Source organism: Phalaenopsis equestris, unplaced genomic scaffold (assembly GCF_001263595.1).
Source record: "Phalaenopsis equestris unplaced genomic scaffold, ASM126359v1 Scaffold000002, whole genome shotgun sequence".
NCBI lineage: Eukaryota > Viridiplantae > Streptophyta > Magnoliopsida > Asparagales > Orchidaceae > Phalaenopsis > Phalaenopsis equestris.
The window spans coordinates 45,323,088-45,374,273 of NW_018164444.1; the positions used below are offsets into that span (position 1 = coordinate 45,323,088).

The window sequence follows — 51,186 nt, forward strand, 5'->3', positions numbered from 1 at the left end:
AAAAAAAATCCAACTTTTACATGAAAGTTTTTTTTTAAGCATGAAACATAAATACCAACGTCATGTATTTATTTCTTTTATGCAAGGAACACACATGACATATTTTCTTTTTCCTCCTCTTCTCTCTCTCTCTCTCTCTCCATCCCCTTCCTCCCCTCCTCTCTCTCTCTCTTTCTCTCTCTCTTTAAGGGTATAATGGTTTAAGTAGGACTATATTAAGCTTGGTTTGGGTTGGTGAAGATATGTTATGCTTGGTTTAGGTTAGGTTAAATTTTGTAAGTCTCTGTTAGATTGGTTTGGGGATGATTATGGTTAAGGAAGTTTGATTTTGATATGCTAAGGTTCAGTTAATGGGTTAGGATTGGTTTACGGTTTGGGGTTGGGTGATGAGTTTAGGTTGGTCTAGTGTTTTGCGTAGGATGGGATGAGAGGAAGGAAGAATGCTTGTGGTTAGATTTTGGGTAGTGATAACTGTGTGGTGGTGTGTGAAAGGAAGTGTAAGCGAAGGTAAGTGTGTATGTGAAAAAAGGATTAAGAATGAGTGAATAGGTGTGTGTTAGGCTATGGAAGAAAAGGAGGGGGAAAGGGAGAAGTTTTGGTCAAATGAGAAAAGAAAAAGGATTAGGAGTGAGGAAGAAGGCCCCGACCATAATGGAAAATGGGGAAAATAGATTGGAGGGCTTGGCTGTTGGTGAGAAATTGAAAAGGAAATGAATAGGGGCTTGGCTTATGATGAAAAAATGAAAGAAAAAAGGATGAAGGCTCAATTTCTGGCTAAAAGAAAAGAGGGGAAGAAATAAAACAAAAATATTTATATAACACTTTTGTTGGTTACATCATGTAAAGATTAAATCAAAATTAAAGGGGAAGAAAAATGATACCTTTTTTTGACAACTTCTTGAATGAAGTGATTTCGTTAGTCACTTGGTGATTTCCTTGTCTCAATTTTAACTGAGCCCCTTAACTCCCTCATCCCAACCAGACCACGCCTCCCCCACCCTCCCAACCCCATCACTTCCCTGCCTTCTCTCATTCTACTTCTACTTTCATGTCCCTCTCATACACCGAAATCCCAACTCTTCTCTCCTCTCCAAGCCAATTTTTTCTTCCCTATCTCTCATCCTCTCTTCTCCTTATCCACAACTTTAGTTAAGGTTTAGTTTTGATTTGAGTTCATATTTGTGTGAATTATTGCAATTATTTTTTATTAATAAAATAATAATTTTCTTTTTCCAAGTTATCGCAAGTCAATGAGCCAAATGGGTTCGAATTTGGGTAGAAGGGGTTCGTTTGAAATATTTTGACAATATGGATGCAATGGAAAATTTGAAGTACAAAATTTTACGTGAAAACGATGTATGGGGACCCCCAAACTATTTTGCATGCTCCTCATGTGTGACTATGAACATTTCACAATTTACAAATTGTAATTCCGATCATTATATTAGTCTATGAAGAAAACAATAATTTAAGGGTGCTGACATGAAAATTTGAACTGAAAAGTTTACGTAAAAATTATCTCAAGAAATCGTTGAACTTTTTTGCATGGTCTTTATATGCAACAATAAGAATCAAACAACTTTCAGAATGAAGTTTCAAGCCTTACAATAATCATAAAAAAGAATGATAATTTTAGGTTAGTTTTAAGATTTGGTGGATGTTGATTTTAGTTTTATTTTGATTTGACTTATTTTACTTTTTTTGTTTTGTTACATTTTAGTTTTATTAGATTAGGATTTAGCTCAAGATTCAACTTAAGTGAAACTTAATTTGATAAATATTGGGAAAATAGGATTGACTGAAAATGAGTTCAACAATTGGGTTAAATTTTCTATGTGAAAAACGCATTTTGTTATTAATTTGCTATGTGAAAATAAAATCACCAGACTTTTGGTACTCAGAAGGGGCTCGCAATGTTTTAAATGTATTTTCTTCTAACAATATTGGCCAAATAACAGAAATCTAATAAATCATTGTTTTTTAAAACATAAAGCCAAATGTGCCTCAATTCCATTTTTACTCCTGAACTTAACCAGATGATGTAAATTTTAATTTTAAAAAGAAAAAACATTTTTTCATAAAATATATTGTCAATCCTCATGTAATCCCAAATGAATCGTTAGATGGCTCTAACATATACAATAAAAAATTAAAAAAACATTCAGACAAACTTAAAAGTCAGAATTTTGAATGAAAAGAAATTACCTCAAAAATGATTATAAAAAATATACTTAACACCAAAAATATTAAACAAAAAAAAATTCAAATAAAAAGGTGAATTTTCATAAAGTGAAGTTAAATTATTAAGATAAAACTGAATAACTTCATATCAGACTATCAAAACAAATTGTAAGCACAGATATGTTAGAATTTAGCACTCATTAACTGTTGATCAGATAATTGGGAAAGAAATGTGGCCAATGATCATAAGCCTGTTTGGCATAACCATTAAGACCATCCCCCTCATATGCTTTATGGCAAAATAATCTGATCAACATAAGGAAATATAAAGACAAATTCCGAATAACGCCTAAAAATCATCCAAACTATATGGCAATCAGCTGCTTCCCACATTTAATTCCTTTAAATTTCAAATCATTATTAACAAACTTTTTAACTATCAATACAAATTTCTAAGCCCTACTCCAATCTAGAATACAAAATAAAAATATGTTTTTTGTTAGGCATAGAAAAAGTATTTTTCCATTGAAATTGAAAATGGAGCATGAAACATATACAACCAAGATAGTGCCCCTTGGAAAACTAATACAGGCGACTAAAATGCTCCACAAAAATTAGAGACTAACTACAAAGAATTAACCACTTTCTCTATTTGACAATATTCTTAACCCCCCCATCAACATCATCAATGTTTCTTTTCCTTTTTTTTTCATTTTTTTTCATTTTTCCTAATAAATTGTACATTAAACTATAATCAGTTGCTACACATTAAAGCCCGTTGCCTCGTTACCCTACCTACATTGCCATTGACACCATTGAAGTCAAGCTTCCGGGGCCCACCAGTCCATTCTTCATCACTAACATCATAACCATCCTCATCATCATCCTCATCATCATCATCATCATCGTCGTCATCCTCATCCCTCTTGCGAGCAGCTCTATTACGGGTAGCTCTTCGAGAGCTTCTTGTCGCTGGGGTTGGTGTTGGGGCTGGGGATCGGTCCGGGGCTGGGTTTGGGCCGGGTCCTGAGGCTGGGTTCGGGGCTGGGTTTGGGACTGGGGCTGGGGTGGGGGGCCTCTTCCTTTTCACAGTAGATGTGTATGTCGCATAGTCCATGGTATCTTCCTTCAGCGCTGCCTTTAGTTCCTGAAATGCAAAATTCATAGTAACATTGCCACGGCCAAAAAGTGGGAACTGAAAAGTATGGTTTCATGGAGAAAAAAGAGGCATCTACATACATACCTGCCTTTCCCTGTGTATTACATATCTAACACCAAAACTTTACATTTTATATTTATACCAACAAAATATTTCAGATCACATCAAATGTATCATCATTTTAACATTAAAGTGAAAGGTATGTATTTAAGAATTTATTTTTGGTTGTAGATAAGTAAATACATGGGAATTGAGTGGCATGTATGTAAATATTCCTAAAAAGAATTATAAGAGAACTGTTTACATTCTCCAGACTCTTTAACATTGCTAGCTTTTATCACTCCATCAGATTATTAAAAAAGAGAAACAGTGGAAAAGCATTACTCTCGAGGGAACCAGAAACTGGCACAGGTTAATTTTTGGTGGAATGAGAGTACAGGATTTAGCTCATGTTCAATCTAATGTGTCCAAAATTACTGCATCCAATTTTTTTGCGGTTAATATGCTACACCAATGTAATCTTACGTATCTCATAAAAACCTCCATCTCCGATTGATTTTTTTTACACAAAATAAACTTCAGTGATAAACTAATACCATATATAACTGCTATAGAGCGAGTGCTGAACTAGTGGTTTTTCCATGCTGAATCTTGGCTAGGTTCATATAAAGCTATTTTTTGTTCAAGCACATTTAATGACTTTACTAAAGGATGAAAATTTTGATTTGGCCAATTGATTGAAAATTTAAACAAGAAGAATGAGAACTCAAAAGGCTACTACAATGTAAAACACTACCTTGTACTTCTGAATCATGTCATCATAGTTGGTAGGCAAACTGGTAGAAACATCACTGGCACTGAAAGCAATGTTTTGCCTGGAGAGAGACTCCCCAGCCTTTGGATGTTCCTTCAGAGAAAAAGCCTGATTTATTGAATCAAATAAAACACGGTCAGAAAAGAACTTAAAAGAATAATCATATGTTTCAATAGATTTTTAAATGTAAAGGGGAAAGAAAAAAGAAAGAAATTTAGACTGGGTTACCTGACACCTGGCATCGTTCAATGCAAACATAATTTTTAAGTGCCTTTTCAGCTTTAGAAGTAACTGCAGAGCTGTTGAATCTTGCCAATCAACCTGATAAATTGCAAGCCCTCCATAAGCATGTGGTTCAATTAAAAACGAGACTCTTATTTTTTAAAAACAAAAAGATTTATAAGATTTAAGATTTACAAGCTACGGAATCAGCACTTCAACATAATATATCTTCTAAGAAAAATATTACTACTTGAAAACTTGAAGCTCAATAACAGGAGGTAAAGTGATCTAAAAATGAACCTGGCTGGGCTTGCCAACATCTGCTAGAAGTAAATGTTGGAGAAACAGAACTAATTTGCTCTGAACAAAAGCAACTAGATAAGCATACTAATGCAAAAAGCTCGTTAACGAAAGTGCAACACAACCCTTGATGAAAAAGGCTTTAATTTTGACCCCTAACTGTTAAACTGTTGTCTGTCTGACAGAACAATAACTTATTCATTTATAAACTGAATTTAAGCGAGAATGAGTGCCTTTTTGCACGTAAGAGGAAAAATAGCAATTAGTTTTTCATGCCTAAACTACCCTGCTGAAATTTCTATATGATTAAATGGTTGGGAAAACATTTTAAGCATGCCTTGGCAAGCCCACTCCACAAAAGTTAGGATTGATAAACCAAGGCTAAAATTCAATTGGAAAGACAATGAAAACAAGGGTAGCTCTTTCCTCTTTCACCAATGTCTAAGGTTACAGAATGATTAAAATTTAATTCAAGAAAAAGACAAGAAAAAAACATAAAAATCGTAACGCCATGGACATAATAATCATAATCCCTGTCAAGGCCAATGCACGAAACTAAGAAAATGGTTTATCAGTTGAAATTAAAAAAGAGGATGACCTGGAACTTTTGCACTGTTTCTGCAGTAGGGACACTAGTGTTTTCCATAGCTGATGCCACATGCTGATTAGAGACATTATGCTCTTCAGAGTCTTCATTCAGCTCATTGGTTGCATCAGGGACTTTAATAGACCCAGTCTGTTGCCCAATAGAACTCCACGTTTTCATGTTAGCTTCAATTGCCCCGGCTCTTATTTGAATTACACGATTAATATCATAAATCAAATAAAGAGGTTCATCAGGAGATGTAAATGGGAGAGTCGCAAGAATTTCTGTACAGTATCTGCAGCAAAAATAAATAAATAAATAAATAAATGTCATCTTGAATCGGGTTGCCTATTAAGGTAAATCCTGAAGTTTATAATATTGACTTACAGGAGAAATGATACTGAAGGGATATACCCATATCCAGACTCAAACTTTCTCACAATTGAGTGCATAAATTTGTTCCTTGAAACACGATTGCCTCGAATAAGCCTATATATTCTTGATATCCCCTGCCTGATGTGAGCAATAGCAACAGCATCAAATTTTCCTCTTGCATTATTTGATGCCACATTCTTAGCTATGGATTGAATAAACTTAAATGACATCTGTAGGCCATCACCTAAACGGCACTCAAAAAATGAAGGATATCTGCATATGCAGATGCACTGTTTAGCATAAACATGCCATCAAAATATAAAAAAGGGGTGAAGAAAAAGGTTCATACTTCTCGTTCATATTCATAAGCAATTGATGAGCCAACTTTGAGTTCACCTCTAGTGGATCATTCTCTAAGGCTATAAGACAAGGAACACATGTCATTGGATGAACCAGACCTTGACGAAGTACAATTTCAACTATCTGGATCAAATGTAAAGCAAATAGAAATTAATTATGAAAGGAAATGGATTAAAAATTTCAAGATGATAAAAGGCATGTTCAACTCTCACCTTAAGAGCAGACTCACGGACCTGATCAATTACATCCATACATCTTTCTAAGATAAAACTCCAATACAACTGAATGATACCTCCACAAATGTTCGTGTCTCCGGCACCAGCAGCCACAGGAACACAATTCTTAGCATATTCTGGACTTTGGGTCCGGGACTTGGCGATGCCATCATTCCCCAGTTGGTTTTCAGCATCAAGAAGGTATTCATACAGGTTTTGAACTGCTTGCATCTGAAAAACAGGAATGATTCATATATCATTTAAATACAAGAGCATGACTAGATAAATAAACATAAATGGTACCTTAATTCTAGGATCAATATCAGAAGCTAGTGATCCCTCTAAAATTTTCCCAATATCTTCCTTCAACATATGCTCAGGTTCAGCAATTAACGCATACCCTAGTGCCTGTAGATAACTAGCAACATAATGAGTAAACCATGCAAAATATAGTAACATTGGAAACAATAACAGAAAAAACCCCAATAATTAAGCCACACCTGTAAAGCTCGAACTTTCAAGCCAAAATCCTCTAGAAGAAGGTACTTTTTAAGAAGCTTAAGACCTTGCACAATGTGAGGTTGTTGATCGCTGCTATGTACCATGAATTCATTGCCATATCTAAGAAGAACTCCAATACAAAAGAGAGAACGCTCCAAACCCTGGAGCATGGAGAGAAATTTATGAAAATCTTTATGGAAAATTAAACGCTAAAACTATGTGCTTAATCAATGCTGATATCCTATGTTCAAATACCATAAAAGTTACAAACTTTACAAGTGAAAAATGCGTAGTATAACAGATACATGTTCAAAAAATGGGTGGTATAATAGAAGCCTAATAAATAAATAAAAAGCTGGACTACAAAGGTTTTTGAAGTTCAAAAGCTTTAAAGCCTGAGATTAAATGCAAGATAAAACAAGGGATAGATCAGAGAGAATTGAAGGAAAGGAGGGCAAAAACTGCTCAGAAAAACAAAGAATAAAGGGAAAAAAATTATTGAGATTACACTAGCATACATCACATCCGCATTCCATACAGGTCTCAGAAGAAATAATGTTGAGGCAGGGAAAGAAGTTAACCAAAAGTAATTTGCTACGGAAGTAGCAGTATGACATGAAACGGCAATATAACAGAATTCAAATAACATAACATGACTTCAAAAAATAGTGCATTGCCCACAAGGACACGGAGATTGTGCTATATGTTAAAAATAAGGTATACATTTATTATATAGTATGACAAGAATAATATTTTTCACAGCACTAAAATGATGCAGTAATTCAATTAAATGCTAAAAACAAATGCAGATTGACATTAAAAAAAGGGAAGATACCATAGCACTATTAATGTATAAAATAGCCCTACAAAAAACGTACATAAATTAGCTCAAAAAAAAAAAAAAAAAACAGATACAATGGAAAATCATTTGTGGCCATGCTGGGACACATAAGGGTTGCTCTATCAATATCCTAAATCAAAGAATTAATTTTCCAGCAAAGTTTTGAGCAAGGAGAATTGATTTATACACATATTTATTTGATATAAAAACAAAGTTAATAGGTATAATATTGAAGAAGTCATGTATAATATAAGCAAGAAGTTGGAACTGGCCAAAAGGTTAAGTGCTAATTCAAGTATATGCACAAGGTCTCATTTTCAAATCCGTCCAACACTGGACTCCACTAAAAATGATTTTCAAAACATTTAAAAATTTGATCACTTTCAATTTCAAGCAGTATCAAATCAAAAGATATCTTCAATTTGAGTGAAAAAGGATAATTTTTAGTCTGATAATCGACTCAAAGGTACCTTGTTCCAACTTGAGTAGTCATCATCCTTGAATCAAAATCATCATCAGCAGCAGCTTATCCTAACTATTTTGGACTGGAATCATGATTTTAATCCTTCTTTGATGTATATAATTTCTATCTATATTATCCTTAGCCAGCCCCATTTTCTTCATAATACGTAAATACTGACAACATTTACCCTCAGGGTCCTTTCAACGCTTCATTGTATATTTTCAAATCACTCAAATCGATTTTTCACTACAATATCACACATAAAAATAACTTTATTATTTTTTTCAATATAACCTCTCCTTTACCTACCATTCCTAGTATTGCTACATATTCATCATATTCATATAAAAAATGCACAAGTTAGCCATTTATAAGTTTTTTTACTATTTGATACTTGAATAAATACAATTTAATCATCCTGATAGCAGTTTAATAAAATATTAAAATTTACCTTTAACTCCATGGTATTCCATATAATTCTCGTAAGGTTCTTCTCTATTTTGATCACGTAGCCTCAACTCTAAATAATATATCTTTGTTTATATTTTTTTTTCTATATTATAGACCCAGGAAACCAATATCCAATCACATGGATATCAATTTATGTTCAAGCCCTTAGTTTCTAGATGCAAAATACTTAAACCTATCATAATTGTTGATATCACACTCACGAAATTACATAGGCAAATTCAGCATTTGTTATATTAATTCTACGTCCTTTATATTTTAAATACATATAGACCTAACTTTGTTCTTAAATATAAATTTGTTAAAACTAAAATTTGTCACTTCACAAGTACTTATAATGCTAGTCAATGCTCTTTCATAACTTTAATAGCTTCAATGTATCCTAAATAACTTCAACATATCTTTAAGCATACTTTTTTCATTAATATACACAAAATCAATTATCTTGACATCTGATCATATGCTTTCTAAAGATCAATCAAAATCATATAAAGGTGTATTTACTGTCTTACTTTTTCATTTATTATCTTGTTACAAAAATCATTTTTGAAGCACGAAATAAAATTGATTCTTTGATATAGACATAATTTATTAGTCCCAAATCCATTATTCATTGCCATAGCTATCTTGTATAACTCAAAAATTTAATTCACCTATAATTAAAGAAATCTTGAGATTTTGCTTTTTTTCCTAAATATTGGTTATAAAATATTGCCTCTCTGAATATTTGGCATCTTCTTATTCTTCCAAATTTATTAGAATTGTTAAACAATCACAATAATATCACCCATAGCTCTTCAATATTAATAGGTTACACATCTAAATATAAAGATTTGTATTTACCCATCATTTTTAAAGCTAACTCAGCTTCACATTTTTTTTATCATTCCATAACATCACTTGTTAATTTGTTTATCATTCTCCTACAGAATGATTTATTTCAGAAAATCTTAGTCAGTTATTTTGTTCATTATATCCGATATTTAGCACTATTTCTCTTCAGTGGAAACTTTGGTAGCAAATTTAACCCACAGGCGAGCAAGTTAATGAATCCAACCAGAATGTAGTCAAGAAAGGGAGCTATTTGTGATTTGATGTGAATGGTTTTGCAATTTTATTTGTGATTTGTTGACAATATGTTTGAAAAACAATAACCGACATATATAGTGGTAAAGAAAGTTTCATAAATTGGTACCGTCTAGTTGTAGTAAAAAAAGATAAGTATTTCTAATGGAGGTGACATCAAGTTTTTCATAACCGCTTTAATTAAGTTGAGCACTTAAAATTAATTTACCTACTTACTAATAATTGAAATATTTAAATGAAGATTATCTTCCGCATTGTTTAAACTGAATGGTGTCTCATATATATGGAAACCAAACAATAGCAAAAAGGACAAACTAATAAAGAGGATTTGATCAAACAATAACCCAAAGATCAATATGCGTAGTATCTAATAAGAGTATGTAATGCCACAAGAATTTTGAAGGAGTTTTGCTCCCTATTCCAAACTTATTGACCAAATAAATTTAAAAATTCATGGGATGAAATCTATGGAATGCAATTTAAATACATACCAAGATAGGAGATATCAAACAAATCATATGGCATCTCCCACTTCCATCCAATAAAAAGGCAAGATATATGATAGATAGGCCATGGAAATTATTGTGACGCATAATATACTAAGAAATAGTGCATTTCTGAAAAGAGTAAATCAAAAATTTTCTTTTTGAATGTATTAAAGCCTTGACCAATCTACAAGTGCTCCAACACCCTCCAACTCTCTCCTTTATCCTTCATAAGAATTAGAGCCAAAATTTTACTTCATTGCTCATTACACGTTATGTACTTATCCCTTGACGACTTGAGCCAAAGCCAATAGCCTCTCCTAACATATAAAATGTATGTTTTCTCCCTCCTTAACCCTTCCATATCTTCTTTTTCTACCTCACCTCTAACATTTCATTAGACAATGTTGTATTTTGCAGTGTTGCTAGTTAATGAATTCTTGCAAACTCCATCTATAGTGGAAATGTTGTAATTGTTAATAATCTCAAGAACATACGTGTAATTAAGTGAATACACTTTTTTAAGAAATTTTTTTCACATGCTTTTCCACTCAAATTATAATTAATTTTTTAAAAGTATTGTATAAGAACAGATTCTAGGCTAGTAATTCCTGTGGGAAATCTATTGTTAGCAACTGTCCCATGGATTGTTGAATTTGGTAAAAATTTCAATGGCTGTAATTTTTTTGGTAGCCTAGCAATTTCTGGTTGAAATGCTCATGATGGGAAGGGTAATTGTGTTATATGCTAGTTTCCTGAAGTGAAGCGTACTCTTAAGTGCAGGACTTCAATGATTTGAAGTTTATCTTCTAGCCAGAATTCTATTGTAGTTTAGTTGTTCAGTTTAACCATTTGAGATCATTATAACTGAGCACCGTTCTATTCCATCTACTGTCTTGTGTGGTTATGGCTTTATATTTCCAATTTGTTCTCATTCATACACAACCAAGGGTTCCCTCTCTAAGAAGCACCACATTATGATTTCACAATTTGTTGAATATCCCTAAATGAACTAGCATTGTGATGAGGCCCGTTTTTGGTACGTATTGACTAATGGTATGGAGCTACAATGGTCACTTCATGCTAGTGCCTTTTTAGGACATCGCGAACATGCCAAGACTTTCACAATGATATGCATGGCATGTCGTTTTTTAAGTCCAATTTTGGGTATTAATTGGGTTTCATCCAATGAAGGCTTGTTTGAAACAACTTTATTAACATTTTTTGTACTTAAAAGAGCAAAAATAAATGATAAACTATTTGGATGCATGATGATAACTTCAGCCAGCTACTCTCCAGCCCCATTTTCACTGTAAGCCTGTGTTTTAATGAAAAAAAAAAATCCAAAAAACCTATGCTTTCTCCTCATGATGACATCTCCCGATCATGCATCTGACTCACGATTCCTTCAAAGATATACCAAGAATAATGTATTTCAAGAACCAATGAAAGAATAGTGTCCGCTAAATAGAATTTACAATTTTTCAAGCATCTGCAACATCATATCATCATTAGCCTTACCCAAAAATTTTGGGTAAATGCATCTAGATAATTTTTCTGATGTTCGAACTTCAAATTATTTAGTGTAATAGTTTTCATGTTTTCAAAAAAATAATAATGATAATATAAAAATACTTGGTCTACTTTTTTTTTTTTTTTTTGTGATTAGCTGTGTCCCATGTTTTGTCAATGCTTCACATCAATTTTGCATAAGGCGCCCATAACCAAAATGCAACAAATATTTTTGCATAAACCAACGCCAACAAAGGTAGGCACGCTCATGCTTCACCAACACTTGCGGATAAGCAATAAATAAGAGTTATACTAGCTAATGCAATAAAATTATTTTCCAAAAACTTTTTTTAAATAACAAGAGCTCCAAAAGAAAATCGTCGCAATCACACAACTGGAACAGCAATATGTAGACTGAAGAGGGTTAACTGCCGCATTTAAATCAAAAATAATAAATAATAACAATAATCTCATACTAATCATAATATGCATTTAAGTAATACCTGCTTGTTATCAAAATTGGGATTACACAGATGCCTGAAGAAAATCTGAAACAGATGCTCCACTAAACATGCACCCTTCTCAGACATTCTACTAAGGGAACAAAGGCACCTATGAAAATATTAAAGTTACTTTGTTAATCTGAACCATTTTTCCAATTGTCCAAAGCTAGCATCCAAATGTAGACATAAAAGTGCTAAAGAATATCAATTGACAATATAGATAATGCTAAAGGAGATGAAATCTATTCAAGGAGATTTTCATTATTTCAACAATTATAAATTGCTAAAGAAAATAATTTATTACATGGCATTTAACTTGAAAAAAAAAGTCACTTCTATTTATATTGCTTTGATTAGCACCACCTCAATATATATTACTATATGTTTTACCAATTATTTATGAAATCATATTTAGCTTGAAAGAAGCCATTTTTATTTCTAATGTTTTGATGTCATTATTAGCACACCTTGATAATTCCACACCACACATATTTTATTGAACATTTTTAGTTTTCAACAATTTTTTTTACATTTCTAATGAAGGATTTCCACTTTAAAAGTAAAAAAAAAAAATTCAATTTCCATAAGCTAAAGAGTTTTGGAAAAGCGACTTAATTAGCTTGGCTTTTTGTGGAGTTCATGGGTTTAAATTGACTTTTTCAGCAAATTAAAAAGCACAATTGATCTAGAAGGTGATTGAGAAAAAACTATTGAAAGAGTGGCAATGAATCTTAGACTGAAGTAGATATTAAATTTATTTTCAAATGTTTTCTTAACTCGTGTTAAACATAAAGACATGAAGTCCAACATCAGTAAAACATGCCATTTGAGTGATTTACATGAGATTTTAGGATCGCAATTGTCGCCTAATGCTTCAAGTTATCCCAGTGAGATATATAATGTTTTCAAAAATTGCTTTATTGGCGCTACAAATTTGCCAACCTTACTGAAAATAATAACTTAACATTATTTACAATGTCATGCGTTCTCAAATCATTCATTTTCTTTTATCTAATGAATAGTATATTTCCAAAATATATAAATACAAAAAAAAATGTAGCATAGCTTGATGTGAAGGCAGCCATGTAATTTGTGACGTGACTTGTTCATACCAATTATATTTTGCCACACCAAGTTTACCACAGTATGTGTTGAAAGTTCATTTTTTAAGCACCAACAAACTGCAGACAACCGTGGGTGTTTATGACCCGTCATCTATTTAGAGTAAAGGTATTTTATTGGGATTGAAAATCAGTGGTATGATAGTCCTAATCTTTTTCTTCCACCAGTCTTTCTGAATGTTCATATGAAAAAATACATTGCTATGTATGTTTATAAAAATAATAAAAACATAATTTCAAAAAATAATGCTTTACTGATGAACTAATTGAGTATTATTTACTCATACAAACCAATAAACCAGCACTTCCAAAGCCGTAAGCATGGAAGAACCATCCAAGGTATCTGATTTGAGAATAACTAGGAATGAACTAATGAGAAGTGAATTGACCAAAAGATTTAAATCATTCAAAGTTCAGGGCATAACATAACAAGCTAATAAACCATACCATGAACACAAAAACATGTCAAATTTCCAGACTTCTAATAACAGCAATGTGAGAAGAAAAAGGAAGTGCTGAAATTAAATGGCGCATGAACTCACTTGATACATGCATGTACAACGGTCAAATAACTGTGTCGAATAATCATGTATTTCAAGTCTAGTATAAGTTCCTCAATAACACTTTGTGGTGGCTTCCGAAGCAATGGCAGGATGGCATCAATAATAGAGATAATACTTTCAAGCAAACGAGCAACTGATTTACTGTTAACCTACACAAACCAATGGATCCTGAATAATCAGTGCCAAAAAAGAAAAAATAATATGTTATACATAGGACTGAAAAGCCATAAAGATGTATTACATATATTCTAAATCAAAAATTAAAAAAAAAAAACTGAAGATTTTCCATGAAAGAACATAGTTTCAGGAAAAGAAATCCAAGGGAAAATTGATACCAAGGTCCTTCAAGTACAAACTTGCATCCAGCACTAAAGAGAAAAAGTGTTGCAAAAGATAACAGCTAAAAATACTTTATTGACCTATAAATGATTTCAAAATACTAGCTAATAATATAAAAAAAAAATAAAGGAGACGAGACATTAATAAGTGTTTCAATGCTCATATACATAGTACAAATAAATATGTTTCGTTAAACTACTGAACTAAAGCTAATAAAAAGTTCAAAAAAATAAGATTTCACAAGGTTTGTAAACACGGCCATAGCTTGCACGGCATTCCCCAGTAAAAACCTGCTGGCTAATAACTACAGGACAACTATATGTAATCAAATAATGAGTACCATAAACCTAAAAACTTACACATGAATGTTAAAGTTTACATTAAACAGAAATAAATCTATCTAAATTATTATTTAAAAAATTTAATAAGACGGTCTACGTTGTCATGAAGCTGCCATAGAACAAGAAACGCTGTAGAAAAAAAGTGCTACAAGTCATGCCACGTAAAAAAAACTCAGTGGGTACTTCTATCTAGTTGAAGCTTTCAGCGTTTGTGGATTACGATGATATCTAAATGGTCTAGTTAAACCCTACCTCAACAAACTATTAAATACATCACACCCTATCACATTCTGGCAGATATTCAAAGGACCAAGTGGCATTGAATTGCAAAACGATTGCATCAGATGAAATCAGACAGGCCTTCATAAGTTAAAAGAGATGAAGGGATGAAGAGAACAAGAGAATCAGTTGTCTCAAGAGTCACTCAAAACTTGCCAATAAAGCAGAATAAAAACTTCAAGTTTCGACTACTAATGTAGTAGTTCATAAGAAGATAACTATATATTAAATACAGTTGAAACACAAATAAAACAAAGCACCTGGTTTTTGAGATATGGCTGAAGGGTTACAACAAACTGGGCTGGACTAGTAGCTGGTGCACAAAGTGTTGGATCAACAAGACAAAATGATTGCAGTGCTAAAACATAAGGAAGTGCCCAGACCTCTTCCTCATCGATGTTCCCTTCCTCTACCTGCAAAAGTGACAAGACTATGTGATAAAGAAAACATAAATAAATAAGCAAATCTTAAAGAGAAAAAAGCTAAGTGTTTAGTGAATGAAAAACCTGCAAAATTCTCTCCAATAAGCGTTTACAGATCAGTTCACAGCGCTTGCGCACAGATGCTAAAGAAACTGCATTTATCCCTGCAGATTTAGCTGACTGCGGAAGAAAATCAAGTGCTAAATTGCGCTTGATAATAGTAACAAGGAAGTGATTAGTAGGCATCTTCTTTATAACATCAACAATTTGCTCAGTTTTCATTGCAACTTCCATAGGAATTGAACTACCATCGCCTACAAATTGGGTTTGACATTCAGAAGGCTCTTCAAACCATAACTCGTAGAAGGTTTTGCAAACGAGATCCTGTCAATTATCAAAGACAAGGGTAATAAGCTTGTTAACTTATATGTGAAGTTATGAATAGAAGTCCATCACATAAACGACCCTATAATTAATCATATTACTCACAAACAATATAAATAACCAAACTCTTGCTTGGAAACCATAAATCATAAGCTATGTTGAATTGAGAAAATTTTCACAAAACAGAATTGAAGGCATGCAATAACAAGTATTATGGCAATTAAAAATCTAATCTGGAGTGAGTCCAACCTTGGATAAAGATCGACCGGAAACTATCCTTTTTTAAGCTAAGCCATGAATGGTTATAGGACAGCTTGATTTGATATCAATTTGAGACAAACATGACTCATTGACTTAGAACTGAGCAAAAATTTAATCTGATCTTGATTTATTTTTTACGTCCCAAAATAAATTTTTAGCCTTGAACATGCATACATTCATACACGTATAAGTTCACATATATGAATGTATAAATGTAATGATTTATATTCGAATACATACAAAAAAACATGAATATACACACATACAAAAATACATGAATATACACACATATATATTTCGATCAAACTTCAAGCTTGTACGATATGACATAAGCTCAGATCAATTCAACTTTGATTTGAGTCAAGCTTCGCACGCTAGTTTGCTCAAATCAAATCTTCAATTTCAAGCTAAACTCAAGTAATAGAAAACAATTTGTTAGACTAGCGCCTAAGGGCAATTTAGTCTTTTATGAGTTATTACTATGGGGCATAAATAGGGCTAATATATTTAGGGTTAAGTTATGTGAGATTATGGTCTTTAGTCTTAGGGTTAGGGTTTGGGGGAGATTGCCTACCTCTCGAATTTTAGGTGTTAGGTTAGAGTTTGGGAGAGAGCGCCTACCTCTCGAATTGAAGGTGCTTATCCTTTATCTATTTGAGTTGTATTGTCTGGTGTTATTGAAAAAAATATTTGGTTTCCCTAATTTCTATAAAAAACACCTCTGGTTCTTATCAAATTGGTATCAGAGCATTTGGTTGCTACCAACGCTTGTGCCTTTGTGACCGAATCTTGCGATATAATCGCAGCAAGCAAAGAAGACCACCGAGATCGCGGAACTTCTTCATGACTGAACTTCACCTACAATTGTGATTACTAGGAAGATAATGACTGAATCGTAACACTTTTTAGTGACCTAACTTCATCCTATAGTTGTGATTGTCGGGAAGCCAACGCCAGAGCGTGGAGTGCAAGCCCACACGTTTGTAATCTAATATCACGATACAATCATGATTTAAGTTAACAAAGACGCCAAAAGGATTGCAAAGCCTAGGAGTTTTGCATTGAACAAGCGTACAAGAATCCCGCTTCAACCGTATCTCTCGATACAGTCGTGATTTGAGGCAGCTAGAAAGCCATCAATAAGATCACGATGACTCCCTATGTACCACGACATCTCCTTCATGACTAACCATGCAATACAGTAGCCATTCGAGTTAGTTGGGAAGCCAATGATGGGATCGCAGAGTGCAAGTTTCCCCGTAAAAAATTGTGACTGATGTTGCTAGAAAAGTAGAAGGTTTGGAAAAAAAATTGGAAGAAATGTTGAGCCAAATCAGTTCTAAAATGGATGAGCATTTCTCGACCATGGAGAAGTGGTTTTCATCTATGGAGAGAAAATTCACGGCCTTCGAAGAAAGAATAAAAAAGATCGTAAGAGTTTCAAGCAAACCCCCTATCGTCTACTGCTAAATCGAGCAACGATGTCTGGAGCAGACGCAAGCGACAAAAATCAGAAGAATTAGTGCGGCATTAGGGCAACATCGATGCTTTAGTTGGATCTGGAACCTGGGGATTAAGTACGGGAATCGGGAATGGATTCAAAAAGCAGCACATTGAAAAAACAGAGTGACATCTGAACGGCTAAAACCAACGGAAGCAGACAAAATAGAGCGAAAGAAGTGGGAGCAGATTCGAGCATGCAACAATCTTAAGACCGGGGTTTCTCCCATCAGTGTGCGATCATACTGCTACCCCTAACTATAGAAGGAGATCGAGATATTGATTTGAGATATGTTGGAGGCTAGAAATGTGAGCCACTTCTCTAGCCCAGTCTTAGTATGTAAGAATGATGGGTGTTGGTGTTTCTAACAGTGAATAAATAAACGGTACATGACAATTTTCATCCCGATGGCCAATGAGCTACTTGACAAGTTGTTTGAGTTTGCAGTATCCTCCCAGATTGACTTATAGAATGTGCACAAGGCGACATTTCAAACTCATGATAGTCACTGTGAATTTCTGATTAAATAGAAAAGATTGTTAGATGATGACGCCGCATAAGAGCCACATGACTTAACCCAACAATAGTTTTCTTTTTGTTTCACCTTGAGAATAAGGTATCTTTTTGAAAAGAGAGTAATGTTAGACCAGAACCTAAGGAAAATTGTCTTTTATTAGTTATTATTGTGGAATATAAATAGAGCTAATATGTTTAGGGTGGTTAGGTATTTAAGATTATGATCTTGAGTCTTAAGGTTAGGGTTTTGGAGGAATCGCCTACCTCTCGGATTGTAGGTATTCAACATTTATGTATTTGAGTTGTGCTGTTTTGTGTTATTGAATTAAAATAATTGGTTGCCCTAATTTATGTGGAAAACTTCTCTAGTTCCTATCACACTTCTACAATACACATTCACTGATAAATCTTATTAGAGAGATTTCAATAAAGTAAATAAATCCAAATGAAAAACAAATTAACCATGTGCACTTATACTTTACAATGGTTATTTGCTTTGATCTTTATAGATTGGGTTCAAGGTTAAAATAATTGACAGGCCTGATCTTGGACATAATATACAAGGCCAACAACTCAAGACCCTCATTTTTATCCGAACTCATTAGCTTAACTAGTTCTCACTTAAATATGAGTATATATGAACTTGTACTTGCTAATATCACCAAACAAAAAGATGCAGCCAACTAGTTTTAAGTTCAGCTACAAGCATGAAGAACAGGGATTTTTCCTCCCACACACAGTAACTTAGCTAGAGCCCTTATAGTCTTCTCATACATCAATTTGCATCCATAATGTTAACTGCATTTACAAAATCTTTAAAGTGGTACAAAACATTATACAAAGGTAACAGTTTCTTTTTAAGTGCCATCTCCATTTTGATGACTAATGAGACCCGTCATCAAAACCATTCATTAGAGCCTACTCCTACCAGCAGCTCCTTTCCTTGGCCGAGTTTCACCCTTGTCAACTTAGCTTGTTGAACCTTTATGGAGAAACTCTTCTAGAACAGTTATCACTACCTCCTAATCATGCCCGATCAACCATCATCAGCCATCCTGCTGACATTCGTTGCATACTCAACCCATCAAATCACCCAATACTATCAAGCTCTAGCACCATCAGCAGACCTTACAAATGTAAACATCTATTTAAAATGAACTCGTTCATTGATATTCCACTGAAAAAACTATACCAAACAATCAAGTAGCTCCAAATGAAACATCGCATAAATCAGGATAGATTTCAAATGGACTTGCCTTTAATAATTTCAAACATGTTATGACATGATTTTCATTTGGATTCACTTAATATAACTCCAGAAATATTTCATGCAAATATTTTAATGAAATACCCATAAAGAGAATGGTTTGATGATTTTGTTTGTGTTAAAAGCTCAAAATTAAAGGTTTTTTTTCTGAGTTTTATAGATTATAATTCAATAAAGTCATTTATTAAATAAGATTGAAATAAAGAATGCCTTCCAATCTTTAGTCAATCAAATCATATAAAGCATATTTGATATTGCCAATCTATTCAGGCATCATGATATTGAACATGAGTTACTAGCGAGATTCACTTATAATTTGAGCGATTGAATGCATGTTTAAAGGTGTAGCATTGGACCTTCTTAAAATATTTTAAAAATGAGTTTATCGCTATTTTTGAATCTCTATAACACTGCATGTTATTTAGTATTTTCTAATGCACAAAGGGATAATGGAATATCTTCGTGGTCAACAGTAGGATTAGTGCCATTTGGATGCCACGATTTACATGCTACTTGATTTTAATGTGTTATTTTTATATGTCATTTCTTGATGCATGTGTCATATTACATTATAATTTTACTGCAACAATTCACATGTCATATGAGTTTAAGGAGATTTCATATAATTTTTGTGCATCATTTTATGAATTGACTTTGGCAATCACTGTATTACATGATGTATTAACATTGCTTATTTGCATCATGATACTAACCACATCACCGAATGGATGAGAGTGCCCTTTCTTTTAGACAATATGAGAGTCATTGACTCCATCCATCCATCTCGATCGATCGAGTCAAGGCTTACGTGTCTTTGTTGAAGTCTATCTTTCTATCTTTCTATCTATCTATCTATATATCTATCTATCTATCTATCTATCTATCTATCTATCTATCTATCTATCTATCTATCTATCTATCTATCTATCTATCTATCTATCTATTGGTTGTTTCAAAAGACAGGAGGCCAAATTACAATTCAAATGCAAACCTTCAACATCTCATATATCATTCATTTTTGCATAAATTAGAACTGGGATCATTATAGTAGAGCCTAGCTACAATTTTTGCTCACTTTGTGTATTCCTGAACGCAATTGCATTGTTATGCCACTGCTTATTCTTGACTTGTGTTTGCAATTGATTATTTACTAGATATGTATTAAAATTGTATGTTTTTTTCCCTAAATTATTCATCTTATTGGTGTAGAGTAGAGTGATCAAGGCTAACGTGTCATTGTTGAATTCCTACAACGTTAAACCTTCTTCCATTAATAATCAAATGACTTGAAAGTAACTATAGAGAAAAGTTTTATTAGAAATTAAATGCATAACTTCCCTTACAACCACTCTTTTAAAACAATCAATCCTCAACCCCTTTAGTGGATCACACGTGTAATCTGCATTTTTGGATAGCCATATCTATTAAAAGAGTGCTCTTTAAAATCAATACAAATCTCGAATCAATACATGCATACACATAACCCAATGAAACTCGTATTAATTTATTTTTCTGCAACTAATCTGAAAGTAGATAATTAAAATTAAATCTTGTATGTACATGTCATATTTATTCATGATAAGGTTGTATATATTTTAGTAGTAAAGTTGTAAGACATTTACCATATCTTGTATTTCAGAGACTGAACTTCATAATTTTATACAATTAGATGGGTCAATCTGCCGTCATTTTTAGACAGGGTTAAGACCAGGTCATGGATCATTGGTCATACTTGACTAAAACATTCAGCCCATCTTTACATTAACGTTTGTGAATAGATTTATCTTTATAGTTCTCTAATTCTTATTATTAGGCCAGCTTTTATCCCCTATAGAATATAAAGCCCCCCAATATCAACGTTACTTGAAGGCACCCCTTGCATGTTCAACTATTATGCATAGTGTTTGTTTTGCATGAGTTCACCTCTTTATATTGACGTCTGTGTGTTCAATTTTATTGTTTTGCGCATGATGAGTAGTCATTTGAGCCATCCTTTCATTGGAATAGAGAATCATACCTAAAATATATTTTTGCTTACCAAACCCTTAAGGGAATAAAAGAATTCTATTAATCAAGAGTATTATTTAGCTCGTTGTCTAAAATGTGATTAATCATGAGTGAATGCGTCAAGAAAACACTTGATTGTCCAAAATAATAGTAAAACCCATACAACGTCACTTACTGTAGAGTGAATTATATATAATCATTTAGTACGGTCCCCTCTCTACAAAATGCTCAAAAGTTTAACCTATGTCTAACCAATCTACCTTTCAAGGATTTTCATGCTGAAGCATAAAAGATGTACAACCACTTCAGCCACTCGAAATGATATAATCCAATTTTTTGTTACTTTTCTATTGTGTCAGACTATGAAAAACCACAAATAAAATGAGGAAGAAATCAATTTCATTAATTGACATGTCAATGTTTATTTCCATGGTCAGTTTTTAAATTAACAGGGAATGATGATATTCAAATGTTGTATGGCTAAAGCACTGATTCTCCATTTGTTGTTTGCAGCCCTATTGGTTTAGAGATACACTTCTGTGACCATCTGGTTTCTTGTGTCCAGATCTGTAACTAACAAAGTCTGTGCTTTGGTGAACTATGTGCATGCATCACCATGTGATTTATGCATCAAAGCCCGAAACCCATATTAACCTGTAGCCCGTGCAAGCATATTAAACTGTAACCCACATTGCTAGATAGAAAGTTATGTCCTGGTAACATATCAAGAACCATGAGATTGAATCAAAGGTCAAGGTTCTCTCGTAGGAGGAAGCTAGGGTTTGATCTAAGCGAGCTTGAGGCCTGCAGGAGGGATTGCTAGAGGCGGAACAGCCCGCAGGGGAGAGACCGATGGTGGCAGAGTGCAGGAAGAGCTACCGGCAGCTGAAATATGCAGGGAAGGAGACTGCCAACTTAGATCTATAGGGAAGGAAGGAGACCACGATGGCTGAAAAAGACTGCAGGGAAAGAAGGACGTTTCCAATGTCTAGGGCTTGAAGGGAGAGGGATCCGGAGGGTAGGGCGTACAGGGAGAGGATGTTTTTGGTGGAAAAACTAAAAAGATGAAGCGGAGGAAGGGCCTGCAGCACGACAAAGAATGTCAACTGCAGCGAACAGGAAGTTTTCAGCGGTAGGAAACTTTAGGGTTTGTTTCAAGGCTCTGATGCCTTGTTGATTTTCAGAATTCAACGTTATTATTTTTATGATATAAAAGAGGGGTATAAATAACCTTATAAGGATCCTAGAATAGGAAAGACAACAAAAAAGAAATACATGAAAAGAAAAATATAACACATATATCACCAATTAATCAATTCATAATAATTACTTTGAGAAAAATGAAACTACATAAAATAGGAAAGCCTAAAACTGGAAAGGAAATAAATTCAATCCAAAGAAAAAAAATTTAAAATAGGAAAGAAAATAAATCAAATCCAAGAAATAAATCTAATCCTCATAACTTCTAACAAGAATAAATTATTTTCTAATATAACTTCTAGCATAAAATAACCTGCAAGCGCCAAAGTTTAATCAAGTGTGCTTAAAAGTGAGGATAGGTTGACTTGGAATGAACTAACATCAGTTTTTTTCTAAATAAAATTTGATAATTTTAACTAGAGAGACTAGAGAACAAGAAGACATAATGATTAAAGAAAGAATAGATATTTACTGTTTAGGAAAAATTTCAATATGTACCAAAGGCTACTATTTGTTGCAATTAAGAATGTTAAAATCTAATACTATGAACCAAGTGGGGATAGTGGTGGATGGAGATTTAGAAAATAAATTTTCAAAGAAAAATAGTAATCATGATAGGTGCTTGTTATTAATTTAAATATTTCAATGCTTCAGCTCTTGAAAAGAAATAGAAAATGGTTTTGATAAAAAAAAATAGATGGATGTGGACTAAGATAACTTTGATATGTCAATAACATATAATTTTATAATAAAATGTCAATAACATATAGTTTTATAATAAAATGTGCAACCAAATTAAGAAAAATAGACTGAAAAATGATGATATAAAAAGAACGAGGGGTATTGCATTTGCTGAATATAAGATAGAAGAAAACTGATTTAATTGATTTCAGAATTACAATTAAGGGACAAAAAGCACCCATAAGATAGATAATTTAATATAAAGAAAAAGAAATAAACAAAAATAAACATGAAATAAAATTGTTGATAATAGGATAAAGAACTTGTGCAATGCTCTACATAAATGAAAGGAAAATTAGGAATCAAAAACAATCATAAAATAGTTGGGACGTTAATGATGATTGATATGATCTTAGAATAGTAAAAAAATAATTTAAGAAATACGAAAGAACTCGGATTCTAAACATGTAGCTATCAAACCAAAAAAAATTTATCATTTCTTTTCAAGAAAAAAGAAATTTAATCGTAAGGACAAACTCCAAAATAAACTTGGACCATATAACATGGGTTAGTAGAAATTTATGGGTGTGTTTGAACTACTTTAAGAAAAACATATCAATATGAAAAATTGCCCTAAGATAAGGTGTTAACGCTTAAACCTTTCGAGGAAGAAAGTTAAGACTGTAAAACTGGAATCCTTAACCAAATGTAGGATGACAAAGTTGAATTAAGAAAATTTTCACAAGAGTTTTGAGAGTCCAGAAATAGATCATATATTAATAAGGAGGCCTAATAAAGAGTGGGAAGGCACAAAAGAATATACAGGCAACTAAATCTGCATTTAGAAAATGAATAAGAATAATGTTACAAAAACATGAAATATTTATAAAGAAACTAGAAGTTATCGAGGGGATATTAGGCAAAGCAAAAGCTACAGCTTTCATAATTTATTTAATAAATTAGACAGTAAGCATGGATAAAACAAAATTACACTAAATGACTAAGACAAGGGATGTGGAAACCACGGGGTTAAAATTGCGCAAATGGATGCTAAGGCGTTTTTCATCTGCAAAGAGAGGCGTAAGCCTAAAATTTTAAAATTCTATAAATTAATAAATATTGTATAAACTATAAAGTGTGGAGTGAAAAATAACATATTAATATTCTAACATATTAACACTTTAAAAAAAAACTATAACAGCATTTTAACAAAGTATAAAAATAATAAATTGCAAAATAAGAAGTAACATGTTGATATCGTAATATCAAATCAAGAAATAAGACTACCAAAGAAAGCTAAAAAATAAACATAAAAAACAAGAACATCAAAACATAACAATCAAAATAAGTTCAACATAAGTATTTCTCTCCTACTCATATTGCCTCCCTCCCCACACACACACAAGAATATTAAGAATATAACAAGTTTAACGACATTTGAATTTTAAATTTAAAAGTGCATATTACTCCCTTTCAGCCTTATATTTAAACTCAATTATCTTCATTTTTCTAGTAAATAATCGTTAAAAAAATATTAATTAAAACAATAAATATGCTGAAAAATTAAAACTTCAACTTCATAAATTTTTATAGATATATTTTTCGTTTATTTATTATTATTTTAAAATGTGTGAGAAGTGAGAGTAAATAAAGTATATTGATTTTATTTTTAGTTTTATTTAAAAAATTTATGGATAGTCACATAATTTTGAGGTGTTTTCAAAATGAGGCGCGCCTCAACCTCACCCAATAAGGCTAGGCCTCCCGCAATTAAAAGAAAAAAAAAACTCTAAAGCATGCCTCAAGTTGGACATATAGGAGCACCTCTTATTGTGCATTTTAAACGATGATGAAAACTATCTAATATAATTATATGACATAAATTTAAAGATAGCTTAATCTTAATAGTAATAGGGTGAAGAAATTAACAAAATACTATTTAGAGAAATGATCAAATGAGAGTTTGAAAAAATAATTTCATGAGAGCATCATGAAATAAATCATAAAGAATACAATAAACTGATGCAAAAAAATTAAGTTTCAATTAACAATTTAAAATATATAAAGATTAAGCTTTATGACCAGTTGAGATCAGCACTAAAATTTGGACAGTTGTCATATTTTGGTTAGATCTTCCTAGTGAAATCTTAAAGGCTATGAGAATATCGAATGATTGAAAAAAAAAAAAAAAAAAAAAACTTGGCATTCACATCTATTAGTATTTCTATGTATGTTCGAGGATATTGAAAAAAAGATAAACGTTTGAATGATATTTGCATGACATTGCTCTAATAAATGAGACATCCGTCGAAAGGGGAATCTACATACAAACCACACAATACTTGTGCCTATAGATATGTAACACGTAAAGTTTAATACTTATTAAATACCCAGATCTCTAACCACATCAAAAATGCAACTAACACTAACTTTTATAAAGTGAAATACTCTCTTTCATATGTGTTTTAATGTGATTGAGACAGTAAAATGTTACACAACTAATTAACAAAAATTAAGTTTTACAAATGCAAATACATGAGAAGTGTGTGGTACATGTTGAAATAAGAGAAAAATAGAGCAAAAGAAAAACAAATGTAAGAAAATAAAATATTTAAAATTACTAGAATGAAAAATGAGCATATGAGATGTAATTTTAAAGGAAAAAATTAGAAATTATTGGTCAAAATTGTAGGAAGGCCCAAAAAAACTTAGCAGTGATATATCTTAGCTTGAATCAATCATCCAAAAGACCGGAGCATAGATAATTTAAAAATAAAATTATAATAGAGGGTACATATTTACTCATCCCTTTGTAAATTACAATCTCACCAATGTGTTTTCTAGAACAAAAAATAATTTAATCATCTTCTAGACATATACTTGAATGACATTTTAGCTTCATAGAGCTTTTTGAATCGTAGTTGAGAAACTCAAAAGGTTTAAATCTCTTCTATATGTAATACTAACATATTAAAAAAACATCAATTAGATCCAAAATTCTTGAATGAAAATTGCGAAGTACATGTTCTTCCACCCAAATGTATCTAGCTGCATCCCATCAACCTACTGTTTTTGGAATGAACGTCATAGGAAGTCAAATGCATTATATGCAAAGGTAATTTAATAGCCACACCCATTTTATTGTCAAAAAAAATGAAAGAGATGTATCTTTTCGAAGTTAAGAGTAGGTTTTCCAATTACATTATCTTTTCTACTAGTTTTAATAAAGAGTGTGATAATAATTTTAAGCTGTCCAAGCATGCCTGTGATTTCTGCATAAAAACAAAAAAACAAATCAATATGAATGATTTATTCAGACTTCTTTGCATGATAAACTGTCAATAAGCATTCACAGCAACAGGCTTGAGCAAGTATCAACCAAGTTGCACTTCTTACAAGGATCAAGCCAGCTCATTATCACAATATAATAAGATAGTCAATGTCTAAATCTCAAAAGAATGCAATGGATGGCAACTGCAGCCTCATGCATTGAGCAGTTGTGATGCTTTTAGTTAACCTATCGCTCTGGTAATACCATTATAATCATTTCATAAATTTAAATGATATTTTAATTACAGATTCTGATTATTGAAGTTTTAAAAGAACAGTACATAGTAGAGTTACTTTCATGGCTCTATTTGAAAAACAAAATAAATTCAGTGGTATGGATAACTTGCGTATTAAAGTATATGTTAAATTCAGCTGGACCTAGAATAATGTAAAGAATGCAAAATTCAGCGATATCTTTAGCAAATTTTCAGACTATATAAAACATTGGGAGCGATGATAAAAAACTCACTTGCACACTGGATTCTTCATCTGTGATACGAGAGATCATCTCTATAAAAGCATTTGTTGCTTCGGGAAAACTAGCATTAGAAGTGCATAAATCTCTAATAATTTTGATTGCCCGCTTGCGTACACTTACACCCGTGTCCTTTATACGTTCAGAAACCTTTTCGAAGTACTATCAGGAAACAAATAACATAATGAACTTAGCAAACAGAATAATCCATGAGAACAACATAAAACTCATGCATACTACCTACCTTCAAGCCCACCTCTGGATGAGATGCAATATACCTACCAACAAGTTCAAGAGCAGCCTCACGAACAGAAATTGCAGAATCACAAAACCTTCCCTCAACGGCAGTTTGGACTCGTTCATCATACAAAACTTCTGGATCAGCTTCTACTATAGAGCTAACCTGTGCAAAAAAGGTGAAGTAGGCAAAATAAATTTGATAAAATTTTAGATCAAATCAGTAAAACAAAAAATAATCTAGAAAGCAGTCTCACCGCACGTAATGCTTTTGCCCTTAGTATAGAAGAGCCTTCCCTCAAACTTGCCTGAGAATCATTTTTTCAACAAACAAAAAGGCTAGTTTTTTCATTATTCCGATAAAAGCAATACATACATCAAACATCAAGTAACAGAATAGCAGTTCTATACAACAACAACAACAACAACAACAAAGCCTTAATCCCACTACGTGGGGTCGGCTACATGAATCCTTTTTCTCCATTGCATCCTATTTAGTGTCATATTTTCATTTAGTTCTAGTAAATTAAGATCATTTTTAATACAATAAGCCCAAGTCTTCCTAGGTCTACCTCTGCCTTTCTTAACACAAGTCGAATTTAAAACATCTACTCTCCTAATCGGATCATCTAATGGTCGACGTTTAATATGACCAAACCATCTAAGACGACTTTCTCTAATTTTGTCTGTCACAGGAGCTACACCAACCCTATCACGAATATATTCATTCCGCATTTTGTCTCTAAGTGTAAAGCCACTCATCCACCTAATCATTCTCATCTCGGCAACACTTAACTTATTATTATGCTTCTCTTTTAAAGGCCAACATTCAACGCCATAGACAGGTTCATTGCTCCGGCCCAGAATACGATGAATCCGGCATGAGCTACGTGAGCCCCAAGTAGTTGACCGGACAAATTGAGAAGTCTGGCATTCCCGGCCCACCAAGCGAAACCGGTGCTTTCTTGGTCACGACCGGCTAAGGTGAAAGTGAAATTCAAGAGCGTTTCCGCGGGGTAGAACCTCCTCAGGGAATAGAAGGTTTTCATGAGGCTGATCCTGAGCCGCCATCCAAGCACGAAGACCTTCGTTTCAGAGAGGTGTAGAAAGTTGCAAATTCAGGATCTTCCGCTGCACGGATTTCTTGGGAAACGAAGTCATAGGCACGTAGGTTCAGAGCCAGACCGACTAACCCAATAGCACTCATCCATAAACCGGTTACCGGCAAAAAGAGCATAAAGAAATGTAACCAAACCAACCCCAAAGATTTTTGACTCAAAGCGGTTAGCAGTGACCATGAAAGAAGTCTGCTTGCGTTGGGTGTAAAGTGAAAAGCACGGAATTTCTTTGCACCGTCACCATCTTCGAAGAAGGTTTGTTTCTACGGTGGCGCCATGAATAGCACATAGCAGCGCCTAAGACTCCAGCAACTCCCATCATATGAAATGGGTTCAACGTCCAATTCTGTATGAAACCAAAAGGATGAATCGAAATCTAGCTGCTACACCAAGCGCAAAGAACTGAAAGCTTCCTCCCAGATACATGGCTGAACTTCACTGACATACCCGGGCCCGGCTCAACATTCTTGGAAAACAATTGAATCTAGGCTTTTCAATGACTTGGCCCTTCAATCTTGTGAACTAATAGAGACCAAAATGGGATAAGGAGATACGAACGGGGAGGAATAACCAATCGATGAAAGAACATGAAACCATTCTGTTTCAATAGAGGTACGGGACACGGTTGGGGGCAATGAAGTAGGTGAAGTGGTTGGATTTTGCGAGCTGTTCCAACCACTGCTGGATGTGATTCCAAGAGCCGAACGAGAATGAATACCACACAGAAGAGTCAAGACTGGGCTCCCTAATGGAATGTTTAACCGATCCATTCCGGATCGATCGAATTGGTACGAAAGTTGTAACATGGGAAAACCACGGAAAACACGACTGATTTGAAGAACCCGGTGACCTACCAATTGTAGAAGTTGGATCTTTGGCAAGCAAGAAGCACTGAAAAAAGACAATTCGAGTGTACCATCTTCTTTCTCATTTCGAGGAAAAGGTTCGGGAGGAAAGGGAAACAACAGAGGGATCCGAATCAGACCTAAATGGTAATGACATGAAAAGTCTTTTTCAAAACCTATCATTAAGGGCGTGACGACAATATACGAGAGGAATAAAAAAAAACTCGTTATTGGTGTTCCGGGGAAGATCTGCTTATGAAAGAGTGAAAGAAAGAGTCGTCTCATTTCCTTACCTTACTTCTTCGTTCTTTCGAATTCATTCACTTCGACGGCTGGTTCTGAACCCCGTGTAATGTAACATCATCTTCTTCAACCAACCTCCACCCCCATTTACACTGAGGGGCGTTTAGCACTAAAGAATTGCTTCTCAACTAAACAGCTGCTTATATACGCTGACTCAAAGACTAAGCAGAAAAAAGGAAAGAGAAAGATCATGATCAGTTCAAGCTGAATGCAAGAGCGATGATCTGAAAGCAAGAGTGATTGAGAAGAGAAAAGAGAATATCTCAACAAATTCTTTAGCTATCTGCTTCATTCTATGAGATTCTTGCAGCAAATACGGAAACAGCTTTCGCCCTCCTTGGTGCTCCGCCAAGATGCCAGTTGGTGCATGACCTCCATCGCTTCATCACCTGATAGACACCTCAACAGAATTCTTGATCAGCCTCTTTCTTCTCGATCTTTTGCATCCAAGGCCAATTGCTGACGCACCTTGTCTTTGCAATCTTCTGTTCTGTAGAGATTGACCGGTGTTGTTGTCCCACAGACCTTATCTTTCACTTCTTCAAGTCTATTTGCTGCTTTTTCAACGCTAGTCACCGAGGCACTAGGAACCCTATCTATTAGCTCTTAGGGGAAAAAAAGGCTTCAACCCTAAGCAGCAGATTTGGGTTTTTTTGGTTCACACGTACCTCGGGGTCCTTTTATTGAAAAGGATGACTCTTGGATTCAAAAACTGCTTTCCGGATCAAAGAGGAGGATTGAGTCTTCTGTCAAGATCGATGACTACCGAAACGTATTACTGACTCCTGACGTGACGGAAAACCACAACCGAATCCTGCTGATGCACTCTTCAATAGTTCTTCACTTTTGTTGCTTAGGATTCAGAATCTTGAAGATGACAAGTGGTCTAAAGAGAATTTCCTAGGCAGAGAAAGAAAACGGTTTCTTAAGGCTTGCCGGCCGAGAGGATTCCCCGACCTAGTTCGCGAGAAGCTCCCGCACGTGTCGGCCACGGAACTCGCCTACGGGCAGATCTTTGCTACGGAAAGAACGTCTCTCGATCGAGAGTTTTGAGACAATCTCAAAAAATTCTTGCTGACGCACCTCTAGCGCCTCAAATTTGCTGAATTTCATCTTTCAAAATCAAAAGAACAAAATGAAAGTTGTGCGACTCCAGAAAGGAATATAGATAGAGCCAACAACAACTCATCTTTGTGTTTGTGGGATGGGACGGGAATGCACGCCAACCCCGGATCCTGTTTTCTTACGAAAAATTGCAGTCGATTCTTTTTACAGAACTCTCGCGAGACGAAAGCAATGTTCATCGGTTCCATGTGATATCGGTGCGATAGAAGATCTTGAATCATGCTTTCCAAGGCGCGTAGCGTTTTCATTTCTATTCTCACAAAAGATCATATGCTAGTTCTAGTTCGAAAATTCAAAATGAAATCAGAGTACTTCTTTATTTTCTCTTTTCAGCACGAATTTCTTACCCCCCTGTATTCCCCTTGCTAGCTATTGATGGCAGTTTATCGGCGGCATGGTCCCTAATGGTATGCCTCTTGGGCCCTAAACATGTGATTAGCGCCTCACTCAAGTCCCTCCTCGCGAAAACTTGTCAAGCGCCCCAAGCCTGAACTTCAGAGCCGAGCGAGCCTTGGAGGTTAGAGCTTAGTTGGAGCCAACGGCGGGAAGGTAGCTGCAGCATCAAAGATATCGAGTCCTTTCCGTTGCCCGGGATCCGCCCAGCCTGTTTGGGCTTGTGACTTTCCCTTCCTTTAATACCCCTTAGTCACTGACCTCTTAGAAGAAGAATATCTGACTGGGGTCTTTTTCGGTAGAGTCAACTACCTATCAGAGTCCTGAGACACACACTGACACTAGCTAGAAGACTCCTTGGGAACTTCCCTCTTCTTGTTGCTACTCTTGCGTATGCCCTAAGTGGGTGTGACAGGTCTTTTCTGTCAAAAACTCTGCTAACGACCTAACCAAACCTTGCCAAGCCTATCTCCGTCTTCTTCTCACTTTCTTCCCTTCCCTTACCTCTATCTCTCTCCTAGTCTACTCACTGTACTGCTTTGTTAGTGTCGGTGTGTTTGCTATGTGTGAAAAAAATATTTTCGCACATTTAAGAAACTGCTTTGTTAGTGTCAGTGTGTTTGCTATGTGTGAAAAAAATATTATCGCACATTTAAAAAAAAAAATTGAAAAAGATGAGTATTTACCAGAAGATGCGTGAAAATTTTATCAAAACCTCTAGAAAAGGAAAGGTTTTGCCCCAATGCTAAGCAAATCCTTTTAGCCCAATCTCTTGACAGTGCCAGCGTAACTTCTGATTTCCCCAAAATTGCTGTTGATTTTAATCTGGCAAAAAGGTAAATGACCTTTTCTGGAGATACAGGGTTATCCTTGTGCCATAGGGACAGATAGAACCTGCAAAAAAATTTATCAATTTAATACTTTCAAAATGTTAAATTGCATCAAGCAAAAACAGAAAGTTAACCAACCAACGAGTAAGCAAATTTGCATCATCTTGTTGACCGGTCTCGTCGAGATAGTTCAGGAGAATTTGCTGAAGGATCTCAAATTTTGTTACTAAATCGGACTCTTTGGAAGAGTGTTTCGCAGCACCTTTAGCAGATTTAATGCTTTCCTTACTTTGGGGCTGGCAGTATGATTTCAAGACACTAAGCTGCTTTTTGCAAAGACAGACATGACACGACCAATCACGGACCAACTTCTCTTGTACAGAGACTCCTAAGCAATCCTCATGAAACCATCTATGACAAACTTGACAATTCATGTTTACACCTTTTCCACAAAAACAAATGCAACATGAATCTTTTAATTTACTACATGCCTCAGCCTCCCCCTCAGGCAACTCCTGCAGAATCCACAACATCTCTCCTCTGCAATTTGCAGAATCACGTTTTAGTCTGGCTGCAATTGCTCCGAGAACATCAATTGCAATGCATCGAGCTGAGACATCTTTCGACTTAAGCCCAGCATTTTGGAGCAAAACAACACAGAGAACCTGCACATATTTCATCATTAATTGCATATCAAAGTTGAGAACATTATGTCTAGATCAAAAACCATCACCTGTAAGATAAAAGCAGCAGCTGGGTACTCTGGCAAATTTAAGGTTGTCAACAGGTCTGTCACAAGGTTTTCCAAAATAGTTTTTGATTCTGATAAATCCTGGGCTTTAGTATTAGTACACCTTTCAACAATCTTGGTCCATAAAGCAATTGACACCAATTGTGCAACATCACGACATTTAGATGGGCAAGCTGCATCAACTGAAGAATTCAAAATGGCATCCATAGTTGATGCAGTCTTTACAGCATCCGGAAGATTGGAACCAAATTGTGCCAAGTGGATCAGCAAAGCTGTCACCATCTGAATCTGCTTCTGCTCCACATCTGGTAAATGGTAGGCTCTCAGAGAACGCTTTGAAAATTGCAATTTTGGAAAGAGGTGCAGTATCTCATCTAACAAGAAATCTCTTTGCTCTGGGTATGAAGCAAAAACCTGCTCCAAAGTAAAAACAAGAAGAATATATAGAATCTAAGAGATTGACAGTAAAGTAAATCGTACTCCATGAAAAACAGCTAGAGCACCAGAGAGCATATTACCCCACAAAGTAAATTAATAGACTTCAACTGCAAGAGCTGTATATTGTCAACCAAGAAAGTAGAAATGCTTGCTTTCAATAGCTGAAAAATGCAGCTATCTGACAGCCGCACAGCTGACAAAAGATCCTTAATATAGTCTAATATAGAACATAGCTTTTGAACAACAGAATTAACTAGTGTAGAAACCCTGTCACAAAAGGAAATAAAAAGGTTGGGAAAAATCACATGTATTTAGATAAAGAAAAATAGAAATGTATTGTCGTGAAGATGACAGCTACAAATTAGAAAATTATGGAGCAGTCAAAACATAAAGTGAAATCCACCGGCTCACTTGTTTACAGTAGACTTCTTTACATTTGTAATCCGAACGTTGCGTCGTTTTCTGCCTACAGAGCCATTATCAGCATCATCATCTTCAACTTCATCGCCTAAACACAAATTAAATTTTAATTAAAATACGAGAAAATAATTTAATTAAAACTGAAACTTGGAGTAATGCTTTCAAACTCCAACACAAATGTTTGGTGTTTTAACAATGCATTAGAAAAATATCATTTGAAAAAATGGAACGGTGCCCTAGGGATCAATTTCAAAAAAGAATAACAAAAACCTGAAAGAAAAAAATTATATAAAATATCGATATAATAAGATGTTGGATGGATATGAGCTTCAATAACATACATGCTACCAGCAATTAAAGTGACACAAAAATTTGAGAAACTTATAACGGATGAATGGTAAAACTAAGAAGGACATAATAGCTGAGCGCAAGAGAAGACACCCATTAAATATAAGGTTATAGGAAAAAAAATTCTTTGGTGATTACGACAACTACAACGGAGAACAAAAAATAAACCGATGAAGTAAGAAGAAATGACTACTATGAATGCAATTGCAAAAATAGGAAATCATCAACGGCAGTACAATAACAACGGCAAGCTTTTATCCCACTAAGTGGGGTCGGCTACAAGAATCATTTTTCTCCTTTGGGTCCTATTGAGTGTCATATTTTCATTTAATTCTAATAAATTAAGATAAAAAATAAACCGATGAAGTAAGAAGAAATGACTACTATGAATGCAATTGCAAAAATAGGAAAGCATCAACGGCAGTACAATAACAACGGCAAGCCTTTATCCCACTAAGTGGGGTCGGCTACAAGAATCATTTTTCTCCTTTGGGTCCTATTGAGTGTCATATTTTCATTTAATTCTAATAAATTAAGATCATTTTTTATACAATATGCCCAAGTCTTTTTAGGTTTACCTCTATCTTTCTTAAAATAAGTTGAATCTAAAACATCAAGGCAATAATGCCTAGAAATTGTACAAAAAAATTTATCTAAACTAATTGGATTCATGAAGAAGTGAGACAAACCCCAAACAGGATGTATATGGCTACTGAAGGTGATTATTCGAAAAAAATGGATAAAAAACGTAGGAATTTAGAATAAATATTTGAACAGGAGATAAGCTATTTGTGTAAACCACTTAAGGCATTAGTTCCGCATGAAACCAATCAGTATATTTTAAGTAAGCTAGATGATGATAAACATTAATGTAAATTAACTTTGCTGAACTTACAGTCAAATTCACCATTTTCATTTTGTTCTTGAGGGGTGTGGTAAAATGGGTTGTAGGCAGCCATGACCTCCATCATGTGGTATCTTGAGAAGTCAACAATCCGCTCAATGATCTGAAATTAAAATTAGATCATTTTTAAAGCAGTATCTCAAATTACATTAGTTAATCATAAAATGTCAATTGGTTCCAAAATTTAATTGAACACAAATAAAAAAAAAACTCCAATATAACATGTTCACATTAACTAAAACCATCCAAGCAGAGCAGTCACAACATACCTCTTCTTTGTATAGCTGCTTTGGCATATCTTGTTGGGTCATAATTACAAGAACGGCATGAGTGGACTCTAGAGCATGCAATACGATTGGTAAAACTTCTGTGGAGGACTTAAACATGACAGCACACATTAGTCATAGAATTAACAATGTCAAAGAGCAGCTCGCAGCTGACGTCAAGCTAAAATGAATACAGTGAAAAACACAATCAGAGCAGAGCTTCATAAGCAAGCATGTTTGAGCATCATTAGTAACTAGTAAGGCACATCATTATATACACACTACAGCAAATAAAAAGGGATATGGTCCTGCTGAGACCAAATTTTCTATTCTGCCAGAAAACTTCAAAACACAGATCTCATTCCATAACAATGTCCATTTTTCCCTTCATACCACGGTCTGAAACAATCTATCAAATGTTTAATTGCTCTTATCATGAACATATTACTAATGATAAAGATGCTTTTAAATAAAAAAGTTCAATAAAAATATAAGAAAAAAAAGTATGCAAACAAAGAATTCACTATGATTCATGCAAAAAAGAATTATGCCAATAATTTTGCGGATAAATCGATTTTAGCATGCAAAGAAAGTAGCACCTAAGAAAAATGTTTAAATTTTGTAATTTTTTATTTAAAACAACTGCTCTTTATTTAAAAACAATTTCAACAACTTTAATTTGCATTTGCTATAGTAATAATGTGCTTGAAAACTATTCATTGGTTGGAATAATCTGAAAAACATCATTTTTTTGAATATGCTAGATTAGGATAATTATAATTTATTTAACCAACACTTGAATAAATCGGAATGACAGCCTACATAAGATCAGGATCCCTTTACACAATTAATTAATTAGTTCAAACGTTGCTTGAATCCACAGAATTATGATTTTGTCAATTGAAAACCTTCATGGGAAACCATTTTTGAGTATATGATAGCAAAATGAGCAAATAAGAATGGTAATCAAAAGGAATGATGAATTTAACTTCATTTTCATCAGACAGTAGGTTTAAACACATGACTGCTCTTTTAAATTCTTTCCAAAAGCTGTCTAGCAAAATTAAAAGTATTGCTTGATCTTACTCACGACTTTCTATTGATATAATAGAGACGTTATCTAACCTTTCCATGGTATAGCTTTCAGCGAATGGCTATAAACAAAAGTAGTAAACTTACTTTAGGAATCAGGAACCTTTAGAAAGTGTTTCTTAAAGCTACAATGAAGCTAGCTATGTTAAATAAATCCCAAGTATTGTGGAGTAAGAAGTCATTGGTATTTAGGTTAATCATGTAGGAAATGAAAATGTAAAATAAATGTATGAAAAAACTAGAAAAGACATTAATGAATGATTATATAGAGATGGTGAGACAACATATGTTGAAGATAAAATAGCAGAATATAAACTTAGATAATTAGGACGTGCACAACAAATCATAGAAAATGCACCCATTCAATGAGTACAAATGTTTAGTGTCAAAGAGTTAACAAGAAAAAGAGGAGAACAAGATATAATGAATAAATGTTGTTCAAAAAGATTTGAGCAAAATATGTTTAACAATAATAATAACAAATAAGGATTAATAAAATTTAAAAGTTGATTGACATAAAGCTGTGATGACTTGTCCATAAATAGTGAGCTTCAAACAAACTTTCCACTAAAATGATCGGGTAAAGTTAGTATCAACTCTAGAAAAAGAAGGTATTCCATGACACTCAAATGATTGTGACCTTACGAAGGCATTAATGTAGTTGCACATAAGATGTTAAGATTTTTGTTGTTTAGGCATTATACTAAGGTGACCATAAAGTAATCAGGCTACGCATTGATAGAAGAAGATTTTTAGGCCTATAGATCGACAAACTTTACCACTCTAACGTCTACATAAACACAAAAGATCTGCATTTTAGTCTCTAATGACAATTTCAAGAAAAAAATGCACCCCCAGCACTCCAATTCAATGCCATAATTGCTCAAAACTAAAGGCTCTCCCTATCAAAGATTATAAACTAGCTTCCATTGACATGTTTTCTTTTAGAGGAGCACAAGGTGTTGAGAAGATCTGATGAGGACACTATCACTAAGCCTGAAGTTTTTCCTCCTTCAACAAAATAGCTGCAATGGTAACCTTCCCTGAATCTCCCACTTCCCATCTATAATCACCTCATCCTTTTCTCTTCCTTGCCTTATTATTTTATAGCCCCCTTCAAAAAATAGTTGGCTTCAAAGAATTCCCTCCATAGTCCATCCTTTTCAGCTTGTATGTCTCTCAGCCTTCACCCCTTTCGTGTCCACCTCATCAAATCCACACTATAGGCAACCCTCCCTAAAACAGCTCTATTCCTCGGTGCTCTCTCTCCAGAATGCAAAATGGGTTTAATAATTAACAAGTACGGTCTTTATTCCAAACATGCTTGAAATGTGAGTCATCAACCCACTATTTTCAAAAGAGGGTTTAAAATGTGCTACATATTAAATAGTTTCATTTATGAGTTAAGCTAACTAACCTCGTAGGCACCAGTTGTAGTTACCCTACATTGAATTACACTTCAACCCTTTAAAGACTCTAAACGCCTTACTTCATCCCTTAGTAGTTTGGCACATTGTTTAAATTGAGCATCATGCAAACTAAACATGACGTGTACGTACAATACAAGAGATTCGAAACAAAGCCCAAACAATTCTGATAAATAATCAGCTGTAGTTATTCCAGTATTGAAAGCAAATACAGTATGGCAAATTTAGCTAGTAATAGCAGGAGGTGACAGTTTCATGGAACCAAGAATATGACTAATCAAATTAAATACCATTATCATTAAAAATTGGCATATATCATACTTACATTTTCATTCTCGTTAATAGAAAAACCTTGTCCACATTGAATCTGCTGATCAAGAACATTTATGACTCTTACAAGAGTTTCAGGAGGAACCAAATGCAAGATTTTCTTTGCAGAAACAGATGTTATCTCATTTATAAGATTTGTTATGTCCACGAGCGGAATTGATGATCCACCTTCCCCTCCTATATCATCAAGAACTTCTGCTTTCCCACAAAAGTCTTCCAACATCTCACAGAAGGTACCAAGCATAGCTATAGACAAAATGTAGGAAATTTTACCATAAATAAAAAAAAGATAGTCACGTGAAAAAATTCAAAAAATGGCAACCTTCGAGATTAGGAGGACCAGGTCCTGATGACAATGATTTGGAATAACTTTCTTTCTTCTTAATTTTGGGTTTGCTTGAATCAGCAGAAGTTAAAGGTTCCTGAAGAATATATTAGTCGATGTAAAATTATACAATAAAATGTAAGATTATAAAAAAGAAAAGAGATTAGCACACAAATGTTAAAAAAATATACTCACATGAACTAAATTGCTTCCTATGTGATTACTAAAAGGGGCACCATTTTCTAAATGCCCATGGCCTGTACTAGATATATTTTTCATAAAAGGTTTCTTTTCTAATACTTCATGTTGATGATGCTCTGTCTGGAAAGGACCTGAGAAGCTTGAACAGCATAACGTAAGGTAAGGATGCAGAAATATATAGAAGTAGTTAGCAATAAAAATCTCCTATAAGATATAATAAATAAAATGCTCAATAGCAAGCACATGAACACATCCAGAAACTACATGCAGGTTCAAACCACTCAGTTATTGCTTGTACAACTTCCAACTAGAAAATTGCACCACAACATTCTGCATTTTTGCTATCTAAATTAGAGTTACTCAATTAAGTTTATGGTGTCAGTTCAATCACAGATTTTACAACTGAGAACCAATAAAAAAGATTACCAACACATGAACTAGGAATAGATGATAGAATTTCAGAATAACAACTAAATGAACCCAAACACCGCATAAACTGACCTATGCATGGACATATATGATGAATAATGATAAAAACATACCACTAAACTTCAACTGAGTATAATTTACCTGTAGTAGAGCACTCAAACGCTGATGGGTACCGCTTGATGACCTCATCATAGAGGCTGGAAACCTCAACCGAGCTGCACGGTGAATTCTTCGCCCCCTTGTTTAAATTTCTAAAGCAAATAATCAATTAGAGACAAACGAAGGCCCGGGCACCTCCAAAGCAACAGCACCCAAATCCGATCAAATCCGAGCTAAGAGAAAACTTACAAATAGCTGACATCACAATCCCTGAGCAAGCTCACGATCTTCTCAGCCTGCGCTAAAACCTCCGACCGGTCTCCATCGACACCACGTCCAGAGACATCCTCGAAGAGCCCAAGAGCTGGATCCGCGGCGCCAAGATACACAGGTAACCAAGGAAGAGAGAGGGAGGGAGCGATCTCCGAGTGTATGGTGTTGGAGATGCGGCAGGCTTTCTCTAAACCGATGCCCTGGCGGCATTCCATCGATCAGTAAGCCCAGATGCGGCGTCGCCGATCAAGCAGGTAAGTGAGAGCAAGGCGAAGTGGAATTAGGGTTAGAGTTTCAAGAATATCTATTGTTTCGAATAATTGAGGAAGGGGATGAAGACCAGAAGAAAAGACGAAAATGGCGCGGAACAGTTTCGGAGGGGAGAGAGAGAGAGGAGAGAGTGCTTCGACGCGAGTTGAGAGAGACGACCGATGGCATATAGTCGAGGACCGCGCCGATCAACTGATGAGAGGAGAGCTTTCTATTTTTACGTATTTACCCTTCTCCTACTCAGTAATTATTTGTGTGAAGCTTGTTTTAGAAGCAGTTGGGTAGCGGGATTATCATATTTGGCCTCCTTCGCCGTAAGGCATTGTTTCTTTTTTTCTAATGTATAAATTGCTTTTTATTTTATATTATGAGACGGACTATAAAAATTTAAAAGTCATCATTAGAATATTTTTATCGACATTCTTATATAAATTAGAATTATGTTACTCAAATTTAATGTCGAAGTGACTATGGGTTTATTTGAGGCAGCTGCAACTTATCAATAAGACTCCAGAAAGCTGCTGCTGGGAAATTACTGTAGATAAGCTGACTAGCTGTTTGTTTCTGCGATTTTAGAACAGTTGTGCGGCAGTTATTTCTAAACAAATGATTATTCTGCCCATGACAGTAATATTTTCTGTAATAGAATTTTTGTAATCATATATTTAATACTTCAGAAGTAAAAATTCATTTTGTAACAATACAAAAATCTAGATAAGCACCTCACTTAATAGTTAATATCAATATTGTTAAAAAAACAAAAAAAACTATTAAAATTACAATTAGTAATATGATAATATTAATTTTAAAATACATACGGCATATATCACGAGCTACACCGTTTTCGAGAGATCCTAGGCATGATTTTAAAATACATACGGCATATGTCACGAGCTACACCGTTTTCGAGAGATCCTAGGCATTCTCGATCAATGTCAACAATGGAATATGTCGCACTGTATGACCACCGGAAGAATTCAAGCTTCTTCAGACTGTCTGCCCACCGTAGAAACCTGTAAAACTTTATCTCGTGGCTATGCACCTGACGTGACGTAAATAAGGAAGTTTGAAGTCCGCAGTAGAAAAGCAATCATCGGGAGGTCCATGAAATCCTGAAACTCATTTTTTTCTGAATGTTGTAAAAAACAATCAATTAATCATAACACAATTTGAAATTGCTAAAAGAACTAACAAATTATAGTTTTTGCAAACATGAGGTATCACATAACTCATTATACTAACCAACGATTTTGTTACTACAAGAAGACAACAGACCTTGTAAAAAATAAGGTTTTTGGTTATCTTTAACTCACGTAAAACCAAGCTCGTGTATGTCATATATGTATATCACAAAAAAAAACCATCTTAAAGATCCTCAAAAACCATATCGTCGAAAAGAAGAGAGGAACTTGGTTGCTTTCATTAGGATTTCGCTTGTGACACCAACTAACAACGACTAACAGACCAAAAACTCATAAGGTCAACTGTCTCATCTTGATCATCTCAAACCCACCAAAGAAAAAACAAATAAAATGCAAATGAAAAGAAAAACATTTACAAATAACGCAAAAAATCGAAAAAATCAATGTCAAACAGACTAGGAACAGAAATAAACAAGAACTATACTAATTAAACAAGTAGAAATTAATAAAAGAAGTAAGAAATTACTATTTATACAGGTGTGAGGTCTCAGTGACTTTAGTATACCAACCAATAAATCCGTCACTACAAGAAGAAAGTAGACATTGTAAAAAAAGTGTTCATGGTTGTCTTTAACCCACATAATACAAAGCTCGTGTCTATCACATATGCATATTAACATGTCTAAAAATATGATACTTTTGTATAAACATTTAATGTCTATTTTTAGTGATATGTGCTTTAATGGAAGGTATTTATATGTTTTTGTTGCAGACACAATAAGTTGGGGCAATTAGAGCTAAAAGAAGCAAAAAAGAAGGAATTTGGATTCAAAAAGAGGCCCTTTGTAAAAGATTACTTGGCACCTATGCGCTAGTTTACAAAAGAGTGGTTCCTAGGTGCCAAGAATGATTTCTTCCTCAAATTCATTGAATTTGGATGAATTTTGAAATGGTGCTAGAAGTGAATCTAGGAAATTCGGTCGTATGTTATATAATTGTGATTTTATTACAGAAAAGGCAAAGGCAAAATGAGGAGAAGAGGAGAGTAAATGAAAAAAGTGACAGAGAAGATTGCATCTTAGAGTTGTAAGAGGAGAGGAGAAGTAAGAAATTTCTTCTTCATTACATTTCTAAAAGATAATTGAGTGACATTGTAAAGAGAGAAAGTGATTCAAAGGAACTTCAAACGATTTTCTTGGGGAAGAGATTGAGATAAGTAGTTTGTACTTTACTTCTTTTACTTTTTTTTGTTATGTAAACTTATTTTTATATTTAAATCCATGTTTTATTGTATCTTCCAAATGAGATCTGAGTAGTTTGCTTTTTCTTTCTCCCTGCAATGAGAAATAATCATGTGAAGAATTGAAATTGTTTAGAAATGTTTTAATTTCATAATTGTGATGATTCAAACTTCAAACTTCATTTACTTAATCAATTTGATCAATTGTTAAGTTAAAATTTTTTGTGAAACATAATAATTCGAAGGAGCTATGCTTTCCTCAACCAAGTAAAAATCACATTTGATCTCATGGATAAGAACGCGGTTCATGTGGTTAAGTGCAAATAAATATGGAAATAAGTTTTGTTGGTCTTAAATTGGTGATTCTAGAGTGAAAGGCTATAACCTCTAATTTGATCCAGAATTTGAGAACCTATTGCTAGATGATAGCCTCAATGCGGAGGGATAATGGGAACTCTAGAGTGAGAGCTAGAATATTCCCAGCCTAACTAAGGATTTAAAAACTTGACTCTGGATCAGTCAATGCTCTTTATGCACTTGTAAGAGGGTAAATAATATGTATGATTTTATTTGATATAATATAATTTTTAAAAATTTAAATTATTCACTGATTATAATCTCATTACAAATGGAATGATACTTTCTAAAATTTGAACTATTCTTCATAAAACTTAATTTAGTGATATTAAATTTTACTTTAAGTTTAGAGATAAGAGTAGTATATATAATTCACTTAGTTTAAAAACACAAAATTTGACCCGCATTCCTAGTTAAGTTTTCTGCAGTTTAGTTTAGAGTTTCTTTGAGTTAATATTATAAGAATTCCAAACTTCCCTGTGGGATCGATACTTAGAACTCCATTAGAGACCTATATTACTTGTGTGATACGTATGGTTGCGTTAACATCCTAGCAAATATGTGAAATCGATAAATAATACCTTAAATCGCTAGGAGTGGCAGCTATAAAGATTTAAAAAAATATTAACTATCCTAAAGTATATTATGGTTGTGGCTACCGTAATAACCCGCACATCAAACTTTTTGCGCCTTTGTCGAGGAAGTAACAAATTTTTTTTTTAAAAAAAAGTTAGAAGACTTTATTTGAACTGTAAAACTTATTTTAGGAAAATCATAGTACAGTTAATATATATAAGTTCATGTTATATTATATATATATTATATATATGTTCTATTTTGATTCGATTTCTTGGGCTCAAATTACATCTTTTCAATCGTGAGATTCTCTTTTCTTTGGCTGCTACTTTTGGTAAACCTTTGGAAATGGATAGTGCCACTCTTACTCTCTCTAGACCTTCTCAAGCTTGTGTCCTTATTGAAAGGGACATTACTCAACCATTTGTAATGAGATATGGATTGGTTCTCAACATCAAGGTTATTGGCAATAAGTAGAAATTGAACATCATTCCCCATATTGCAATCATTGCTCAATGTTTGGGCATCATACTTCCCTTTGTTATAAATTGAATCCCCACCTTAAAGCATCTACTGGCATTCAACCTTCTACTCTCCCAGAAAATCATAATCCTAATATTCATCAAGCCACACCACCTAATGTTGAGCCTGATAAAGAGGAAAACCCTACCATGCAAAATGTTGATTTATTTAAAGAAAATGCATTTCCTAATACTTCTATTGATGTGTATGCTCAAAAAACATTGCTTAAAGGGAAAATTGATGTTACTGAACCTTATTTACCTACTATACCTGATGAAATTTCGCTTTCTCATACTCATAGTAATACCACTCCTATTATTAATAACAATTTGGAAAAGCAGAGGTAGCCAGATGAAAGATTTTCTCATCCCTCCACCTCTACCGAAGTCAACCCTTATACAACTTCTAATGCTTTAGAGAATAAATAACAACTTCAAAAACATTCTAGAAAGAAGGCTAAAAGAAACAATGAACTTTCAAACCTTAATGCAAGTAACATTATACAAGAAGGCAGCTACTATTCTAATGGAGATCAATTAGGCAACCCTTCTGGATCTTCTAGGATGGCTGGCTTAAGACATTATGTTTAATATTATGAATAGGCATATTTGGGGAGTGGCAGACCCTTCCTCCTTTAATAGACTCAAACATCTTTTTAGGGTTCATAAAATCTTCATTTTTGCCCTTTTAGGGCCTTTTGTGCATGTTCATAAAAACAAGATTTTGAATACATTCAAAAGCTATCAGACTTTCTGCAATAAGAATAACAAAATTTGGGTCTTTTGGAAATACTCTGTTACATTATCCATTGTTGAAGATGAGGAGCAATTTTTCTAACACATTTTAAGATGGAAAATTTTCATGATTGGGGCACTTCTGTCTATGCCTGTTCTCTTTTGTAGGATGAATTTTTGCTTTGGCTGAAATTAGAGCTTATGGGTGATTCTGTTACTAAAATTTTGTTTGTGGGAGGGGATTTTAACATAGTTATGAAGCCATCTGAGAAGGAAAGGGTTAGTAGATGTGATATTGCCCTTATAAATTGTTTTTGTAACTCAATTACGGGGGATGGACTTTTTGATTTGGGCTATTCTGGATCACCCTATAGATGGAGAAGAGGTTTTCTTTTTCAAAGACTTTATCGTTACTTGAGAAACTCTACTTTCTTGAATTATTTTCCAATCATTCGAGTTCAACATCTAAGCTATGCATCTTCTAATCATAACCTCATTCTACTTACTTTAGCTTTTAATGTGAAGCCTTCTACTTCCAAATTTAAATTTCTTAGTATATAGACTACTCATATTTTTTTGAGTATTGTGCAACAGGCATGGAAGTATGATGTTGTTGGGACACCCTGGTTTATCCAATGGCAATTGCATAAAAAACTAGCAGCTCATCTCAGAAAATGAAACCACTAGGTTTTTGAAAATGTGCATGATAAAGTATTGGAGGCTCAGCATATGGTTGATTAGTTAGAGACTCAAGATATTTGCTCACCTGAATTGGTGGAAACATTAGCATAAGCTCTTTTATCCATATTGGATGCAATCACTTTAGAAGAAAACTTTCTCCAACAGAAAGCTAATGATATTTCTTTTATTATTATAGATAAAAACACAAATTATTTTCATGTCATTTTAAATCATAGAAGAAACATCAATAATATTACGAGGATAAAAAATGTCAATGGTCACATTTTAACCAACATGGAAGATATTGGTGAAAGTGTAGTGCTTTATTTTACTAAGATTTATTAGTTTACTTTACAAATTATCCCTGTCAATTCTAACATTTTTTGCTAATGAAGTTAGTTACACTAACAACCTCTCCTTAACTCAAGCTCCTAATGAAAAAGAAATTTTATCTGCTTTTAAATCTATATGTTCTAACAAAGCTCCAGGCCCTGATGGTTTCTCCTCTTCATTCTATGTTCATTGTTGGGACATTATTAAGGAGGTCATACTAGTTGTTCAAAGTTTCTTTCTTGGGGATAATCTAGGTAAGTATTTTAGCACTGCCTTGATTGTGTTTATCCCCAAAGGAAATGACAAGATTTCTTGAGAGAATTTTTGTCATATTTCTCTTACCACTGTTATCTCTAAAGTTTTGAGTAAGATTACTATTAATAGGCTACAACCACACCTTTCTCAAATTATCTCTCCACATCAATCTGCCTTTATCAAAGGCAGAGAGATTACGAATAACATCCTTTTAGCTATAAAAATGATTGAAGATCTGAATAAAAAAATGCAGAGAGGGTAACATGATTTTTAAACTTGATATAAAAAAGGCTTTTGATACAATTAGTTGGGATTTCATTATTAATATTTTGTAGGCTAAATGCTTTCATCTGGACTTTTGATTACTCATTAAAAGATGGTTGACAAATAACCATTATAGTGTAATTGTTAATGATAAAGCTCATGGTTTCTTTTCAGCTTACAGGGGCATCAAATAGGGAGATCCACTATCTCCTACCATCTTCATAATTTCTTTTGATTATCTCTGCAGGCTTGTTAACAATTTGCATCTACAACATCCTCACATCCAATACTCTCGTAAATCTAAAATTGTGATTAGCTACCTTGCATATGTCAACGATGCTATCTTGTTCTCTAATGCCAACAAGTCTACAATTAAGGCTATTATGTCTTTTTTGATGGATTTTAAAAAATATCTCTGGTTTACTCTTTAATTTGACTAAATGCTCTATATATTTTGGGAAAAATATACATCAAAATGTTGAGAGTTGGGCTTCCACCTTCACTAGTTGTAAATTTGCTAAACTACCCATCAAGTAGCTTGGGGTGAACATCCTAAGAGGGAGGAAGAAGAAAATTCAAATGGATGAGGTTGTTGACAAAATTAAATCCAAGATCAATGATTGGAGAAATACCTTCTTGTCCAATGGTGGTATGCTTACTTTCTTGAAAAGTGTGCTATGTAGTATACCTTTATATGCTATGCAGGTTCTTAAAACTAAGAAGAGCACTCAAAAAACCCTTGAAGTGCTCTTCAACAAATTTCTCTGGAGTGGCGCTCGATCTTCTAAAATTTGAGCTAACTGGAAAAGAGTAGTAGACATGTTTCCTCTGGAGGACTTGACTTTAAAATAATGCAACAGATTATTGATATCAACATGTGCAAGTTCTAGTTCAAATTTAGAGCTGGGGAATCTTTATGGGCTCAATTTATGTATCACAAGTATTGCACCTTTATTCACCTCTCCATTGTTACATGGAAAGTTAGGGATTCTAAAATATGGAAGGATATTAGACTTGCTAGAAATGTGGCTTCTCATCTTATTTTCTAAGATGCGGGGATGGGAACATTTCTTTTTGGCACGATCATTGGGGAACATCAAATTTCACAAACTTGCCTCACTCTTTAACTGATACAAATTTACTTGTTTTTTATTGTTGGATGAATGGTAGCTGGAATTTACCAAAATTGGTTTCTTTAGTTGGGGAGGAGGCCCCCTCTATTGCTAACATTCCTATTAATGTGCATGCAAGGGATCTTCTTATGTGGGAATTTCAATCCAGAACTTCAATTACTAAAATGCTATACTAACATATACATAGATTTCCACAATGAAAATGGAGTTCTTATATTTAGCATCAATACATCTCTCCATCTATCTCTTTTTTTCCTTGGAGATTTTTTCAAATTATTTTGCCTCTATATGTTATTCTTAAGATGAAACACTTGAGGCTTGTCTCTTATTGCTATATTTGTAGGAAGGAGACTGAATCTTCTTCTAATCTTTTTTATGCTTGCCCCTTTGTTAGAGAGGTGTGGGATATGTTGGGGTGCTATTTTGGCATTATTTAGCCCCCAATTTTGTGCTTGAAAAGCATTCTAAAGCAAATTTTTGTTATTTTCCTTTAATTATGATGTGGTTTATTTGGGTGGCTAGAAATAGCCACAAGTATGAAGCATCTCACCACACTCCAACTACTATTATCTCACTTATTGTGGCCAAATTTCATAAAACAATGAGAGTTGTTAATGCAACTGCTACTTCTCATTTATCTGGGAGTGGTAGGAGACTAATTTTAATTAGTTGGAGACCACCTTCTCAAGGTTGGATCAAAATTAATATTGATGATAGTCTTACATCAAATGTTGTTCGGATGGGTGGTTTGTTTTGTGATACAAATGGGAGATGTCTTGCTTTCTTTGCCTCCCCCTGTAATGCTTCATCCCTTCTTAAAGCTGAAACCTGGGCTGTGCTGGCAGCTATGCAGGTTACCATCTCTCTTCAATTCTTTAATGTGGTGGTTGAAACTGATTCATAATGCTTGTTTAACATATTAACAGGAAGGTTGAAACCTGTTTAGAACCTCATTACGTTGCTGAAACGTATTATGACTATAATAGACCTTAACCATCTCAATATACAATATACTTTTGTTCATTGAGAAGGTAATGCCCTTGCGGATTGGTTATCTAAAAGGGGGCTACATGGCATTATGATTGGTGATACCCCTCCTTCTTCTCTCTACACTCTTATACAAAGTGATTTACTTAAGGCTCCTTTTATACAAGCATAGCTTACCTGCTCTTTTTTTTCTGATGAATATACCCTCTCATATATAGTGGCTAGGGATTATCAAAGTCTATATACTAGTTGGAGTGGTTTACCTTTCACTATTTATTGTCCCTTGCCCCCATTTTGGTTTTATCTCTTCTGCAAAAGGGGTTGTGTTTATGTGCTGTTATTTTATCTCTTTTGCATGAAACTCTGGGTTGGTTTTCCCACTATCTACTTTCTTTACTACTACAGGATTGGAGTTAAAATGATTACATTGATTTGGATGGTCCATTTTAATGCTCCAGGCCTTTTATGCTGGGATTTGGAAAGTCAATATACTGTTTCGAGTTGTTTTTCACTGCCCTAAGTTATCAATGTTATTTTCTTTTTTGCATATGGGGCATTGTTTATTGCCTGAAACTTACTTTTCCGCTGTCCTATCTCCTATGCATAAGAAACTGGAATGGCTTTACTACTACCTCCATGCTTTACTACTATAGAAATGAGGTTAAAATGATTACATTGGTTTGAATTCTCCCATCTAATGCTCATGTCACTCTTTGTTGGGTGTGTACATTCACATATGCTTCGGATTGCTCCTCTAAGCTTTTCTTTTGCATCTAATGCTTTTTTTTGCATGATTTGGTTTATGTTATGGAATCTGCTTTGGTTTTTTCTTTGCAATGCTCCAGGCTATCGTTGTTGGGATGGTGGTTGTTGTCTTTATCTTCTTTGTGCAGGCTTTGTTTACTTACATGACATACTTTAACAGCTACTTGGGATAATTTTTTGTTGGCATGCCTACATTGCTATGTATTCTACCATGGAGTCTCATTTTGGAAATTACAAATATTTTGCACCTCATTTGGACTACTTTTTCTCACTTCTCAGGATAAGGACTATGGTTTCAAACTGCAGGCTCCTTTGGATGTAACATGTTTTAAAAGCTATTGATGATTTCTGCTCTCGGTCACCTATAACTGCTGCAGTTTGGTGCATTTTGAGACTTTCTATTTATTTTTGGAAGTTTACCTTTTGTTTTGGTATACTTATTAATACACCTAAAATATATAGTGTTTTTAGACATATTTTTATACCTATTTTTGAGACATTGCACTTTAATGAAAGGTTTTTTTTGTATTTTTCTTACAGATACATGTAAAATGGGCGAAAATGCTTAAAGAAGTGAAAAAGGATCAAATTTGGAGCAAAAGGTAAAAAATGTACAAAAGAGTTTTGGTGCCTAAGTGCCAGATCCGACGCTTAAGCGCCAGTTAAACAAAGAAGGCCGTGCCTAAGCGTCAGAGGTCCCGCGCTTAAGCGCTAGTGGTAGTTACTAGACGAGTGAAGTCGGTTTTTTGCAAATTTTGAAGAGGTTTTTAAGGCACCCATTGGCTTAATAGGTGGTTATAACCACCATGGACAAAAATTATCATGAAAGGATGCATCTCTTGGGGAAATACATCGAATCTAGACATATTTTGAAGCGTTTTCAAGGCACCTCTTAGAAAAATATAAAAGAAAGAAAAGAGGACTTTGAAAAGAGTCTTGAAAATACTTGGAAAGTTTTGAAGGTTCATTAATATGGGAAGTTAGCTCAGAGAGATTTTCAGGCACCACTTTTACTTTTATTTTATCCTTTTTGTTAGTTTATTTTGAGTAATTGTAAAGAGAAGAGATTTAAAGGAACTTCAAGTGTTTGGTGGAGAAATTGGGATAAGTTTTTTATCTTTTTGTTTTGAGACTACTTTTGGTTTTAGTTGAGACTTGTTGTTGGTTTGGCAATGATTTCTTCTTTTAAACTAAAGTGTGGTTTTATTTTCTCCATGGATTCTGAGTAGTTTTCTTTATCTTTCTTCTTAAAATGATGATAAGTAATTAAGTTGTGGATGGAAATTGTGGAGAGTATTGATTTTTAATATTGGAAGAAGTTGTGATGATTTAATTCCATGCACTTCATTTACTTCTTTATTTGGCAAATCCAGATGTTAAAATTTGTTGTGAGAACACGTAAGAATCGGGCTGGTATTGTCTTAGTCAACAATTGGAAAGAATCACATGAGGTTGTATGAATGAGAATGTAGTTCATATGATTGAGTGCAAATAAATAGGGAAATGTTCATTGAAGGGTGTAGAGTTAGAGGACTTTAAAGTGACAGGTTAAAGCCTCCAACTTGGTTTATTTTTTTAGGTTCTGATACGATATGTTAGCCCTTAGGTGGAGGGAATCAAGGCAACTCTAGAATGAGAGCTAGTATCTTCCCTCCCTAGCCTGTCTTCAGACTATTCAAACTTTAAATTAGCCAATGTTCTTTATAGTAACTCTAGTAAGTGTAAAGAATATTATTGCTCTTATTTGGTACAACACAATTTGCATACTTCCACAACAGAATTCCTATACTTATTACTGATTCATGATAAGAAGAAAGATATTTTTCTTATTAAGTGCTTTTCATCTACAAAACTTTAGTTATATTTTTAAGTTGTTACTATTTTGTCAAAATATCAAAAATACCAAAAATATTTAAATTTTTATTACTGCAAAACATATTCAGTTTAAGTATTTTTCTTTTTTCTTTTTAAAAATAGAAAGTTTTTTAGAAATGCATATTGTATAAATTCCCTGTGAGTTCGATATTCAGGTCTTAATCAAAAAATCTTATATTACTCGATAACAATACATATACTTGCGTAGTATCCCAATATATATAAATTAAAAGTTAAATTCTTATTTTTTTTTCAGAATGAAGTTTTTGGTTTTGTTGTAAAGTAAAGAAATTGAAGTGAAATATAATTTGAATTATTGTTGTACTTTGCATATTAGTAGTATCAAGAGGGATTAAGTTTTTGGCGCCGTTACCGGGGAATCAAAAGCAAAATTTCTATTTTTAGAAAGTCTTATTTAAACTTTACGTATTGTATCTTATTTTTTGTGTGTGTTTTAAATTTATTTTATTTTATTATATGTTAGTGTATGCATAGTTCATGTTCTGAAGGATTAGTACCCTATGATTATGAATTAGAAAGAACTATTAGAAAAACCAAAAAAAATCAAAAATTTATAATTTTTTAAAAATACAAAAAAATTAAAGGAATGACATACCAAAATAATGAAAATGTTGAAATTCATCAAGAGCTTAGACCTTTAAGAGATTATGCCAACCTTACTGTAGATGAACTTCATTGTAATATTCAAAAACCTACTGTATTGGCTAATTCATTTGAGCTTAAACATACTATTATCCAAATGGTATAAAATAATCAGTTTAGGGGATCACCAACTAAAGATCCAAATTTACATCTTGCCAATTTTCTAGAATTGTGCGCTACATTTAAATACGATGGTGTATCAGATGATGCCATAAGACTTAGGTTATTTTCTTTTTCATTGAGGGATAAAACTAAGATGTGGTTGAATTTGTTAGCACCTGTATCTATTATAACTTGGGGTGATTTAGCACAAAAATTTCTTGCTAAATATTTTCCACCATTAAAAACTGCAAAACTTAGAAATGATATTACATCTTTTAATCAGTTTGAAGGGGAATCTATTTATGAAGCATGGGAAAGATTTAAAGAACTCTTAAGAAAGTGTCCACACCATGCTATACCAGATTGATTAATAAT

At 33.8% G+C, this 51,186-nt stretch overlaps 1 protein-coding gene across 2 annotated transcripts; it reads right to left on the reverse strand.

Moving 5' to 3' along the window:
• Positions 1-2,623: 2,623 nt before the first annotated feature.
• LOC110039406 (nipped-B-like protein A) lies at positions 2,624-39,438 on the reverse strand. 2 transcript variants are annotated; one of them, XM_020744449.1, is made up of 28 exons: positions 38,889-39,438; positions 38,682-38,791; positions 38,106-38,242; positions 37,908-38,007; positions 37,581-37,831; positions 34,740-34,847; positions 34,462-34,573; positions 33,210-33,306; positions 32,879-33,065; positions 32,343-32,774; positions 31,748-32,274; positions 31,466-31,673; positions 27,253-27,303; positions 27,003-27,161; positions 26,753-26,920; positions 15,221-15,520; positions 14,975-15,127; positions 13,735-13,904; positions 12,072-12,180; positions 6,713-6,874; positions 6,516-6,620; positions 6,210-6,443; positions 5,987-6,120; positions 5,650-5,910; positions 5,275-5,557; positions 4,383-4,475; positions 4,137-4,262; positions 2,624-3,328 (listed from the first exon to the last, which is right to left on the reverse strand). In XM_020744449.1, the coding sequence occupies exons 1-28, from the start codon at positions 39,125-39,127 to the stop codon at positions 2,936-2,938; spliced, it is 5,409 nt and encodes a 1,802-aa protein (XP_020600108.1). In that variant the 5' UTR covers positions 39,128-39,438; the 3' UTR covers positions 2,624-2,935. The 2 variants fall into 2 exon arrangements, with proteins under 2 accessions (XP_020600108.1, XP_020600109.1); XM_020744450.1 differs by lacking the exon at positions 38,889-39,438 and having other exon boundaries at positions 38,106-38,250; positions 38,682-38,763.
• Between the last annotated feature and the right edge of the window lie 11,748 nt (positions 39,439-51,186).

Excerpts from the sequence above, each read along its gene's own strand:
- LOC110039406 (XM_020744449.1), bottom strand. The coding sequence starts at position 39,127 with ATGGAATGCCGCCAGGGCATCGGTTTAGAGAAAGCCTGCCGCATCTCC. Across the intron at positions 13,905-14,974 it reads AGCCATATCTCAAAAACCAG|GTTAACAGTAAATCAGTTGC; the intron begins GTGCTTTGTTTT and ends TGGTTTGTGTAG. Across the intron at positions 4,263-4,382 it reads TGAACGATGCCAGGTGTCAG|GCTTTTTCTCTGAAGGAACA; the intron begins GTAACCCAGTCT and ends TCAATAAATCAG.